The 72,089-nt window shown below is 35.2% G+C and overlaps 1 protein-coding gene and 1 pseudogene across 1 annotated transcript; one reads left to right on the top strand and one right to left on the bottom strand.

The window, feature by feature from the left end:
• The first annotated feature begins 18,472 nt into the window (after nucleotides 1–18,472).
• LOC149204241 (thaumatin-like protein) lies at nucleotides 18,473–19,230 on the top strand (annotated as a pseudogene).
• A 14,351-nt stretch (nucleotides 19,231–33,581) lies between these two features.
• Nucleotides 33,582–34,339, bottom strand: LOC149204242 (uncharacterized). The gene is made up of 2 exons (XM_089393249.1): nucleotides 34,244–34,339; nucleotides 33,582–34,155 (listed from the first exon to the last, which is right to left on the bottom strand). The coding sequence occupies exons 1-2, from the start codon at nucleotides 34,334–34,336 to the stop codon at nucleotides 33,814–33,816; spliced, it is 435 nt and encodes a 144-aa protein (XP_089249375.1). The 5' UTR covers nucleotides 34,337–34,339; the 3' UTR covers nucleotides 33,582–33,813.
• Between the last annotated feature and the right edge of the window lie 37,750 nt (nucleotides 34,340–72,089).

Below are 72,089 nucleotides of genomic sequence, written 5' to 3' on the forward strand. Positions count from 1 at the left end.
AATTGAATTCCTATTCCAACTCAAACAAGGAAATCTAGTGAATGAACCCTTTACAAATAATTAGAGTTAGATTTGTGCTATAATTGAGTTCATAATTTTTTCTCTGGTTGGATGGTGCAAGTCTGGGCAAGGTAGATTCAAACAACAACTGTTGCAGAATCAAGCTTGCAGTGTCAGAGTGCTACAGCTACAAAAGTTGCACCTACACACAAAGTTAGTGAAAGTTGTGGAACGACTGTCAAAATCATTAAAGCATTGTAGGCAAACAGAAAACAAGATAGGAGAATGAACAAAAATCAAACTTCATCCAAACAACAGGGTTGAATCTGCATGTTACATCTTGGACTAGAGGTCTTAGTCTCCCTCATACATGTACAATGCAACCCATGATTTCTTTGGCTGCAATTTGGTCCTGGACTCCTTGATATCAAACTGGACACAGATCACACAACTTATCTTTCTGCAAGTCTCAGGAGTTGAACTCTCTTTCTGAACAAGGAATTTTTGGGGCTCCATTTTAGACATTAATAGAATTTATATGCTCTTGATTTTGTAGGTCAAAAATGTTGTTGTTTCACTACCAGAGAGGTTTGGTGAGCCTGAGTGCACTGTAAGATACTCTGAATTTTTCATTATGAATGTCAAATTAGAATAGTTATTTGGACATTTTATTTTTACATTTGAAGTTTCTATAATCCCTCACAGGAAAACTAAGTTTGCAAAGCCTACATTTATGGTTTTATATATTCTCTGATATCTGGCATAATTGCTTTCTATTTTTCAAATATAGATTAAAAGCTTTCTGACTTGTTTTCTTGTATGGCCATTAGTAGAAACCGTCCTATTTCAACATCAACTCTTGCAAGTACCCCTTTATTTACAAATGCTAGTCTTATGAATATAGATGAAAAGGAAGCATGGGATTGCAACACCCAAACACCAAAAACTCATGCACATCTCTCAGGACCTACTTGTATGCTAAGCCTTACGGTTTTGTTTTTAATAATAATTTTACATACTCTTGTTTTTTTGTGCATTTATAATCATACTCATTGTCTTAAAAGTTACCCTGATATTGAGCTCTTATTAGCCATGGATTTGCTTCTCCATGCTTCATATCATACTATTGTTGTCTCTATCATGTAACTCATGGTCAGAATTTTGTGTATTGTATTTTGAGAGAGAGACTATTTTTCCAATTTGCATACAAGGAATTAGTTTTTGTCAACTCTATTTCCAAATTTCCATAGGAGGATGGTTTAGCTTTAGATGGTGACAAATGACATTGGTTGGTTGGAACTATGGTTTCAGTTACTTTTATGAAGTTGTTCCTCGTAACGTATTGTCGAAGTTTTACTAATGAGATTGTGAAGGGATATTCTCAAGATCATTTCTTTGATGTGATCGCCAAAAAAAATGGTCTAATTGATGTTATTCTTGCAACTACTCTATACTGGTGGATAGATCCTGCTGTAGCAATTGTGGTAAGTAGTTCTTTGACCTTTTTCTTTATAGTTCATAGTTTGCATCTTTTCACATGTTATGCTTATCTATTTTGTTGATTGTGTGACATGGTTTCTTGGCACTGGTTACTGAAGAGTAGTTTGTCTTCCATTATGTCATCCTCTCCTTTTTATAATCAACGTCCACTTATTTAATAAGAAACTTGTTGTTGTTTTTTCATTATCATGATATATCTTTGCATTTAGTAGCAACATAGATGAAATATTTAGCACATGTTCTTGGTCATCAATACTCTTCACTGTCATAAACAATGGCTGGTGTGGAACTCACAAGCCATAGAGGGCCCCAAATAATTGTGGAGCTGGGATGGAACCATGAATATATCCAACTTAAAATTCAAAGGAAAAACATATTCCAAGTCTATTAACTTTTAAGTAGTGAGAATTGATCGCTAAGGTGCAAGAGAATATATCCACTCCATTTCATTTCTTTTTCTTTGGTAACGACTCAATCGTAGATTATGGATTCAAAAATCATGATTATTTTTGTTTTACGTTTGGAAATCAAGACATTTTGTTATAGAATTTTATATGGATTCATATACACAATAATAGACAGATACATGTGTGGAGAAGAAGATGAAGAAAATGTACTATTAACAGAGAATGAAATCCCAACAAAAGGATATGCCACTGTAGCAAGATAGCCTGTATACATGAACATTTAACTGTATACTAATATAAGATTTTGAATTTTTTGCTAGAGATATAATCTGCCACTCTTTCGACCTTTTGGGGTAATTGCTAGTTTTAGTAAGTTAAAAATATGGTCTGCATGATTATAGTTTTTATAAAGATTATAGATCATGTATCAGATATATATATATATATATATATATATATATATATATATATCAATGGCTATAAATGTAGTTTTCAGGATTACCATAACTCTTCCCGTAATTTTTAAAGTGCGCTAGCTCAATGGAAGAGCACCTGCCTTAGAAGCAAGAGGTTGGTGGTTCGATTCCATTGTGTGGTAACATGAATTAATCAACGATTTTGTAGTTCATTTTTAATTAAATGTTTTTTATATCGATTTATTTCAATGGTGAGATATTTCTGGATTCATTGTTTTATATTGTCTCTAGAGAGACAAAAGTGAAATTGTCTCAAGAGAGACAAAAATGGAATTGTCTCAAGAGAGACAAAAATGAAATTGTCTCCTAAGAGACAATTTTTTAAGACAATATTTTTTGAGAAACCCACTTAAAGACAATATTTAAGACAATACACAAGTTTTTTTTGTCTCAAGTTAATACAATTTACCCAAAAATTGTCTCAAATATTGTCTTAAACCCTCCTTTATGTAGTAGTGTATGTAAATTAATTTCTTCTCAGCACGCTTATGACCTTTAGTGTATTTTTTATCACAATTGTAACAAAGACCTTTTGCTCTTTTTTCTTCCAACTGTTTTGGCATCAACCTTGTAGGTGGTGAATGTATAGGAGCAACAACAGTTCTATCTTTATAGTTATGGGTTCTATCTTGTCAACATGTATGCCTTCTCAAATGAATCAGGCTCCCAAAGGTGAACCTCATGTTGGATGTTATCATTTAAAATCCCTATGAATACTTCAATCCTATTCTTCCTTGGAATATCATTTACCCGTATATTCAATTTTTTTAAGTCCTCAATGTGCTCTTCCATTGAATGCTTTTGTTTGAGATTTATCATTTGGCTAAAGAAGGTGTTGCTCTTTGTATCATCATAATGTGCTATCATTTCCTCTATGAAAATTGACCAAGTCACAAGTTGTTTGCTGGAACAAATACCTCTATACCATACAATTTATTCGCTTCTAAATATACAGATGCAATATGTACCTTTTGTGTGTTTTGCACATTATGTAGATCAAAATATTTCTCCATCTATAGTATCCATGTTACGGGATCCTTGCCATCAAACTTTGTCATATCTACCTTTCGAATATGTTGGTTCCTCAATTAATGTTAGATTCTATGAAATCATGATTAACATCACTTTTTTTATCATCATGAGTTTCCTCTACTACCTTTTCACCATTAGGAGGCCTTTCTTGTAGCAACTTTGTCCCACCTTCTTTCAAACCTTCCATGTCTTTCTTCAAATCTTCCATGCATTTCTTCCAATATGCTTTCATATCATCAATATCAGCTTCCATGGAATATCTAAAACTATTTATCTTTGCTTCGATCGCATTCTTCAAATCATCCATCCAATTTTGGTTACTAGGTGTTTCTATTTTCTTGATTCGAGTCATCAGTTTTCATGCTTTTAGGACCTCAATCTTGAACCTATTGTATCTCTAAAATTGCGGATTTCCAAGGTCTGAAATTCTGACCTATGGTAGCCCTCTGAGTCCTCTTTCTAACCCCATAAGTCTGATCAAGATTTTATTCTCCAAGGAAGTGTTATTTCAAATCTCCCACGATGACCTGCTTATAGACTTGTTCAGTAGAGCGAACTTCTACGAAGTGTCACGTGTCGTTGTTTCGACCTTAGGTTCAGAAAATGATACCCTACAAACTAAAATCTGTATAATTTCTTTCACTTTTTATGAAATTTGAATCAGATTCTCAGAGAGAGAGTTATGATGATTTTCCAAGGTCACCGGTTTGGGATGTAATTTGGGGGCTTGTAGAAACCTTAAATGTCTTGGACCATATCTCCGAAAGTATATCGAAGACAAATACAAAGTTCGGGCCCGAGCTTCACCAACATTGCGGCTCAAATGTGTTTTAATTTCATAGTTTGAACCTTCGTAGAAAAAAAAAATTATAGCGAAAATTCCACGATCACCTCTTTCAGATGAAATTCTGCAGCTTGCAAAAACTATAACTTCCTCACATCAGATCTCTAAAAATATAGTAATCCAAGATCTGAAATTCAGACCCGAGGTGGAAATTGATTGCTTATCAAATGGGTTTTTGTTTTAGCTTCTGAAACTTTGTAGCGAAACAGTTATAGCGAACATTCCACGATGACTTGTTTGGAGTAGCAAAACCCTAGAATCCAAAGTTGTGATACCAAATGTTATGAAACGAGCTCACACAAAGATAGAAAAGAAATATCAACGCCTTATAAATCAGCCTCTTCGAGGGGGAAACCTCCTTTAGATTACACAAATGAACAATTCTTGGATGATACAAATGAAAAGACCTCCATTCCACATATAGGAGTCTAAAGGGTCATAATATAATCAGAGCTGACATAACAATAATAATGTAAGGGCACAATAATAGCAATAGTGGGCTTCTATGGGGCACAATAATAACAATATGGGGACTACATGGGCACAACAATATAATAAGGGGGTTTTACTAATAACAATAAGGGGTTACACTAGTAGTATAGGGACCTAACATTGAATCCTCGAAGGATTCTGTCCTAGCTTCGTCGTACATATATGTATGGCTATTGATGTGTCCACTATGGTTGGAAAGGGTATGCATGACAAGAATATGCCCATTCATTCAATAATATATCTCATTCTTAAAAATGGATTTAAGATAAATAAGTTTTGATTATAGATTGATGATAAGGATGATCCTTAGGGATCGTATTAGGTATATGGGTACCAGCACCTACCCTGGTAAGATGGCATGCATAGAGTCATGATAAAATGAAGAATTAACATGTTTATTAATGTTAATAAATAAATTACTTTTATGGTGTTCCCTCATAGATAAGGAGTTTAATTTTTTTTAATACAATGAAAGTCTTCAAAACCTAAGCTATAGTTGAACACTCTTATGAGGACACAATGACTATATGTCATGATTGGAAAGTGGTGCTTGCAGATATGCCTAGAGAATAATTATGGTAACTATGATAAAGCATGGCCATCATATTAATGCATACTAAATCTTGATTATAAATAATACATGTACAAAAAGAAATGAGTACTTAAGTACACAAATACATGTATGCCTTTCATATAGAACCCATTGTGGGGGTGCAATGAGCTGCAAGGAAATTCTTGCATATGTGCTACAGTTGAGGTCATATAGTGAACTATGTTTATCATTCCAATCATTAAACATACCACTAACCAGGTGCCTATGTATAGAGGAAGAGTGGAGATTTAATCATTACACCTATGTTAATGGTATGATTAATTAGTGAATATGGTCAACATTTTAGTCATATTTGTTTTGAGATGGCATGGTTTCTATGCAAGGGCAAAGGGTAATCCAATACAAACTCATTGAGCTAAATTAGTAATAAGTCATCACCTCATTGTAACTGTATTCAAAATCAAATGATGAGTTGTATGAACATATCTTAAGGAAATTAAGAAGGGACAGAGGATGTGAAAGACAAGTCTTTTATAACACTAAATACTTTAAAGTTGTCTTTCAAATTTAATGTGGTCGTGTTGATCAGTTCACATGCAAGTAATGATGTAAATTAATTTGGATATGGTTTACCAATAGATGAATTAATTTAGTAAGAAAATGTTCCAATTACACATTGTTTCAGGAAACAAAACCTTATCAGGACATTATGCATAAGTAAATAAGCATGCAGAGGTTGGAACCTGAGCGATTAGAGTGAAGTAAGGTAATACATTAACCTAGATATGCAATAGGAATAAAAAATCATATCAATTCATGGGATGAAGTGGGTGCATAGATGTAATGCAATATACTGTATATTAAAAAAAAAGGTATCATGCATTAATAATGATCAACAAGTTTTTACTTAACCAAGCAAGGTATACTTGGAAACTGAACATGATGGGGTTGATGCATTAGAACAATTCAGGATAATCTAGTAATTTTTTCTTGGTTTAAGGGTGATATAAGGTGCTAACATGTAAATACGATGGGGTCACACCTTGCATAAAAATTTAAAAGGTGTGAAGTGTTGAATAGTATAGATTTCACTCATAACCTCTATATGGGAGATGTATGCATATGCATGTTGTTTATTGAATGAGGTCATACCTACACTGAATTATGCATGACCAACAAGATGTAGAGGTATAAAAATGGAAAATGGTCAATCCAATGACACAATTTGTTTAAGTGTGGAATAATTGTAAATAACTAACCAAATTTTTTCTAATGATCACGAGACTTAAAATATCTATGATAGACTAAGTATCATAGTCAATAGTCTGTCGTATGGTACATTTCATTGGTTTTAAAACCTGGTACAAGTGACAGATTTAGTCCAAAAAGTAAAAGTTATGGGTATGATTGAGTTAATAGTATGCTTTAGAACAGTAAGTAGAAGGTATGATTAAGATGAAAATATACATGAATCCAATAAAATGTGACTGATATTGTAACCACATGACATCTGGAATTGATTTACACATGACATAAAAACTTTCTTAATTACATAGATGAACCATGATAAATGAATGTTGGTATGATACTAACATGGTGAAAAAAAATGTGGATATAGTTTATGTCATGCAGGTGATACCATGAGGATGGTATTATAGTTTGTACCACAGTTGGACTATGGACAACAATACATATGGTACTGTATGACTACATATGCTACAAGGTTGAAAAATGAAATGTGTATTGGTGTGTATAACATACCTTGTGTGCAGGTATGCAATGGTCATCAGATGGATGTCTAGCTAAGTAAACAAACCTGTAGGTTACCCAAAAGAAGGAAAGTAAGTTTGGTATAAGTAACTATGGTTAATTGCAGTTTGATTATGATAAATATATGTATATGAATATATATTGTGATGTGAAATAATCAATTATGACCTTGTAGGAATATTAATGTGGAAAATAAGCTAATTAATGTATTGTATGTAGAGAGACTACAAGAAGCAGGTGTTCGACAAGAGCACAAAAGCTTGAAAAAATGCAATCAGAGAACATGCATTCTTCTGATAAAATGAATGATTAAGAAATAGCTACTTTAATACTATTAAGTAATAGATTATGATATTTATCATAGTTAAACTTTGCATGGATAAATTCTCACAAATGGTTTGAAAACAAAATGTGTGACAGGTAGCTATGGAAGGAGAGATGCTGGTAGCACTCCTTGTAACCGATGTACATCGGAGAAAAAAAAATTGCATCAGATGGTAGAGCCATGAGAGATGTGGATTCAAAAACCAGCTACCTGTGAATGAGAACATGATGCAGTGATACACCGAGGACAGTGTAAAATTGAAGGGTGGGAGTATGTAACACCCCTCCGTTGTGTACTACATTATTGTAGACCTAAGCTAAGTTAAAGCTAGGTGTGATATCCTCCCTTGTGTGTTAAATGTTTGTAAACCAAAGCTGAGGAAAGCTATGTTTCTTAACCTCCATTGTGGGTTAAATTATTCTACACCTAAGATGGGGAAATCTTGGTGAACTGTAATATGAAAAGAAAATGTATTATAAATAAATTAATAAAATAAATCACTTGGAGGGTGGAGCACCAAGAGAGAGGAGATGCTTGCCAAATCCCATGAGGAATGCGATAGAGATGAATCTTTCATGATAAAGATTCTAGATGTGATTCTAGATAAGCTTGGACGGATTGGATATCCATCAGATGGATGGGAGATAAAGATCCATCAGACATAAAATATTTCCAGGAGATAAAGGTGATCTTTTATGTGGAAAAGCTTTATGGGATATAAAGATGAGCTTTTCTGGATAAGACCTAGGCAAATGGAAAAATCCATAAAGAGGGACGCCACTAATGGTAACTAAATCATGAAAGAGGGTATTAAAAACCCAGTGCATCGATCAATTGAGGACAGTTGATCCTTGGCAAGATCTTTAGCTCGGGGGGGGATTGGAGGTGATTCTTGGTTGGGTGGTGGGCTCCTCCCTCCAAGTGAGGTTTTAGTTGGTGTGAGATGCGTGGGATGTTTATATGATGATTCTTACTCTATCTCTCTGTTATAGTTCTAGTTTTTCTATGAGGAGATTGAAGTTTTCCTTAACATGAATGAATGAATTTAATGAGATGTTTATGAGTAAATTTCTGGTGTTTTACTTCATTATGATCCGAATTACTTGTATAAAATATGTTTATCTTAATCCTTAATTTGAAATTGTTAAGTCCGTTATCTCAGGGTTACCTATATTATGGAGATAATGGTTTTGATTATGCATGTTGCATTCCAATGTGAAGTTAGTAATAGAAGTGTATAAAGTGGGTGACAGTACTTCTACTCATGAGCTATCTGTTAGAAGTTGCATGTGCCAATTATACGTAAGTAGATTACCATGTTAATGATTTTTATGATAATGTATTATAACTGTGACTCCTTTTATATCTAAGAGAAAAGTTCATAGTGAAAGCATAATATGTGGTTGTAATACACTAATGGTGTTTAAGAGGAGATCATATATGGAGAGGTGAGATAGCTATGAAATCTACATATGAACTTTAAATAAGAAATATAGTCTTCCTATTATATGTGATAAATTAAATACGTATGCATGTGGAACAATTGTGGAATTAATGCTTGATTCTCCTCAGTGTATGATCAATGGTTCAAATTATCTGGTTTTGCATGTCTAAGACTTCATTTGAGATTAGTCCAAATAGTTATGCATGTGAATGAAGGGTTTCTTAGTAGTGTACTGACTATGTGTAGAAGACTATGATCATGATACACAACCATATTAATTAGAGTAAACTTGAATTAATCTGCATTAATACTTGTATGGATTAACCCAAGGGTTTCATAGGACGCATACCATGATTAGTTTTTAACAATTGATCATATACCATAGACCTATTAATGAATCTAAGGCTCCATATAATAGAACCAGTAAAACAATTAAGAGGAAATTTGTATTATGGCCTAATAATAATATGGCTGAGCTAAGTTTAGAAGACAAGATCTGCAAGGAGGGGTAAAATTTTAACTGTAAATGAAGAAATCCTTAATTCAATGGAACCTAAGGGTTAAATTCCTGGGTAGGCTAAGGAGGTTCCTTACAAACCCCATGCAAAGATATTTTTGTTGTATACAATCTTGGTGATTATGGTATATTGCATTTGGGGAATAATCATCTTTGCAGTATTGTTGGGGTGGGAGATTTCCAAAATAATATGAAGGATGGACAGAATATATTGTTGAGACATGTCAGAAATGTACCAGAAATGCGCACGAGTTTGGTCTGTACGGGATGATTGGATGATGAAGGTTATTCCACAAGATTTGGAAAAGGAGGCTAGAAAATTAGCAAAGGAGCATTGGTCCTGTCCAAAGGACCCAAGACATGAACAATAGATACATTGAAGGCAATGATAGGAAAATGAGATTTTGTTTTTGCCACAAAAAAAGGAAATTTAACAGATCTATGGCATAAGATCTTAGGTCACATGAGAGAGAAGGGCTTAAAAATTCTTGTTGGTAAAAATTTAATACCAGGTTTGAAATCCTATAATATTGATGTTTGTGAGAATTGTATATATGGTAGACAAAAAAGGGTTTCATTCCTTAGAATTGGTCATCACAAAAAGAAAAATTTGTTAGAATTGGTACACTCAGATGTGTTTGGGCTTGTTAACATCGATTCATTAGGAGGAGCATCATATTTTGTAACATTTATATATGATGCATCTAGGAAAGTTTGGGGCTAAGCTATGAAGTTAAAAATGAAGTATTTCAAATATTTCAAAAATTCCATGTTCTTGTTGAAAGAGAGGTTAACAAATTTCTCAAGTGCTTGAGAATAGATAATGGTGGAGAATATCTCTAAGAAGTATTCAAGGAATATTGTAACAGTTTTGGCATAAAGAATGAGAAGAATGCGCCTGGTACTCCTTGACAGAATGGTGTTGCGGAAAGGATGAATTGCACTATTATGGATAAATTAAGGAGTATGTTATCTAATTCTGGTTTGAAAAATGTCAGGACAGGAGGTAACTCCTCAAATCAATTCATATTATTCATTCAGATTGTTCATTATTATATACAAGAGGGAGTGACTGTTCAGTTCATATCCTGGTGACTCTCCATCTTTTCTATTATTTATTTACATTAATTACAGTTGTTCACCCAATCCCTATGGTTAGGTGTCAACATTCCCCTACTTAATCTGAAGAGATGTTGGTGAGTCCAAGCATCGTTATGAATCTTTCAAGCTTTTCTTTTCCAAGTGCTTTGGTGAAGATTTCTGCAATTTGCTCATTAGTGGAACAATTCCTTTCACATCAATTCCTTCAGGATGAGACATAAAAACATTCTCTTTTATATCTCCATTCAAAAAACCACTTTTTACATCCATTCGATGGACTTTCCAACCGTTTTGGGCTGCTAGGGCAAAGAGTGTCCGAATGGTAGCCCATTTTGCTGTGGGGGCAAAAGTATCCTCATAATCGACCCCTTCCTACTATGCAAAAACTTTTGCCACAAGCCTGGCTTTGTGCTTGTTAAGTGAGCCATCAGCTTTATACTTGTTCTTGTAGACCCACTTGCAGCCAATTGGTTTGGTTCCCAATGGAGGATTAACCAGCTTCCAAGTGTCATTCTTTATCAGGGCATCATACTCCTTTTGCATTGATTCTTTCCATTCATCATGAGAAGTGGCTTCTTTGAAGGAAGTTGGTTCAAAATCTGTAGAGAAATTCAATTCACAATCGTAAGAAACATCTGTATCAACAGGTGAATCGAAGTCATCTACATCACCTCCATTTTGCCGGTTTGAATTTCTAGTTCTTGTCTTTCCAACCTCATCAGGATGAACACTTTCAAGTGTTTTTGCTAGCCACTTTGGGGGACATTTCTTAGATGGTCCAGGTTGCTTTGTTGATTGAGTTGGGACTGAATCAAGATTGAGTCTCCCAATTCTGTCAATCACATTACTCAAAGTATCATCCGTTGTTGGAGTTTCATGCAAGGGAGAGACTGCTTCAGAAGAATAATCCACAGGTTGGTCTAGTATAGGAATCCCCCCTTGAAGATGTGGAATCTGATTATCAAATTCTTGAAATGATTTTATATTTGCGAATCTATCTAAGCGATCAAGTTGCCGCTCAACAACATTGCCATTTTTGGATGATTCAAGAAAGATTACATCTCTAGATACAACAATCTTTTTATTGACTTCATCATAGAGACGGTATGCTTTGGAGGTGTTTGAATACCCCAGGAAGATACACTTATGACTTCTTGCACCAAGTTTGTTTATATGTACCTTTGGTATCAAGGCATAACATGTGGAACCAAAGACCTTGAGATGCTTCACCAAAGGAATGTGCCCATACCACATTTCGTAAGGAGTCTTGTTTCTAATAGAATTAGATGGACATCTATTCTTTACATATACAACACATATAACTGCATCAACCCAAAACATCAATTTTACATTTTTTAAAAACATCATGGAGCACACCATATTTAAGATTATCCTATTCATTCTTTCAACTACACCATTTTGTTAGGGATTATAAAGCACAGTTGTTTGATGTTTGATCCCATGTTGGCGAAGATAGTTTTCATATTCATTTGAAGTGTATTATTTTCCATTATCAGTGCGAATAGAGCAAATATGAGACTGTGCATCATTTTCAATCCATGTATGAAAGTTCTTGAATGTTTGAAAAACATCAGATTTGTTCTTCAATAAATAAACCCAACACATTCTGGTGTAGTCATCAATAAATGTTATCATATATTTATTTCCATTTGCAGAAGGAACAGGCATTAGACCACATAAATCTGAATGAATGAGTTCAATTTTTCTATGTGCTCTTGAATGTGAATCACGAAAAGACTATTTGCTATGCTTTCCTAGAATGCAAGTATCACATTGCTTAAGTTTCCTAGGAATTGTAGGCAAACCAGTAACATCATTTTTCTACAACAAGCAGAGGTTGTTATAGTTCGAGTGTCCAAATCTAGCATGCCATAATAAACTTGATGTAAATGTACCTTCTTCATAATGAGAATTATATGAGAAATTTTGTGCACGAGCAGAAGTACCCTACAGCTTCAGAAACCTTTCTTCTTCTATCCCTGTCATGACAAGTGAGTGGTCTGATGCTTTTCTCACCTCAATATTACCATCAAAGATATGAATGGAGTGTCCTTGCTGGTGGATGTGGACCAAGGACAACAAGTTTCTCCTCAGCTGTGGGAGACATAGAACATGATGCAGAAGAAAGACTGGAAGACCAGGCAATTTAAACCTGATTGTGGCAAGCCCTCATGGCTTGGGTTTTGATTTGTCTACAAAGTATACTGCTCCATCAACATTGTCAGTAAATTCTTCAAAAACATCTCTTCTAAAAGTCATGTGGCAAGTTTCTCCTGAATCAAGCAACCAATCATTTTTCCAAGAAGCAAGTGAAGCATTAAATAAATCTTCATTTACTCCAATATTATAGTGTGCCACAATATAGTGAGTGGATTCAGGTGCTTTACCTTTGTCTTTGTCATTAGTTTTACCTTTGAAATGGCTTCTTTCCTGCTCAATTATGTCCCAAGGTAACTTGCATGTGGATGCATCATGTTATCCATCTCTTTTGCAGTGTATGCAATGCAAACCTGACTTTTCTCCTTGAGAGTGTCTGCCCCCCCGCCTCTGAAATTTCTTCCTCTTCCTCTTTGACCACCTCTTCCTCTTGAAGAATCTTGAGCAAGATTCTTTTCTCTATGAGAAAGGCACACAACCTCTTCAGAAGATTCAGGAGCTGTCTTCTTCCCAAAAGATTTCTCTCTTTCAGCAAATTTTTTCACAAGGGAGTCAAAGGTAATATCTTTGAGGTTTCCATTTGCTTGCAATGACTCAAGATAATTTGAGTAAGTGAGATAAAGTGCCTTGAGAAAATATATAAGAGGAATATCCAGTTCAACATTAGTGACTTTGATAACATGCGTTGTGGATTTTACTTCTGATGCAAGAGCAAGAGGATCATTATTTTGTAATTCAAGGGTGAATAGTTTCATCATGACTTGAACAACTTCAAGTGCAGAGTGTGAGTCATAGAGTTCCTTAAGTTTTTGTAAGGCTTCAAAAGCATTTGAAAATGGTGAAATATGGTGACTCACCTCTTCATTTACTGATGTTGCAATTAATGCATATGCCTTGTTGTTCTTATTTTCCGAAATGGTGAACTCCTTGTCTGAGGTAGGTTGTTCTGGCTCTTTGTCTCCATCTCCAACACATACTCCTTTCCACAACTCATTGAAAATGAGGGTGTGTTTTATCTTCTGCGACCACTCAGGATAGTTCTCCTTTCCAGTGAGAACTACTTCCACAATAGATATGATTGAATGCATTGTAAAATCTGTGTACTATGGAAAAAAATCTCTCTTCTACTAGTAAAACAATTTGCACTTGCTGTGTAAAAGAAAAAAAATTGCGCTGTAGTAAAATATAGTTATGATATGTATATATCAGAGGTATATTTGGTTATATTCAACAACGCATAAACTGAAGTAGATTTACCAGATAGTGATGGGGAGTAATGGGATAATAGTATTAATGTGATATTAATGGGCCAACGTAATGGGAGAGCAGTATCGTGATGGGAGAGTGGTATCGTAATGGTGACAGGTGCAGCATATGGAGGAGGGAAATATATGATATATGGTGGAGTTATATAACAAAGGTGTTATACATATAACTGTACACAATGTAATACCATACACCGCAATATCATTCAGCGTAATAGCAATCACCGCAATCCAGAGTTATGGAGGAGGGTTGAGGTATGTAGGAGGGCTAAGGTATGGAGGACGACCATGGAGTGGTATGGGAGCAATAGACCAACGTTAATGTATATAACCTGGAAGCATTCACCGTGGACCAGTGTTAATGTATATAACCTGGACAGCATTCTTTACAGCTGGCTTCTTGTTGGGGCAGCTGGTTTAGCAGCCTTGGCTGGCTTGGCAGCAGCGGTATTGCTTACAGCTGGAGCCTTTGCTACGGGATTTTATTTCTTTGTAATAGGAGAAACGATACCACGAAGTAGCGTGGGAAGCATTCTATATTATGACAGGAGATTATGAGGACCATTCAACACCGGCGTGGTATATGGACTGGCCAAACTGCAGCAACAGTGTTTTGAGTTGGGAGGAAGAATGCATAAATGGGGAAGACTATAGAAATGAGAGACTGCAAAAAAATGGCAGAAGGGAGTTACAAGGTAGAGAGGGAAGCCAAAAATGGTGCTAGCTCTGATACCATGTTAGGTCAAGAGGTGACTCCTCAAATCAATTCATATTATTCATTCATGTTGTTCATTATTATATAGAAGAGGGAGTGACTATTCAGTTCATCTCCGGGTGACTCTCCATATTTTCTATTATTTATTTACATTAATTACAGTTCAACCAATCCCTATGATTAGGTGTCAACAAAAAAGAATTCTTGGGCAGAGGGTGTGAGGACAACTTGCTACCTTATAAATTGATCTCCCACTACAGCCTTGGATGGTGACATCCCTGAAGAAGTTTGGACTGGTAAGAGGTTGAATTATTCTAATTTGGAAATATTTGGATGTGAAGCATTTGCACATATTCCCGAAGAAAATAGAACTAAGTTGGATGTTAAATCTATGAAATGCACTTTTATGGGATATGTAGATGAAGGATTTGGTTATCGTCTCTTGGATCCAATCAAACATAAAATTATTAGAAGCATTGATGTTATATTTAATGAGTCAAAAATGTTTAAGAGGATTGCAGGTGAGCTCGAGGTCAAGAAAGTTATTCACAGGCTTGTAGAGCAGCATGATAACATCCCACCAATGCAGGAAAAATGACAAGCAATTCAATAATAGTAAGGGAAGCATGTGGAAAATGATGAACACCGAGAAGAAGGAATATTGCAGGAACATTTAGAGGAGATTCAACCTGATAATGCACCACGATAGCTAGCTCATAGATCTTCTTGGCATCATAAGCCTTCAAAAAGGTATCTTCCTTCAAACTATATACTATTTATTGATGAAGGTGAGCCTTATTGTTTTCAAGAGGCTTGTAAAGTTGAGAATATTAAAGAATGGAAGAAAGAAATGGAGTAAGAAATGAACTCTTTGGTAGAAAATAAAACTTGGGAGGTGGTAAAGCTCCCAAAGGGTAGAAAGGCTCTACAAAAAAAATGGGTTTACATGATTAAGCAAGAAGGTGACAAAAAGGAGGAGAGGTATAAAGCAAGGCTGGTGGTGAAAGGATTTTCCCAAAAAGAAGGTATTGACTTCATTCAAATTTTCTCACCTGTTGTCAAAATGTCATCCATTAGAGACATTCTTGGTATTATTGTTGCTTTAGACTTAGAATGTGAAGAGTTAGATGTAAAATTTGCTTCCCTTCATGCTAAATTAGAAAAAGGAATTTATATGGAGCAATCAGAAGGCTTCAAAGAATAAGACAAAGACGACCTAATTTACAGGTTGAAGAAGAGCCTCTATGGGTTGAAACATGAACCTCAACAATTGTACATGAAATTTTATGCATCCATGCTGGGACATAGTTTTCATTGGTTGGAAGCTCACCATTGTGTCTATATCAAGAGGTATAATCAAGGAATGTATATAATATTATTGTTATATGTGGATTATTGGGCATGATAGGAATATGATCAATAGGTTGAATAAGGATTTTTACAAAAATTTGGAATGAAGGATTTAGGTCCAAGACAACAAATATTGGGCATGAGGATCATGCATGACAGGAAAAAAAAAAATTCGTGGTTGTCACAAGAAAAATATATGAAGAAGGTGCTTGACAGGTAGACTATGAAGGATGCCAAGACAGTTAGTACATGCCTTGTAACTCACTTCAAGCTGAGTACTGAGTTATATCCTAGTGATGACAAGGAGAAGGAAGAAATGAGTAAGATTCCTTATGTTTCAATAATTGATAGGTTTATGTATGCCATGGTATAAACATGCCCATACATTGCATATTCAGTGGGAGTAGTGAGCAGGTTCCTTACTAATCCAAGAAAACAACATTGGTAAGCAGTAAAATGGATTTTGAGGTATCTTAAGGGTACTAGTCATTATTGTTTATGTTTTCGTCATAATGACACTGTTGTTGAGGTATTTACAAATGCAGATATGGTTGGAGATATGGACACCAAAAATTCCACTATAGCTTATTTGTATACATTTGCAGGGGCAACATTATCTTGGGTATCAAGGCTACAAAGAATAGTAGCTCTCTCTACAATAGAGGTAAAGTACATAGCTGCAATAGAGGCTTGTGAAGAGATGTTGTCGCTTCATACATTCCTAGAAGAGATAGGAATAAAGAAAGACAAGTATGTACTATATTGTGATAGTCAGAGTGTCATTCACTTGGTGAAAAACCCAGCATTTCACTCAGAAACAAAGTACATTGACCTAAGGTATCATTGGATCCAGCATGTGTTGGAGGAAGGACAATTATCCTTGGAAAATATCCATATAGATAAGAACCCTGTTGATATGCTGACTAAGATTCTACCAAGAAATAAAGATGAGTTATGTAGAGGGATGGTAGGACTCGGTCTGAGTTGATTTATGATTTTTCATTTGGCTTCAAGTGGAAGAATGTTAAAAATGTAGCCATAATGAATACATCGGCGCCGTCTTATGCCAAAAGTTACTTCTGACACCATATTTAGCCATCATCGCCACACGCAACCCAAACCTACCACATCATCCAGTGATTTCTAGATTTTCATTGTTTAGTCATGTATTACACATGAGAGAATTGGAGAATTCTAGAGCTTCCTTCAACAATAAATTTGTATGCTTTCCTCTACTTGAGCAATCCAAGCCAAGGCTTATCCTGTAATGTGAAGTTCTATTTCATTATCCATTGATAATGTATTATGTTCTCCACTGATAATATATTGATATATCTCTAAAATTTTCAAGTGTTCTATTTGTGTTATTCTCCTCTGAGCTCCTCTGAATTCATCACAGTGACCTCTAAAATTGTAAAATAGTAGAATACTGAGACATGAAGATAAATATGAGAATAATGAGACATGAAGATAGGTAGATATTCGTTTAGGAATACTCTAATTTTGTGTTTCAAAATCATTAACAGAAGGTTTATCTTTGGACTGGATTTGTTAGTATTATCAAAGGGTTTATCTTTAGATTAGATTTGTTTTGCATGTAGATGATAAATAAATTTACTCCTTAATCGTATTTTGTGACCAAAGAAATTAGATGAACAAAATCCACATGGTAGTCTTCAAGATGGAAACAAGAATTAAATCGTTTGTTTCACACATGAAGTTGGGACAGAGATCGTAATCACCAATTTAAGGGTGAAGCGAAACATCCTAAAAATAGGCTAATTGAGATGTGTTAATTTTATTTTTGATGTAATTTTAGGAGTATTTTAGAATTTGCTAAAATTTGAAAAATAATAAACTAATTAAAATTTATTAATTTTAATTTTAATTTCAATGTAGATTTTACGAGTATTTTAAAAATTGATTAAACACAAAATTAATTATTTAACCTTGTTTGAACGTATTCAAAAATATGCTTGGAATGTGCCGAGATATATGAAATATAACCTACGACTTACTTTGTACATGACGCTCTGTGCTCTTTGTGTATTCTTCAGGAAATTTCCTTACACTCTCTCGTTCTTGTTTTTCTTCAAAATTTTACTACGCTAGCTTATTTAGTAGCTAATGTTGTGGCCTATAGTATGTCACACTTTTAGTAGATATTTCCACGAATCAGTCTGGATAAGAATTTCGTGGGATAGTCATGATCGCTAGTTTAAGACGACCCGAAACATCTAGAACAATAAAGGGACGTGACCATGATGTCCACGAGTGATTAACGCACCTTCTTATACATCACGATCTAAAATTAATTTCCCACACCGTCGAACTAGGGGAGGTCAACCTTCATAAGAATTCTGTGCGGTATATGCTACCCTAGCCCCACATATAAATAGAGTCTCACCTATCGTATACAACATGAACTAAGCTCAATTGTAATTCCTTCCTTGTATTTCACTATTTTGTAGTTGTGTTTAATTACTTACTGGTGGTCGTTGCAATGGGGGCAATAGTATTAGCAGTTTCGATTTATGTTACAACAATACTAGCGCTAATATTTAACGTTTATCTTCAAGGTAGTGTTACAGTAATCCCTTCAGTGCATTGCATTATTTTTTATGTACATAAATGAGTTAAGATATGATAAAGAAATATTTGTTTTCTTTGGTAAGTGCAGGAGCTACAGGTGCAACTTTTATGATGCAGAACCAGTGTTCATACACGGTATGGGCCGTATGAATTCCGGTAGGTGGTGGTCAAGCACTACGGTAGGGACAATCATGGATTGTTGATGTGCCTACAGGAACAAGCTCAGACAGATTTTGGGATGTACGGGATGCTCCTTTGATTCCTCTGGTAAATGAAGCTACAGCACTAGTGACCGCGGTGACGTGCTCAGTTGTACACTCTCGGGACAGTCTCCTACAACACTGGTTGAATATACTCTAAATGGGGGCAAAAATCAAGATTACTATGACATATTTGTAATTGATAGTTTCAATGTCCCTGTCTCCCTAATTCCATCTGATGGGTAGCTCCTATGCACCCACTTGCAAAATGGACCAGTGCCTAGATTCCTACCGATATCCCACTGATGACACTAAAACCCATGCTTGCACTTCTGGTGTTAATTACAACATTATATTCTTCCCTTGATGAGAAGTTTATCATACTGAATTCTTTGTTCATTACATAAAATCCATCGCTAGTAAACCGAATAATTCTATGTAGTATCATATCTATAATAAGAGTATTACAATCGTGTTGATTGTAGTATCATATTTATAATAATAATACCAGCTCGTGCATGGTTGCAAGAAGTTCTATTTACAGGCAAAGGCCGTTGAAAGTGATACATATTTTTATAATATTCTTACTTTTAGTTGCTAAATGAGTAATGTTATTTTGGATATATTTTAACATGTATATGGATCAATTTGGATATATTTATATGTATATATATGGATCAATCGATCTTAAATGATTTAATAAATAATTATGGATAATTTTATAAAAAAAATTTATTTAAAAATAAGGAAAACTGTTATATAGATTATATGTTCTTCATTTATATCATCTTATATTTTTTAAATTGTTATAACTAGCATTTGTACTAGATGTTGCAAAGGAAACGCAGTAAGGCATAAAGTGCAGAAATCCATTATCCATGTAGTGTGTGCATTATTCAAGAAGGTGGATCTCTCTAAATTTGTTGCAAACATTTATGTTGTTGCATTGATAATTTATTTAGAATCTACTACTACCTCCTCTTCTCAGAATATAATTGTAGATATGGGTCTCATGATCTCTTGCAAACATTCTTGTCTAATGATTGTTATAGCTATGCATCCCATGAATACTACGGAGATTTTAACGCAAACCCCAAAGCATAATGAACAAAATTGATGCAACTATCCTCCTCTGAATTGTGACCTCTAAGCCACATTTCAAGTTTACCAAAGCAAACCCCAAAGCATAATGAACAAAATTGATGCGGCTATGAATTTTTCCAAACTTCAGTCCTCATCTGATTTTGAACTTTGGCAAGAGACCTTTTAATAGTAGGCTAAAAGATTATTTTGAATGTCTTACAAGTCACAAGTGGGATAGGGGACTAGTTCATTATGGTATATGGGATCCAAAGAATTATCAAAATGGATTTACAATGCAGAGAAAAGATTTGTAGGAAGCTTGAAGCTTGAATTCAATGCCGAGGCCACATCATGTAAGAGTACGAAAGATATGTAATTGACAAGTTTAATATAATAGCCGATGAGGGGAGGTTCCCCTAGTTAACTTATGACACCAAATCAAGAGGTGAATTTAGACATTGTACTTATACTTCCTTGAACAACTTGTATGGAGATGAGATTGATGCATGATTAGGTTATTTTTCCTTCTCAACTGTGTATGTGGAATTAGGTTTTCTAGCTTTGAATAATGAGGCAAGGGAAGTTTTCATGAATTGTAGATTGTAGGTTATTTTAGGAATAAAGACATTTCTGATTGAGAAATGACTGTGTTATGTTTGATTGAATTACACACCATTGAGACTTTACTAAAACATTCAATAATATTAACATTTATTAGAATTGTCATGATTTGCCTTATTTTCCAGGTTAGTTTCTTTCTCTATCAGATTAGGGAGAACTTCTTTGTAACCAGTGAAGTGCCTTGAGGCACCACTATCAATGAGCCAAATTCCCATGGAGTCCGAAGGAGTAGAGGTAGATAGAGCAGCTGGTAGATAATATTCATCCTATTTATTTTCAACAATGTTGGATTCATACCTGGAATTTCTAGCGTTCTTGAATGGTTGTCCTCCTTCTTGATTTCCATCACTCCTTTTACCTTTGCTATTGAATTTTCCATTCCTTTGATTGCCATGAGAGGGATTTTGATCATCGTCCCGGTGTGAGTCTTTTCTATCAGGGCACTCCCTTGCATAGTGATCTGCTTTATCAAAAATGTAACATCGTCCTTTTCTACCACCCTTAGATCCAGCGTTTCTTTTTTATTTAGTCCCGAAATTATTTCTTTTCTTAGCATGAGAAGAGAAGGCAGCAGGAGAACCTTTAAGCATGGGCATTTCTTGCTCTTCTACCCTTCTTTCTTCTCGAGTGCATTTAGCCATTAATTCCTCGAAGCTAGGAATTACATTATTGTTTAGAAGAGTAGTCTTGAACATGTACCATTTGGATGGTAATCCTCCAAGAGTCGTGAGTGCCATTTCCCTATCAGTAATAGTCTCCCCAATAGATAGGAGATTGTTCTTGATCTCAGCGATTCCTAAGAAATATGCTTGCATACTCTCATCTTTGCCCTTCTTAATTTCCTTCAGCTTATTTCTAAGAGGCAAAACTTGATTTGCATCATTAACTTTAAATAAACTCACCAGTCTATCATGGATTTCCTTGGAGGTGTTCAAGTCGGAGATGCAGGCCACCAAGCGCTTGTCAATAGAGTCCCGGATGATATTCTTTGTTTTGACTTCACTGATTTTCCATTTGTTCCTAGCAGCAATGAGTGCATTTGATGGAGGCTCAAAAATATTGCCTCTCACATGGTCCAACACTCCTTGATCTTTTAAGGTTAGATCGATAGACATCTTCCATCTGTGATAGTCAGCTTTCTCACGGAGCTTGTCTTTAGCAAGGAAGAGTGTTGAGGACCCCATAGTTCTTTTAAGATAGCCTTGCCAATCTTCTCTTCAGTGATTTCTTTTGCTCTTGCTCGGGCTTTGTCTTCACCTCAGCTCTGATACCATGTTAATTTATGGTATGTTCTATGCTTATAGCAGTTTACTTATATTTCTTATTATTATCCACAAATTAGCAATCACATGTACATAAAGTAAAGTGCAGATAGAACATTAAACGATCGACAAAAAACAAGCCAAGACAAGAGACACAAGATGTGGTGGCTAACCAAGGACAAACCCCAATGTGGGGAAACCCTTTGATCAAATCTTCTTTTATCTTCAATAATTCAGTAGAGAGAAATAGTACATAAATCTGATTTACATCAGCAGCAGCAAACCCTAGATCTGCCAAACTAGGGCAAACAATATCTTGCAAACCGACCGTCGGATCAGCTTGATTCCTTCACCAAAAAATGCGACCTTCAGAGGAGATCCAGATTCACCTACAGCGCAGTTTTGAGAGGCAGACTAATCGTCAACACTAGTCAAACTTTGGTTCTGCAGTTGCAGCCCTAAATTCTGCACCTTCCTTCCACACGTGTGAGAGAAGAGTCTCTTTCTGCACAGGAGAGAAAAGCCTCTTTTCTACGGAGGAGAGAGAGAGAGATGTGATGAGTTGAGTGAGTCCAAATGAAGAAAAGACCTCCTATATTTATACACAACTGTTGATGATTGAATAGATGCGACTATTGAGCTTCTGAGCCTACATGAGTTGTAGGTCGACTTGATAATTATTCCATAATCAAAATAAATTCATATCTCCATAAATACTTATCAGAATCAGATGATCTTTAGATCAATCCTACACCTCTCGATGAGAGGAATCTAATAAAAATATTATCAGCCATGAATAAGATGACCCACATGGAATTTGGCCCTAGTTTCCAATTTTAACAACATTCGACCAACAATTCAAGTGTTGGACATTTCATTTTTCCAGACATTTTGGTTGTAGAGAACAACTCCTCACCTTTCCATGTTCTAGTTTTCAGACCACTACTTCCACCACAAGTGAAGGAACTCATGGCAACTTGTCACCTAGGACTCATGGTGAAGCCAACTTCTTGGGTAATCCATGCTTTATTCAATTATGTTTGATCTAAACTTTTTGAAAGTATTGGAAACCATTGAATAATTTTTTATGTAGTGGGATGGTGGTTTAGAGTGCACTTGTTTTGAATTTATTTCTATTAAAGTGCACACACTAATTTCTTACATGACATTTAATTTTTTTATTGCTATTATCTTTAGATATCTAATCCCAACCATTCCAAATTTATTTGCTATTATCATCGACAAATCAAAAATGAAATTTCATTGTGTGCTAATCAAATTGAAGTTTTATGCAGGAACAATTAGTTGATAGGGACACCCCCACGAGGCTCAAAAACAACATTTTAAATGGAGAGAGATTCAACCATGAAAAGAACATAGTGAACTTAGAAAAATACAAAAAGCACTACTACAAAGGAAAAAGGATAAATACCAGTTACACATACAAAGTTTTAGGTCTTCTCAACTTTTCCTCACTTCTAGCAATTGGGTTTACTAATTTGAGGGAAAATATTTCTTGTAATAGGTACGTTTGATCAAAAATTGAGGTTTTAGGCATTTCATTTTTCTAGACATTTTTGTATAGAAAACTCCTCACCTTTCCGTGTTCTAGTTTTCCGACCACTCCTCACCTTTCCATGTTGTAGTTTTCCAACCACAACGTCCACTGCATGTGAAGGAACTCATGGCAACCTGTCAACTTGGACTCATTATGGTGCAGTCAACTTCTTGATTAATCCATGATTTAATTAAATTATGTTTATGGTATGTTGATTTAGAGTGCACTTGTTTTGAATTTACTTTTGTTAAGGTGTGTACACTAATTTCTTACATGATATCTAATTTTGTTATTTCTATTATCTTTAAATATTTAATTAGTTTGTATTGCGGGCAATGAAATTGAAGTTTTATGTAGGAACATTTAGTTGATTGAGGCACCCCATGAGGCTGGAAAAAAAAAATTCTAAATGGAGAGACTTTCAACCATGACAAGGTTGAGTATCGGAAAGTGTCATGCAAGTTTGTGGAAAACAAAATTCTAAATGGAGAGACTTTCAACCATGACAAGGTTGACTATCGGAAAGTGTCATGCAAGTTTGTGGAAAACAATATTCTAAATGAAAATACTTTCAACCATGACAGGGTTGATTGTCTAAAAGTGTCATGCAGGTTTGTGGAAAACAACATTCTAAATGGAGAGACTTTCAACCATGACATGGTTGACTGCCTAAAAGAATCATGTAGATTTGTGTGATAACATGTATTAGAATGGATATTCTCACAATTATACCTATTGACATTGAATTTTTGGTTTTTATTGTATAAAATATTTTTGAGCCAACACATTAAAACTTATTAATGTTCAACAAATAACCAAAAAAACATAAAACATATCAAGTTAAGATAAGATAAACATATTAATGTTCAAGAAATGCTCACAAAACAGTACAATGTAGTAGTGAGAAAACAACCAGTAAGAAGATGCCAAAAAGCATGCACATCAAGGCAGATACCTAATGACAAAAAGCAAGAAACTATAAACGAACTATCAGAGCTAAGGTAAACTATTAAAAAAAATACATAAACTATCATCACACTGGCAACAATTTGAATAGATTTAACAGGTGGACAGTCTTCGACTCAAGTCATCAATGACGTTCCTTCCTGTTAATGATGTTCCTTTCGCCAATTCCCTAGAATCATCCAATTTGTTAAGAATACAATGTTATTTAATTTTTGTGCTTTGAATCAAATGACATGGAAAATACACATGAATGTTCTAGAGAATGGCTTTGACACTTCCTTTCAAGAAAGAGGAAAAGAGCTCACAAGCATGTAAATGCATTACGACACATCACAAGTTCAGATCGCCAGTTAATGTAGTTCATGGGAAGCAAAAATAAGAACCCCGGGCACCAGAAATACATAGATTAATACAAAGGGCATGCAAATCCCATCATATCATGTGAAATACTAATGATATTGATGAATATAAGAAGTTACAAATAGTACAACGTACTACTTATCTACAAATAATAAAAATAAGAATCCCAGGCACGAGAAATACATAGCTTAATACAAAGGGCATGCAAATCCCATCTCACACATGTCCATGTCATGTGAAATACTAATGATAATGATGAATATAATAAGTTACAAATAGTACAACGTACTATTTATCTACTACAGAGATGAATGCCCTAATCCATATGATAGTTATATGTTGCCCTAATCCCTGGTGTATCATCTTTGACATACAAATATCACATGCAAATTAGGCTAAAGGCTTATCTGAACAGATAATAAACAAAAATTGCATAATATTTCACAGTATTTCACTGGGATAATAAACAAACATTTCATATCCATGTGGAATTAATTAATCAAAAGATTTATATACACTTTCAAATAATAGGGAACATTTTGAATACACAAATATGGGATTATACAATGATGAATCTAATGTGGAAAGTTATATGTTCATTTCTGAAAGAGAAAGTGAACACGCACAAGAAACAAAGATGGAATGTTGCTTATAATTCCCAACTATTGGAAAAGAGTTACTGCTCTTCTCATATTAATCTACCTGCAATCTAGGTTGTTTATGTGAAGAATACAATATGACTCATAGAGGAAAATGAATATGTAACTATCTACATAATACTGAAAACACATCTATTCATCTGCACAACACCCTGTACAGACATTTTTAATCTTCTGGTGACCTAATTTACAGACCCCATCAATGAAGTACAATAATACTATTCATGCTTTCTAGACGAGGAATCAATCTCATCTAAACAAAAGGCAGAATGCATAATACTAGCATATTTTTCCAGATGAAGATCGATCTCATCTAAACAAATAGACAGGAAAGAATGACACTTGTCTTGGTGTGATAGTATGAACAAATATATGTGTGTTTCAAAAGAAAGGTCTCATACATTCAATGATTTGTCCTGCTTGGGGCAATAAGGAGGTGAAGGAGCTGAAGGTTAAACACCTGGAGGAGGTATTGGTACTCCAAATACTGGTGGTTGTGTTCGGGTACCTTGATGACCCCTCGCTCTGCCAAGAAAGTAACAGCACACACAAATGGCAATAACAAGAATGACAAATGGGATGGAGATCACCAAAGTGAAAGCCACAAAGAAGATGCAGCTGAGAAAAACTTGAATATATAATTGTATCTCATTTACTAGTGTTCTCCCTTCCCTACACAATCCAACAAGATTAAATAGACCTTACTGCAAAAAACTGCTAGCATATTTATCCCAATCAATGAACATAAAACATGATCCTCTCCAATCAACAAATAATCTTGTGAAAAGATTATTCCCATGAACAAACATATTCCCTAGAAAGGCAAGAAACTATTCAAACGAAAACCCAATAATCTTGCACATATACAATTTCTTCCTTCCATAAGAGTCTATACTTTTCCTTTTTTTCACTTCATATTTTTAAACATGATCTATTCCATTCAGTGAATAAAAAAATTCCTGCAAGAACCTTACATCATACAATTCCTTTATTCATGTTTTTATGAGGCAAAGGAGGTCCAGATTAAGATATAAGGCCATTTTACAGCTATTTCTTGTCACAACTCTACTGAAGGGCAGTCGTGAGCATTTCAAATCTGTCTAGAGTGCCTAACCAGATATTGACTCCCCACTTCCTGTGGTGACAGAGATTACCAGAATGCCTGAAGATTTATCCAAATAAGGGTTAACTAAGATTCATGAATTCTCCATTCTAGAATCCATAGTTATTCAACAACAGCTCATTAGATTCACTTAAGAAATGGCTGTGAAAAGCTAGATGTATGAATATAATAAGGTAAGGGGAATGCTATTTTCATGTAATTATGGCAGCTTGTAGTCTTTGAATGGATGAAAACTGAATCCCCTTCAGCATTATAACTATCAAATCCCCCTTCCTCTCCCCCCCTCCTAAAAAAAACGAGTGTAAGAGTTGGACTTGGACTTCGTGGAAAATCAGAAGTTTAGAAAATATTTGGCAACAGGTCAAGAGAGGCTTGCCTAGAGCGTAAGAGTTGGACTTGGACTTAGCAGAAACTCAGACAAAGTTGAGCAAAAACTCGGCAACAAAGGTCAACAGAGGCTTGCCTAGTTGGTAAAAGTAAGGTGCCGTTATGGCCCACCAGGTTTCAAGTGTCCATGGCAACGCCTTTCCTCCTTGGGTACCTTGTATTTGTGTTTGAGGTTGGATTCAAGTGCAAATATTGGGAAACTTTGGTGGAATACGTAACCCCTCACGAGTCACTGGCAGCTTCTTAGATAAAAAATTCCCAATTCGAATGTTACAAGCTAGCTACAATAATTGCAATACTTACAGATTCGGGAGGGAGAACTTGTTGCACTGGGATAGATGGAAACTGCTCACACATAATAATCAAAACTAAGAAACATCTGCAAAAGAAATTACTCGAAGGGAGAGCTTTTATTTTGGAATTTGTATTTAACGTGATGAGTGTGTCCATTGCCCTGTGAGTTGAATAACCAACAAGTTAATTGTGGTCAAGGTCTGACCTGAATTCTTTTGTCGGTCCGTCTTGGTGTTGGTTAGTATGACTGGCGAAAACTTGAAACTTTGTCCCCAAGGGTTGGATACATTTGAAAAGAACTCAGATCATTAGAATTTTGAAAAAAAAGAACAGATCAATGCCACACTTTACTTTTCCTGGAAAAAACTCACCAGAAAAACCACAACACAACATGAGCAGATTAACTCAAGAGTACTCAAACGACCTGGGCGTTTTTTCCCCCAATTTACCGTGAGTAATTCAAACAGGGCTTTTAAAGAATAAATAAATACTATGATATATTTAATGAACAATAAATAAAATACTATGATATATTTAGTGAACACCCTCTCCGACAACGAACCCTGCAAAAGAAAATCCAGCAACAATCTTATATCCATGCAATTCCCTCCTCAAGGGAGCATACTTTTGTCCTTCGCTTTAATTGTTAGATTTCATTTAATAAACACAACCCTCCCTGATCAGAAAATCAACATTTCAAAAAAACCCAGCAACAATACTAAATTCAGATAATTCCTTTCCCTAACAAACCAAAATGTCTTCTTCTGTTGATGAACAAGGAACAATCATCCTCAGAAAACCCATAACTGCCCCCAACAAGAGAATTATTTTTAGAAATACAAACTATTCACTGATCTCATCCAATCAATATAACGCTCCGATCGCATCCTTTTCCAAGACATAAAACCTTGATTTCTTTTAATCAAGAAGCACATAAATTATGCACATCAATAAAAAACATGGCACTATTGAACAACAAATTCCTAAATGAAAACAATATTCTAAATGAAAATACTTTCAACCATGAAAGGGTTGATTGTCTAAAAGTGTCATGCAGGTTTGTGGAAAACAACATTCTAAATGGAGAGACTTTCAATCATGACATGGTTGTCTGTCTAAAAGCATCATGCAGATTTGTGTGATAACATGTATTAGAATGGATATTCTCACAATTATACCTATTGACATTGAATTTGTGGTTTTTACTATATAAAATATTTTTGAGCCAACACACTAAAACTTATTAATGTTCAACAAATAACCACAAAAACACAAAACATATCAAGTTAAGATAAGATAAACATATTAATGCTCAAGAAATGCTCACAAAACAGTACAATGTAGTAGTGAGAAAACAACCAGTAAGAATATGCCAAGAAGCATGCATATCAAGGCAGATACCTATTGACAAAAAGCTAGAAACTATAAACGAACTATCAGAGCTAAGGTAAACTATTAAGATAAATACATGAACTATCATCACACTGACAACAGTTTGAATAGATTTAACAGGTGGACAGTCTGTGAGGTTGATTGTCTAAAAGTGTCATGCAGATTTGTGGAAAGCAACATTGTAAATGGAGAGACTTTCAACCATGACATGGTTGACTCTCTAAAAGCATCATGCAGATTTGTGTGATAACATGTATTAGAATGGATATTCTCACAATTATACCTATTGACATTGAATATGTGGTTTTTACTGTATAAAATATTTTTGAGCCAACACATTAAACTTATTAATGTTCAACAAATAACCACAAAAACATAAAACATACTAAGTTAAGATAAGATAAACATATTAATGTTCAAGAAATGTTGGAGAAACAGTACAATGCAGTAGTGAGAAAACAACCAGTAAGAAGATGGAAAAAAGCATGCATATCAAGGCAGATACCTAATGACAAAAGGCAAGAAACTATAAATGAACTATTAGAGCTAAGGTAAGCTATTAAAAAAAATACATAAACTATCATCACACTGATAACCGTTTGAATAGATTTAACAGGTGGACAGTCTTTCAGACTCAAGTAATCAATGACGTTCCTTCCTGTTAATGATGTTCCTTTCCCCAACTCCCTAGAATCATCCAATTTGTTAAGAATACAGTGTTATTTAATTTTCGTGCTTTGAATCAAATGACATGCAAAATACACATGAATGTTTTAGAGAATGGCTTTGACACTTCCTATCAAGAAAGAGGAAAAGAGCTCACAAGCATGTAAATGCATTATGACACATCACAAGTTCAGATCGCTAGTTAATGTAGTTCAGGGGAAGCAAAAATAAGAATCCAAGGCACCAGAAATACATAGTTTAATACAAAGGGCATGCAAATCCCATCATATCATGTGAAATACTAATGATAATGATGAATATAAGAAGTTACAAATAGTACAATGTACTACTTATCTACAAATAACAAAAATAAGAATCCCAGGCACGAGAAATACATAGCTTAATACAAAGGGCATGCAAATCCCATCTTACACATGTCCATGTCATGTGAAATACTAATGATAGTGATGAATATAATAAGTTACAAATAGTACAACTTACTATTTATCTACTACAGAGATGAATGCCCTAATCCATATGATAGTTATATGTTTCCCTAATCCCTGGTGTATCATCTTTAACATACAATTATCACATGCAAATTAGGCTAAAGGTTTATCTGAACAGATAATAAACAAAATTTGCATAATATTTCACAGTATTTCACAGGGATAATAAACAAATATTTCATATCCATGTGGAATTAATTAAGCAAAAGATTTATATACACTTTCAAATAATAGGGAACATTTTGAATACAAAAATATGGGATTATACAATGATGAATCTAATGTGGAAAGTTATATGTTCATTTCTGAAAGAGAAAGTGAACACACACAAGAAACAAAGATGGAATGTTGCTTATAATTCCCAACTATTAGAAAAGAGTTACTGCTCTTCTCGTATTAATGTACCTACAATCCAGGTTGTTTATGTGAAGAATACAATATGACTTATAGAGGCAAATGAATATGTAACTATCTACATAATACTGAAAACACATCTATTCATCTGCACAACACCCTGTACAGACATGTTTAATCTTCTGGTGACCTAATTTACAGACCCCATCAATGAAATACAATAATACTATTCATGCTTTCTAGACGAGGAATCAATCTCATCTAAACAAAAGGCAGAATGCAAAATACTAGCATATTTTTCTAGATGAAGATCAATCTCATCTAAACAAATAGACAGGAAAGAATGGCACTTGTCTTGGTGTGATAGTATGAACAAATATATGTTTGTTTCAAAAGAAAGGTCTCATACATTCATTGATTTGTCCTGCTTGGGGCAATGAGGAGGTGAAGGACCTGAAGGTGAAACGCCTGGAGGAGGTATTGGTACTCCAAATACTTGTGGCTGTGTTCGGATATCTTGACGACCCCTCGCTCTGCCAAGAAAGTAATAGCACACACAAATGGCAATAACAAGAATGACAAATGGGATGGAGATCACCAAAGCGAAAGCCACAAAGAAGATGCAGCTGAGAAAAACTTGAATATATAAGTGTATCTCGTTTACGAGTGTTCTCCCTTCCCTACACAATCCAACATGATTAATAAGACCTTACTGCAAAAAACTGCTAGCATATTTATCCCAATCAATGAACATAAAACATGATCCTCTCCAATCAGCCAATAATCTTGTGAAAAGATTATTCCCATGAACAACCATATTCCCTAGAAAGGCAGGAAACTATTCAAACGAAAACCCAATAATCTTGCACACATAAAATTTCTTCCTTCCATAAGACTTTACATTTTTCCTTTTTTTCGCTTCATATTTTTAAACACCATCTATTCCATTCAGTGAATAAAAAAATTCCCGCAAGAACCTTACATCATACAATTCCTTTATTCATGTTTTTATGAGGCAAAGGTGGTCCAGATTAAGATACAAGGCCATTTTACAGCTATTTCTTGTCACAACTCTACTGAAGGGCAGTCGTGAGCATTTCAAATCTATCTAGAGTGCTTAACCAGATATCAACTCCGCACTTCCTGTGGTGACAGAGATTACCAGAATGCCTGAAGATTTACCCAAATAAGGGGTAACTAAGATTCATGAATTCTCCATTCTAGAATCCATAGTTATTCAACAACAGCTCATTAGATTCACTTAAGAAATGGCTGTGAAAAGCTAGATGTATGAATATAATAAGGTAAGTGGAATGCTATTTTCATGTAATTATGGCAGCTTGTAGTCTTTGAATGGATGACAACTGAATCCCCTTCAGCAGTATAACTATCAGATCCCCCTTCCTCTCCCCCTCCCCCCTAAAAAAAAGAGTGTAAGAGTTGGACTTGGACTTCGTGGAAACTCAAAAGTTTAGCAAATATTTGGCAACATGTCAACAGAGGCTTGACTAGAGAGTAAGAGTTGGAGTTGGACTTGGCGAAAGCTCAGAAAAAGTGGAGCAAAAACTCGGCAACAAAGGTCAACAGAGGCTTGCCTGGTTGGTAAAAGTAAGGTGCCGTTATGCCCCACCAGGTTTCAAGTGTCTATGGCAACGTCTTTCCTCCTTGGGTACCTTGTATTTGTGTTTGAGGTTGGATTCAGGTGCAAATCTAGGGCAACTTTGGTGGAATACGTAACCCCTCACGAGTCACTGGCAGCTTCTTAGATTAAAAAATCCCAATTCGAATGTTACAAGCTAGCTACAACAATTGCAATACTCCTAGATTCAGATGGGAGAACTTGTTGCACTGGGATAGAAGGAAACTGCTCACACATAACAATCAAAACGAAGAAACCTCTGCAAAAGAAATGAGTCGAAGGGAGAGCTTTTATTTTGGCATTTGTATTTAACGCGATGAGTGTGTCCATTGCCCTATGAGTTGAATAACCAGCAAGTTAATTGTGGTCGATGTCTGACCTGAAATTTTTTGTTGGTCCGTCTTGGTGTTGGTTAGTATGACTGGCTAAAACTTGAAACTTTGACCCCAGGGGTTGGATACATTTGAAAAGAACTCAGATCATTAGAATTTTCAAAAAAAAGAACAGATCAATGCCACACTATACTTTGCCTGGAAGAAACTCAACAGAAAAACCATAGCACAACATGAGCAGATTAACTCAAGAGTACTCAAACGACCTGGGCGTTTTTTTCCCCAATTTACCCTGAGCAATTCAAATAGGGCTTTTAAAGAATAAATAAATATTATGATATATTTAAGGAACAATAAATAAAATACTATGATATATTTAGTGAACACCCTCTCTGACAACGAACCCTGCAAAAGAAAATCCAGCAACAATCTTATATCCATGCAATTCCCTCCTCAAGGGAGCATACTTTTGTCCTTCACTTTTATTTAATAAACGCAACCCTCCCTGATCAGGAAATCAGCATTTCAAAAAAACCCAGCAACAATACTAAATTCACATAATTCCTTTCCATAACAAACCAAAATGTCTTCTTCTGTTGATGAACAAGGAACAATCATCCTCAAAAAACCCATAACTGCCCCCAACAAGAGAATTACTGTTAGAAATACTAACTATTCACTGATCTCATCCAATCACTATACCGCTCTGATCGCATCCTTTTCCAAGCCATAAAACCTTGATTTCTTTTAATCAAGAAGCACATAAATTATGCACATCAATAAAAACATGGCACTATTGAGCAACAAATTCCTACTGGTCCTTAAAATTTCATTCATACAGACTGAAAAATACACAGCTGACATGAATTCCTTTCCCTAACAAACCAAAATGTCTTCTTATGTTGATGAACAAGGAACAATCATCCTCAAAAAACCCATAACTGCCCCCAACAAGAGAATTACTGTTAGAAATACAAACTATTCACTGATCTCATCCAATCAATATACCGCTCTGATCGCATCCTTTTCCAAGCCATAAAACCTTGATTTCTTTTAATCAAGAAGCACATAAATTATGCACATCAATAAAAACATGGCACTATTGAACAACAAATTCCTACTGTTCCTTAAAATTTCATTCATACAGACTGAAAAATACACAGCTAACATGAATTCCTTTCCCTAACAAACCAAAATGTCTTCTTCTGTTGATGAACAAAGAACAATCATCCTCAGAAAACCCATAACTGCCCCCAACAAGAGAATTACTGTTAGAAATACAAACTATTCACTGATCTCATCCAATCAATATACCGCTCTGATCGCATCCTCTTCCAAACCATAAAACCTTGATTTATTTTAATCAAGAAACACATAAATTATGCACATCAATAAAAACATGGCACTATTGAACAACAAATTCCTACTATTCCTTAAAATTTCGTTCATACAGACCGAAAAATACACAGCTGACATGAAAAACATCAAAACCCTCACATTCCATTCCCCTGATCCGAAGCAACAGTTGCATTGAATCTCTCTCTCACACATATGTTATATATTCAGAAAAACACCGATATTTCATTTGAAAAAAGACGAAGCCTTTCAACTTACCTCTATAGCCCAGTCATTGTTTCAGATGTCACAAAGATTATCTGTTTCAAACGGGCTTTAAGTATTATTTATGCTGAAACAGAGCCCTCTGCTATAGAAGATAGCCGATGAAATGGGGAAGGAAAGTCGTTGGGGATCCAAAGCAAGCAGCTTTACAAGTACAATTGGGAATTAGGGCAACATGTTTTGGGTACAACAAAGGATGGATTATGTATTGATTAGTAGGTGATGGATTAATGTAAGGCCCTGGAAGATTTCAATTTCTTCCCCCGCACTTCTAAAACCCTAAGGTTCTTCATAGGTATCCAAGAAGGCAGAGAAAACCAGGGGCATTTATTCCAGCGAAGCCATATAAGGTTTGGTAATCGCACCCTCCTCAAAAATCGCTCCACCAGATCACCTTTACTATCAAGAAGTTGCAACTTCTTCGTAGCTGTATTGTGGCAAAGCTTCTTCACGCAGTGCTGAAGCAGCTGGTGACTCCAACTTTTGTAGCATGATATTTGAGAGCTCTTGTCATCGCTATCTGGGTTATGAACACCAGCCGCCCTAATTCCACGCACTTCCGTGGTTGCCTGTTTATTGGTGAAATACAAGGATAAGAAAATTTACAGACATTTATATCAAACAATTTATAAAGATTTGATTGATGTGGGCACTTACGTATGAGAAATGCTCCAACAGATCATTAATGTTCTCTGTCCAACGCCAAATACGACGGGCCAATCCTGAAGCCTCCACAATTTCTCTTCCCATATCTCTAAGCTAGCCAAGGTTTTCTTAACATCCGGCCCTCTGTGATTGATAAATACATCACAATAGAAGTTGCGATTGCTGTGGGAATTACATGAGGTGGAGGTTGTCGTTGCAACCACGGAGGACGAGGCGTCAATCCCTGAAACTGCAGGACAAATATTGTGAGAACGAGGAGGCGAACTTTCAATTTCTATCCCGATTTCAGTTTCAGAAGGGTTTTGGGGGCATGAGGATACAGGGGATACCATTGCCAATGCCGATTCGACTATACAAACAAAAATTGGAGCCCGTAAACTGAAACAGTGATAAACTCAACGAAACCGTAAACAGAAACAATAATAAACTCCACGAATTCTCTGGGAAGCTTGGCGCACAGATTTCAAGTGGAAAGTGAAACGTTTTTTAAGGTTTTTTAATGTTTTAAAACTTTTTTTATTAAATCAGACGGCTGATTTTTGTTCAATCGTCTAACAAAAGATCTAACGGCTACGATTAAGACAAAAAGGCATTTGGGGGAGTTCATTTAAGAGGGAAACACCTCATGGAGTAATTATTATACTTTTAATAGTAATAATTTATTGTGAATCTTATTTTCAATTAATTATCATTAATATATTCAATAGTGGAGATATATGAGTAGTTTTTGTGCTTATCAAGACTAACTCTATGTAGCTTTGCAATACATGGTTAATAGACTAAGACTAACTCTATCATAGTTGAAGGCATCGTTAGTTCTTTAAATACATGGTTCCTTATGTTTGTAACATTTATGTTCCATGGTGGCATCTATCTCTGGCAGTGAATCTTTCAATCTGTCAAAACTGTTAGGATCATATTCACTATTATAAGCTTTTGACCCAAACTATCTTTTAGCTTTTGCAATCCCTTTTGGATTTTTTTGAAATTCATCATACTCTATCTAAAGGTCCACTCGTTAATTTAGTTGGGAAACCCCATTCCTTAGTCGAAAGTTCCTCGTTCTTTTACCTCACCACCAACTTCTCTTATTTGATGCAAGCCTAAAAACATGAATTTCTTAGGAGGGACTCAACACCTAAGTAACAAGAAATTATTTTCTACAGGAAAGGCAACATATTACAAGCATCAATTTTCCACTAAAACGTATTAGCACATGATAAGAGTTAAAATAGATGCTAGGTGATTCCATGAAGATGTTGAACAATTTTGGTGCAAAGGGAGCATGCAAGGAATAATGTGTGTGCACTTTTAAAGTGGTGGATACTTATTATTTTAATGTGTGCCTAGTTTTAAAATGATGCTCACATATCATTTTAATTTGTGCCCACTTTTGTTCTTTGTTGATTAAGGTTTCTATTGCTTTATCATATCATCATACGAAATCATAGATCATTTTTTAACCTAAGTCTTGTCCTTGTATCTCATAAGGGAAACGAAAATTGCTCACAATTGTCTTCCTTATACCAATGAAAACCATTCTAGAGAAAACTCACTTACAGTACAATTTTCTAACATGTCGTAGTCTAGATATACAGAAATTCAGGTGCCAATTACTGCCAACTACATAACTACTTAAATAATATATGATACTGGAAATAAAAAACATAAATCAAGAGGCTAGAATAAGCAAAAATTATCTGATGAAATGACTGAGGCCAGATCCTCGGTGCTTATTCTTACCCCTTGAGGTTGCACTACAGATGGCCCTCGATGTGGGCCAAGGGGAGTGAGGAACCCGAAGCATTTGGAGAGTTGGTGGCATTGGACTCATTGAAATTCATTAAGACAAGAGATAATGTTATTATGGTCCTCATTACTCTCCTTAAGGGCACCACCTAGGAGCATCCTCATCTGCCAATTTAGGGTAATGGAATTGTGACATTGTCTCTATTATCCATTAGTGTCACTGGGGTTGAGAACCCAATCCACTATTTTTTATTGGTTTTCATAATCATAATAGGCTTGGCAGTCATTTGTAGTCAAGGCTTGTAACTATCAAATTTCCTCTTGGTTTATTTAAGGGTGGAGGAATGGAATATTGTCGCAACGTTATATGGTTACGATGAATGTGAGGTCGACCCTGAGGGCCTTGGCCTCTAGAACCAGGGCGAGGTCAAATTTTTTAGTGGAGCATGGTATTGAGGGATATCAAATTACTAGTTAATAATACACCCCAGTGGAAGGGAGAACTAGTGAAACAAGCTGATAATGTCTAGGAGAATAATATAATTTTTTTAACACTCACCAACCAGAAAGGTCTAGAAATTAGATTAGCATATTGAGATAGATGATAAACAAATAAAGAGAATCGTGAGGAAGGGTCAAAAAACCATAAAATATCAGGTACACCAAAGAAATTCCACAACACGAAGACACCCTGTAGACCATAATAGATTCCACCATGCAAATGACTGACACTTTCTTACCCACTAGGCCTGGGATGTTCTGGGAGAAGCTCAAATCCTTTCAAACCACTATCAATTTTCATTTTCTCCCTCACTCCCTCCACTTATGATGTCACAGAAGCTAGTTCTGTTGTCATTATCATCTTTGTCCATGATTTAAGGATCAACACCAGGTACATGTACTTAATGTATGTCTTTAGGGAGTTGAAACCCCCAATAAAAACAGTCCCCACAAAGCCAACATTGTGGATGAGATATCCCACCTATAACGGGAGTTGTCATAATATTTCCCTTTCATGTTATTTATCTATTGCTTACAAATTCCTCTTTAGTTAATGGAGATTAATTCATGGATCTATTTTTATGTCCTTTCTCGCTTTGAAGAATTGCATACTTCTATAGGTTTTTTATTCTCAAACCCCCAAATGCTCTCCTACTCTTTCTTGCAAAGAGTTCGAGTTTTACTTTGCTGAGGGTACATGGAGATAATTATATGAGAGGCGACGAGGCTTCATTTGATAGTAATGTACAAAGAATAGAAAGAATATTCAATGAATCAAATAGTTCTTAGCGTGCATCAATCTCATGTTGTTTTGATTAGAGCACCACATAACAGCGATGATGGCAATGGCCATTTCATGGACAGTCTTTAGTTGCCCCTTCTCTCCCATTATTAGATAACATCTCCTAAATTTACACATACAAAGGGTATAATAACAATGGATAGTACAATAAAAACATTAGGGATTTAATAATATTAAATTAGAGAGATCATATGGTTATTTGGTGATTGACATTTTTTGGTTAAGCATGCTTCTAAATCAAGCGCACTATGGAAGTTTAGGAGTCCCTTGAACAATTTCTCTAATGACAATGCATTTTAGCATAATAGGCTTGGGATGTTACAATCATCGATGTTTCCTTGTTTGATAAATCTTAGGAAATATGAAAAACATTGTCACAATATGCCAAACATTGTCACATTGTTCAATATATATATCGAACGTCTCAACGTGAAAAACATTGTCACGTAGTGAAAAAAATTGTCAAATTATTACATTACACTGTAATACATCTCAGCCACATTTACTAATGTGTTTGTGCTAGGGTTCATATCATTTGCGTCTATATTATGAGGGTTTTTAATATTTGGCTATAATATTAGGGTTCATAATATTAATTCTATTAATCTCTTGTGTTTATTCATAAATCTAAGGGATTAACTTAATACCAAGTTTGTAATATTCTGGTTTATAATATTATCTTGAATATTATATCGGGAAAATTAGTCAACAATTGGAAAACTAGTCAAACCAAGGGATTAGTATTAGGGTAACTAATTCTATATTTATAATATTGTGTTTAATATTGGGTTTATCATATTAAGGTTTAATATTAGTTTTATAATAAAGGGGTTTTTAATAATGGGTTTATAATATTAATATTATCATTTATAATATTAATCGTGCAATTGATAATATTTTTCGTAAGGTTTTGCATGTTAATGTTAGGGATACTAATATTAATCTCAAGCTTTATAATATTTGGCTTAATATTAGGGTTTAATATTGTGGCATTGGGATGGTACATAAATATTTAAAATGCCATAGTGTGACAATCATCATCATTATGTGACATGCATATTAGAAGTCACTATCACAATGAGACATTAAATTGCAATTTATTCAATGTCACATTGCGAAATTGAATATATTACATTTTAATATTCTAGTTTATAATATTGAGTTTATGGATTATTTTGGTTTATAATATTTGGTTTAGGGTTTATAATATTAGTCTTAATAATTTTAATGTGTTATCTTGACAATATAAATCCTAGGTTTTATAATCCCTTTGGTTTATAACATAATTCCTAGGGTTTATAATATAAATCCTAGGGGTTTATAATATTAATGTTTATGTTGTTGGGTTTCATAATGTTAGAGTTTATAATATTCGGTTTAATATTAGGGATTAATATTGTGACTTTGAAATGGTATGGAAATATATCCAATATCATAGTGTGATAAGCATTGCCATTATGGAACAAGTAGTGTTAAAATCAATGTCACAATGACACATTACATTGCAATTTATTCAATGTCGCATATGACATTGAATAAATTAGGGGTTTAATATTCTTGTTTATAATATTGTTTCTATGATTTAGGATTCTTCGGGTATATAATATAAATTCATGGCTTTATAATATTAGTAATAACATTTATAATATTAATCATACGATTTGCAATATTTATCGTAGGGTTTATAATATATATCCTTGGAATTATAACATTAATCTTAATGTTTAAAATGTCAGGTTTTATAATGTTAGGGTTTATAATATTTAGTTTAATATTATGACACTAGAATGGTATGGAAATCTATGCAATGTCACAATATGAAAAACACCATCGCTATGTGAGAACCATTGACATAATGATACATTATATTGCAATTTTTTTCAATGTCAAATTGTGACATTAAATAATTTAGGGTTTAATATTCTAGTTTACAACATTAGGTTTAGAGTGTAGGGTTTATTATCATTTATAATGTTGGGCTTAGGGTTTATAACTTTAGGGTTTATGATATTAATCCTAGGGCATATAATTCCTTCGGTTTACAACATATATCCTAGGATTTACCATTATGCCCTTGTGTTTCTTATTCCTTTGGGTTTATTAATAATCCCCTAGGTTTATAATATTAACCTCTTGGATTAATTAATATCATTTGGATTTATAATATTAATCAATGGGTTTGTTAACCCCAAGGGTTTATAATATTATTCCCTTGGGTTGATTAATGCCTTAGGTTTATAATATTAATACCTAGTATTTATAACATTAATGCCTTGATTTTATCATACTAATCCCAAGGGTCTATATTATCACTTGGTTTTATAATATTAATCACGTGGATTTATTAATATCCCTTGTGTTTATAATATTAATGATTCGGTTTACTGATCCCTTAGGTTCATAATATTGATCTTTTTGGTTTATTAATTCATTAGTTTTATAATATTAATATCTTGGGTTTACCAATCCCTTAGGTTTGTAATATTAATTCCAAGGGTTTATATAATTACTTCCTTGGGATATTAATATCAATCCCAATAGTTTATGATATTAACCTCTTCCATTTTTTGACCCAAGGGAGTAGTATTAGGGTTTCTCATAATGTGTCTATAACATTGTAGTTTATAATATTACGTTTAATAATATTATGATTTAATATTACATTTATAATAATGAGATTTTTAATATTGGATTTATAATAATAATCTTATGATTTATAATACTAATCATATAATTTATAATATTTTTTCTAAGATTTATCATGATAATACTATGGATTAAATAATAATCCGAAGGTTCAAAATGTATGGTTTTATGATATTTGATTTTATAATATTATTTTAATATTAGGGTTTAATATTGTGATGTTGGAATGTTACAAAAATACGTCCAATGTCGCGGTGTGACAAGTAACGTTTCTATATGAAAAACAATGTGAAATTCATTGTGATGATGATACATTACATTTCAATATATTCAATGTCAGATTGTGAAATTGAATAAATTAGGGTTTAACATTATGCTTTATAATATTGAGTTTAGTGTTTATTCTCATTTTTAATACTTGGTTTAGGGTTTATAATCTCAAGGTTCATAATTGTAAGGTTTATAATATTAATCCTAGATTTTATAATCCCCTTGGTTTATAACCTTAATCCTAGGGTTTATTATTAATATCTTGGGTTTGTAATATAGTTAATAATATTAATCCCTTGGGTTTATGATGTTAATAATATTTTGGGTTTATAGAATTAATAGTGAACCATACCACTTGGGCTAAGTTCCTTTGACTTATTTGGTTTATAATATTAATCTCAAGGGTTTATAATATTAATTCCTTGGGTTTTTAATATTAATGTGTTGGGTTTATAATATCAACCCATTGGCTTTATATTATTAGTAATCCCGTGGGTTAATTCATTGTAATAATAGTGAGTTTTTAATGTGAAGTATTATATTATATTTTAGTAAAATATATAGTCTATATATAGTTAGTATAAACAATATTAATAGATTGTTTCACAGATAAAAATGCGAAAGAGGCTCTAATGGTGAGTTTAAGGATGAAGTAAAACATCTTAAAAAAATAATATGCTAATTGGAATATGTTAATTACAATGAAAATTTTATTGTATATTTTAAAAATATTTTAGAATTTGATAAAAGAAACAAAATTAATTGTTTAACCTCATTTTGTTCCTATTCAAAAGTATCCATGGGAGCTACAATATGACCCCACTAAACTAAATCTCAATATATACATCAAGCTCTCTTCTAGACTTTTCTTCATAAGCTCTTTACTCTCGTAGGCATTCCCTATTGAAATTAGGTACTCAAATCATTTTTCTAATTAATCTCTTTTACCTCATGATTTAAATTGATAGAGTCTTGTTTTTTATCTAATGGTTTAAATTAATAGATGGAAGTATATTATCATAGCCACCACCCTGAATGTAGTTGAAAGTTATAACTTTCTTGAATATTGGAAGTGTTTAAACCATATTTAAAATATTTTATTACCAAATTATGATTATCATTTTACTATACCTTTTATTTATGACCACTCATGAGGATTTATTTATCACCACTCATGAGGATTAGAGAAAAATAAAGACAAGAATAACGTTTAAAGAAAAATCAAATTAGAAATGAAAAATACATTAAAAAGCGGTTGTCATTACGTAAAACATGTGCCTCTTATCGTGAAGCATGCCTTACAATTTAAATAATGCCATGTTGCGGCGGTTTATGGTTGAACTATTGTGGTCATAGGTGTAATAGATGTAATATTTGGGTTTAAATTTTAATGCAATTATAATAGCACATGGTTTTAATGTGAAATGATGGTTAGAGTTTTTATATATTTTAAACACATGAAATTCCTCTCGTTTTATCCTCTTACAATGGTGTTAATAATTAGCATCATGTTTGGTGTTACAAATTCAAGACTTCCTCCTCACATATGTTGGCCATATTACAAATTCACATTGTCTTTTGCGTTACAAATCATGGCTGCATTCATAACCACGGGGAGACTACAGCATTGGGATGAAATTGGATGCAATGTGTTGCACTGGAAGCTCTCAAAGCTCTTAGTAGAAGTAAAGTGGACGACTTAAAGGACACACAAAACCACGAAAAAATCTACAACATCCGCACAACAACATTTGTACCATAAAGGTTAGAAACACACAACTACCATCGAAATCTTTCATCTTGATTCAATTAGTGAATTATTCTTGCCACCAACGCCGTAAAAATTACTTTTGACTTTTGAATAATTTATTTCGGCATTTTTTAATGGTATTATTTTAGCTTTTTTTTTTTTTTTTCAATAATGCCACCAACGCCGTAAAAAATATTTTTGACTTTTGAATAATTTATTTCAGCATTTTCTAATGGTATTACTTTAGCTTTATTTTCAGGCTTCTAAGAATGAGATAAAGAAGAATGCTTTTTGACCACTATGATCAATTTCACCATTGGTTGAGTTGTATTTGAAATGGATATAATTTGTTTTCTTTCCCCACAGTTAAATGTATAGTTTTATCATTTTCCCAAAACCTTTTTCATTTGGTAGAATACATAAAAGTTAAATTCATGGCTAATGTGTGAGGATGAGGGATGTGAATCTAGATAGGCTACCCGAGAAGTCAACCTGCACAAGAGGAAATGGATACTTGATCCAAATAACATGCATAAGATGGAATGCATACTTGTCTAAATAGCGCATGAATGCTCTCATGGGAGGCCTATGTCTCATTAATTATCATATTTTTTGATTCTAAGGGGGCAGTTTTCATATTTTGTAATATCATATAGCAAGTATTTTCCATATGATTCTTCATTTTGCATATTTTTTTTCTTGTAACATAGCATTTTGACAATACCTTCAATAATTTTTGGCATTAGTCTTTTGAAAATGGTTTTTCTATTTACCATGTTTACAATTGTAAAATGTTTTTTTCAAATGTGTTTACAATTGTATAATTGTTATTGATTATTTTAAAATACCTTGTAATTTTAAAATGAAATTTAATTTTTTAAGCTATGTTTATAATTGTACCATTGCTATTAACTATTTGAAAATATCTTATCATTATAAAATGGTTTTATTTTTTAAATGTATAATTATTATTAAATATTTTAAAATATTGTATAATTCTATATTGTATAATTCTTATTGAATAGAGTTTAGTACACAACTAAATATCTTTGCAGAACTTGCATTCTCCTTAATTTGAAAAACAAATGAATACAATTGATATTGGTACACAATTACATATATATTCAAAACATGCAATTGAGTGCATTTAAAAAATAAATGAATAAAATTGATATACATATAAATTTTCATACATATATAATTCATGTAATTATTACTGAGATAGATACAGATGATCATACAAAATCTAATTTTAGCATAACTTATTTTAACAAATATAATTCATGTAATTATTAATGAGATACATACAAATGATCATACAAAATCTAATTTTAGCATAACTTATTTTAACAATTACTTTAGATTTCCTCATATTTATATTTTTGAGTATTTCAATTAAAAATTTTATTTATATTTTAAACTCATAAAAATTTGTCCCTTTAGCTTATAAAACCTTCACAATAAACCATTTTCTTTCTATTTAGCTTATCAATCATTTTGCTATGAATCATTTTGCTATGATTTGGTATTGAATTTGATTAGGTGCTTAAATAGTAATTTCAACATTTGATCTAAAAAACTTAAGTTATTAATATATTTTTATAAAATATAAATTACTCAAATAACTTAATTCTACTTCCAATTTTCTTTAAATACGAGTTCACATGAAAATTGAGAAATAACTTGATTCCACCTCAAATTCTCTATAAATTTTCTTTAAATATGAGTTTGCATGAAAATCGACCAATCCACAAATAGAAGCCTCTAAAATTAACATTAATTTAAATATTTTTGAGGTTAAGAAAAAATATATAAGAAAATTTCTACTTTCTAATTTTTAACCAATTACATAAAATTTAAACCTATCAAATTACAAACCTTAAATTTAAATGAGAAGAATCATAAAGATTTTATATCCAATCATTTGATGTAAATTTATTAGCCAATATTTTTATACTAGAGCTAATTGGTTAAAAAATAAAAAATAAAAATTTTCTTATATGTAATCAATAAAATATAGTTTGTATTTTTCCTGGATTTTCCAAAGTCATTCTACTTTATTTCAAAATGAAGTATAATTTTGAAATAATATTATAATAATATGGTATTTATAATATTAATCAAAATCTATATGGCTGTGTTTAATGTTGATTTTTAAAATATAAAAATATATATAGAGATATGGATGATGATAATGATGATTAACATCTATTAAGATTAATATGATCTATTGTACTTTAAAAAAGAATTGGTTAATTGATATTACTTCTCATTTTATTTTTATGATAAAAAAGAGGAAAAGAAGCATTGTGCGATCACTGTAGTTCTCTTTACTGAACAAGTCAAGGAGGTTGGTGGTGGGGCAAATGCTATGGAAATGAAAGGAGATGTAAGAGGATCAGAGAATCCAAGATACACTTCTTTTCATCCCAGCGTCTCTTAGTATCGTGAAGGAGACATACTCTTTCATTCGAAGGAATCTTGGGAATAGACCAACGTCTAGTTTCACTCTAGAGCTCATGAGAATTAGTTGTAATCCTTCCAATATTCATTAGCTTCTTAGCACTAGTTAATATAAAAAAAGAATTTTCGCTAGCAAGGGTGGGGTTGATTAACTCCTTATAGTATCTTAACATTCTTTTCCCCTCTAACTCCTTCTGAGTCCACAAATTATCCTTAAATTTGGAAGTAATGATGTTCTTAATATTATCCTTCTTTCCCAAGAGGATTTCTTCCCTTCTCTCCCAATGGTTGAGCCATGACTTGGCATACTTATGCCACACTCACTTCAGAGAAAGGTGGTTTTGACTAAAGTTAGAAGCAAATTTTGGGAGCCTCTTGGCTTCCATGTTGTACAACTTTTTTATATATCAAATACCTAAGCATAGTTGTGCATTCAATGGGGGAAATGCTAGCTCCAATCAAGAGAATAAGGTATGGAGTATTGCTTTTAAAAATATATATGATAATAAATATATTAATATTTTAATATTAATATTACTACAAATTTTATTTTACTATTTATAATATTATAATATTATTTTATTTTAATTGTTTCTCCTCAAAACAATTAATGTCATAAGTTTTAGATTAATGTGATTTCAATATTAACATTAACTTCGAACATTTTTTTTAATATTAACATTAAGTTTTAGAGTTAACAATATTATTGTAATTTGTTTTAATTTGTTTTAAAATAAATAAATTTTATTATATTTTTAAAATTAATATTAATAATATTATTACGAGATTTACTAATGTGGTGTATATAACCATATATGAAACACATATCAAGACACATTGTTAAATGTAAATGATATATCGGGGCACGGAATTGAACCCATGTCTTCACATCAAGAAGTGCCTTAACACAGCACCTGATCACTACCTATCCAAGACTCCATGAAGATAAAATAACTAAAAAATATTATAATAATAGTAGATGCCTATTATTGATAATATTGATTTATTTTTTACCATTATTGTATAGTTAAACATTAATATATACTTATTAATATATTAACATAACTACTAATATCTTAGAGTATACTAATAATATTACCACCCCACTCCCCCTCACACACACACACATATAAGTATTGTTATATAATATTAACATATTAATAACTATATATGATTAATTAATCATTGTTATTGGACATAGATATATATTTATTAGTTGGTTATTTGTAAACCATAGACACCATATAGTATAAATCCAATATTAACCTTTAATAGTAAAAGCTTAAGTAATACACACTTAATATTAGAAAGTTTAAAGATTAAGTTTTGTGGACTCAAAAAGTGGGGGAGGCGGGAGTGCGCGGAGGAACATCCTAGGGTTTCTGTTGTGCCTGCAACGAAAACTTTTCAGAGTGCTCTGCAATCCTACCATCAACGCCAGCAATACGACCGTCTTTACTCATCAGCAAAGTCACGAGTATTATGAAACCCCCTCAGGGGGAGGACGCAGAGCCTCCCCCAACTGAAAATGGAACTAGGCAAGAGAATTAGGAAGGAGCCAGACTAGAGGAACAAAATGGAGACAGAGCGGATACGAATCCACAACAAGCCAAGATAGCTGACAAGGATCATCCGAAAGTCAGTTCAACCACCTACAAACCAGTGGCTGCTGAACGTCTGGAGATAGTACTCCCAAGTCACTGAATCAATGCTCAGATATAGTACATGAAATACCACGCTCTAATCAACAATTTTATAGCCTTATGGCCAACCGAGAAAGCTCTGCATGGCTGGATAGCAGCTAAATGGAAGCTGAAAGGACACATTACACTTCCGCTAGGACCCAAAGGGTTCTTCACAACCATCTTCAACTGCTTAGAGGAATGAAACAAGGTTCTAGACGGAGCGCCATATTTCTTCAACGCAACCGGCTTGTATTTGAGGGAATGGATAGCACGCTTCAACCTAGATAAAGAAGACCTTAGCTGGGGCCAAGTCTGGATTCAACTTTACTCTCTCCGTATGGAATACTGGGACGAACCTTCCCTACAAGACATTGGGAATGGTATTGGAGAATTCATCAGAGGAAACAAAGCTTCGAAGATACACCTAGTATGCCCAAATCTGCATCTACATGCACCTCAGCAAGGCACTACTAGATGCGGTAAGTCTCTATCATGACAATGATGAATGGGTTCAGCTAATAGACTATGAACATGTTCCATTTAGATGCAGAAGATGCCATCATTTGGTTCACTTATTTAGGGACTATCCTTTAAATCAAAAACCCTCAAATCCTTCAGCACTTGATAAGCTTGATTCAGATGGCTTCACTAAAGTCACCAATCATAGGAAAAACCATAAGAAACAAGCTTCAAATCCTAATATGCCTCAAGCTAGCTCCTCCAATCCCTCTACGAGTAATAGCTTTTAAGCATTAGCCCAACAAGATGACCAAAACTCTGATAACCCTGATCCCTTAGAGAAGGAGACCAAGAAGGAAAAACACGATGGCCATGAAGATTCTAGGAAAACCCAAAAACACCCCCTGCCTACAGATCCATCCCTCTCTACATTGCACAAGGCTTCAGCCTAGAACACTCAAGGAATGGAGGTAGATAACATACAAACTAACTCCACAACAACAACGGAAATAACAGAAGGATTAAATGAATCTCAGCACATGGAATAGGAACTCGAAAACATAGATATTGGGGATCTGGACATTCCTGGCCTTGAGCAGGCATGTAAAACAAAAAATTATGACAAAATCCTAGAGCGACAACTGGAGAATCTCGAAGTGATTCTCTGACGAGCACAAAGGCAGAAATCCCTGGGCAGTCAGACAGGAGGCCTCTGGGATGGGAAACATATCATCAAAGATAACAAAAAGCATGGAAGGAAAATAGATCTCTAGCGAACAATCCGCATTGGGGAGATGCTGGTGGAATCAGGGAGGTACTCCAAGCTTTCAAAGTTCTACAACTCCCTCCCCAACATTTCTCAATGAAGTTAATATCATGGAATATCAGAGGGCTCAATAGCCCTGGGAAAGGTAGACTGATTAAGAATATGATACAACAAGAGAAGCCACAAATATTATTCTTGCAAGAAACTAAATGCAATTCAACCTCTCTGGAACGAACTGCTGATAAAGCGTGGCCAGGATATCTCACAAGAGCAGTAGATGCCTCTGGTGCTTCGGGAGGCCTTGCTATCATTTGGGACACTCGAAGCATTATTCTCAATAACATCCATGCTAATAAGCACTTTATCCAAGCCACTTTTCACATTATAGGAACTAATATACATGGTCATTTAACCAATGTATATTTTCCCCAGGAAGCTTTGCACAAAATAGAAATTTTGAACACGCTTACGACAATCAATACTGAACGAGAGCATCCCCTATGGATCACAGGGGGCGACTTCAACATGAGAACCAATATAGAAGTAAAAATGGGAGGTCAGAACAGAATGGACAAGGAAAGTTCACATCTAAAAGAATTCATTCAAAACAATTGGCTCATCGACATGCCATTCAACAATGGTCTATATACCTGGAATAATAGAAGAGCAGGTTTGCATCAAATCGCTTCTCGCTTGGACAAATTCTTACTCTCAGACAACGCAATCCATATTGGAGGAGATCTCTCAGCTTCTATTCTACTGATCTTAGGATCAGATCACTGGCCAATCCTGCTCTAATGGTCTCGTCCTGGAAATACCACCCAAAGACCGTTTCGCTTCGAGGCTTTTTTGATGTCACACCCAGATTTCAGCAACCTAATAAACTCAGAATGGAACAATTTCTCTCCTCCAAATGGCACAAAAATGTTCCAATTTCAGCAGAAGCTTAAGTACCTCAAAAGCAAGATCAAACAATGGAACCACGCTTCTTTTGGAAACATTTTCCAGGCAAAAAATGCCCTTGATAAAGAAATGAAACGACTGCAGCAACAAATCATTTCAAAAGGAAGAATAGATGACCTGTTAGAGCAGGAAAAGTATCTTGAGTCTCAGATTTCAAAAAGGGAAAGTCAAGAGGAAACGCTCTGGAGGCAAAAGTCGAGGATAAGATGGCTCAAACAAGGAGAAAAAAACATAAAATTTATTCAGAGGACTACGATCCAACGAAGAATGAATAACAACATCACTCTTATTTAAAATGAGTAGGGGGTAAAGATGGAAACACTTGAAGATATTGAGTGTGAACTTCTAAACTACTTCAAGCAGGCACATCAAGAGCCGCAGATTGACAGAATGCAAGCCATAGCAAAAATTACTAGAAATATTCCAAAATTTATTACAGAGGAACATAACCAACTCCTTCTCAGGCCGGTGGAATTATAGGAGGTGGAAACTGCAGTTCGTCAATTAAAAGAGGGGAAGGCGCCAGGTCTTGACGATTTTACTTCAAAAATTTTCCACAATTTCTGGGAGCTGATAAAATTGGAAGTTGGCAGGTAGTTGAGGAATCAAGAACATTAAGATGGATGCTTCCAGCCATGAACACCACCTTTGTCACTCTTGTTCCCAAGGAATATCGGCCCAAAACCCCTGACAAATATTGGCCCATTGCCCTGTACAATGTAATCTACAATCTAGTCTCCAAAATTATAGCCTCCAGACTCAAATTTTTGCTCCCTCTTCTCATATCACCCGAGAAATCTAGTTACGTGGAAGGCAGATAGATTACGGATTTTATTATCTTCACTCATGAAATAATCCACTCCCTGAAGACTACCAAAAAGTCAGGTATGCTCCTTAAAATAGATCTTTCAAAAGCATTTGATAGCTTAAGCTGGTTGTACATACAAAAAATTCTAATTGCTTTTGGGTTTGCTCATCCATGGGTAAGATGGGTCATGAGTCTCATTTCTTCCTCCTTCTTCTCTATTCTAGTCAATGGCATTCCATCCCCCCCTTTCCATCCCTCCCGAGGCATCAGAGAAGGAGACCCTCTCTCCCCCTTCCTCTTTGTTATTATGGCAGAAGGTCTTGGGCACAGCATTAAAAAATCCCAACAGTCTCAGAAGCTAAGAGGCTTATCCTTTCAAAACACCCCTGCTTTTACCCACTAGCAATTTGTGGATGACAACATGCTTTATGGTCACTCTTCAGTCTAGGAAGCTCATCAACTCAAGTCATTACTGTCAGATTTCTTAGAAGCCTTAGGTGCAAAAATCAATAACGCCAAATCCCAAATTTTTTTCTTTCATACCCCTGTTATTACCCAAGCATCCATAGGCCACATTCTTGGACTCTCCATTGCTATCCTCCCTTCTAAATATTTTCGTGCACCTATGACTAATACAACCTTGAAGCACTCCTCTTTGAGGGTTCTTATAGAAAATATGGAGGCTCGCCTTTCCTCTTGGACTCATAGGACCCTCAATATGGCAAGTCATCTTATCCTAATTAAATTTGTCCTCCAATCATTGCCGCTATACCTCTTCTCGATCCTAATTGCTCCGAAGTGGGTTCTCAAAGAAATCAAACACATCTAGTGATCCTTCCTGTGGGGAAATTCAGGTCAACTGCGCAAATGGGCTCTGGTCAAATGGGACACCGTGTGCTTGCCAAAATCTGCTAGCGAAACGGGATTGTGAGATCCATATCATAGTAATGAGGTCATGGGAGCACGCATCTGGTGGAAATGGCTCACAACATCATTTACCCCATGGGCAACACTCTGGACAACAAAATATGCTAGTAATCTCCCTACAGAAGAACTAATACGACTTTCAGAAGTTAGGCCAGGCTCTCTAATCTGGAACGCGGCCAAGCAACACAGACTGCTAATTCAGCAACACAACTTTTGTGAGATTAAGGATCGCAATACAACTCGGTTCTAGGAGGATTCGTGGCAGCAGCAACCCAAGTTGAAGGACCTATTATTACCCCTACAATTACTGGAGCAGGATTTGCAGACCTTTGACAAAGTCAAGCTCTGTTGGATCCCCTCTACAACGTAGGTAAATAGACAATGGCTTAATGCGGATCACATCTTAAGACATGGAATGGAACAAGATCAACAAATCCTAGATACAGAATTAATGAAGAGGAAAATACAACACTCAGATGAAAGGGATATTCTTAGATGGGGATATGAAGAAAAAGTCTCTTTTACTACCCGGGAGTCTTATAACATCATTATAAAAGATCATATTATCAAATATCCTATCTGGAACAAAGTCTGGGACCGAGAAATATGGCCAAAAGTCTCAACCTTTTTATGGCTTTTATGTAAAAACAAAATCCTAACTTGGGAAAACCTAAGGAAAAGGAATTATCACGGGCCCTCCCTATGTCCCAACTGTAAGCAAGAAGAGGAAACCACTCAACATCTTATGCAAGATTGTCAGCTAGCACGCAAGCTCTGGGAAAAAGCCAGCTTTCAATGCTAGAGGGAGGGATGGATCCAAGGAGACATCATAGCCACTGTTCGAAATTGGGATAAGATTCCATTCAAAAGCAAGATTTTAAATTTCTTATGGAAGCTCATTCTGAGCTTTCTAATGTGGACGCTATGGAAGGAGAGAAACCAGAGAATCTTCAAGGATCACTGCTTGCCACTGGAAACTTTATGGAACATGTTCTATCAAAATATCAAGGAAACCTTACTTCTCCACTCCTAGCATGAAGAGGACTTTCCTTCTCTCCCTCAGGAACAAAATATCTGGGCAAACTGGAACCTCCAGTGGAATCAAGATTTGATAATCAAAGGAAAACCAATAATGAGTAGGACTACTGGAAAGTGGATCTCTCCCCCCATTCATATCTTCCAATTAAATTTTGATGGAGCCTCGAAATGAAATCCAGGCAAAGCAGGTTTTGGAGGAATTTTCAGAGATCACAAGGGAGCTCCTCTGTTAACCCTCTTAGGCTCAAAAGGATGGGATACTAATAATTCGGCTGAACTTGAAGGACTATGGCAGGGACTCATTCTGGCTCAAAAAAATAGATATTTCCCGCTTATTATAGAAGGCGATTCTCAGATCTTTATAAATATGGTCAACAAAATTTTGCAAGGAACACCTTCAAGTAAAGTGAGCAACAGTTGGAGAATGGAAAATAGGATTGAACTCATTGAAATCTGGCTCTCTACTCAGAGAGCAATCTCTCTCAAGCATATACTTTGGGAAGGAATTAAAGTGGCTGACTTATTAGCTAACATTGGTGTGGAAAATGGGATGGATATTTATATAGGCACACTCTCAATGGTGGCCTCGGAAGACCAATCAATGGAATACAAGAATATTGTAAAGAATGAAATGAAATAGGATGGCAAAGCACACCCGGATGCAGGTGAATTTATTGTGCATTAATGCAAGGGCGATGGAATGACGGCGCTCGGCCCAGCCAGCTGGTGGCCAGCGCACCATCCCAGGCTTGCTCTTGGCACCTACATATTCACCACAAGTAAGAGCATGCCAGCATGCAGAAATTCATAAATTCTCACTCTAGCTGAGAAATGCAGACAGATAAATTCACTATGGCACCTATTAACCCCTTTTCTTTCCCTCTGTCCTTTAGTGTTTGCCCGCTCCAAGCAGAAATCCCATTCAATAGAACTGTTGTAGGAAAACGTTGTTGCCTACTCTGTTGTCTTGCCTTTGACAATGGATTCCATTATTCCCATTCCCAGTTCTACCCTTTGAACCATTCCCAAGCACCCTATGCTCATTCTCAGAGTTCTTCCCAAGCCCTCAATTCTCTAGAGCTTCTCTTCTGATGGAGCGAGATGGTTCGACATCTCATGCGGAGTCGTAAAGGAGGGGACTGTGGGGGAAGCTCTCGCTCTCAGGCTGTACACAATGAGGCTTTGCCTCTACCTCCTGCTTCTTCGCCTCCTTCTCAGACCAGCTCTCTCCCTCCCAGTCCGCCTAGACGTCACTACCCTCACTCAGCTTTCCACTTGAACCGGCCCATTATTTCGGCGAATGTCACCATTATATTTTCTGAAGAGGAAAGCTAGCTTAGTGCTCCTCCGGATTTCTCTGCAGACAAAACTCATGACATTTGCAAAATGGAATTCAGTTTGGGCCCTCAGCAGCCTCCGATGGATGAAGGTAGAGTTGCCTGCCATGTCGACATTAATCTTGATGGTGATTCTGGAGGCTACACCCGGCCCCCAGGTGGCAGTGCTCAGGTATCCACTACTTCGTCAGCTTTCGTGGGCAGCTCGAGAGGCACTCCTCCAGTTACGGAGATCCTAGGTGGCAATGCTCTGGATGCCATTGCTAGCTGCTCCAGCGGCATACCTCTAGTGACTGGTCCTCCAGCTGGTAGGGCAGACGGTGGGGTGGCAAGAAAAGGTGTGGTTTGGTATGGAAACGAATGTCTAGTTGTCGAGGAGGCTCCAGACCAGGATTCCCAATGTGATGACATGTGGCCTCCCAAAAGCCACCTCAGAGTTTTCATGCTGAATGGTCAGGTCCTGCTTTCTGTGGTTTTGTATCTAGTTCATTGGTTAGGCAGTTCTATCTAGTATTTCAACTGTTTCAGAATGGTGAATTCTCAAGTCTTCATTCTGGTTTTGTTGTTGTTCTCCTGGTCTTTAGCAAGGTTTTTTGAAATTCCAAACTGGTTTCCCCAAATCTGGGGCAGTTATGTTTTCCAGAAAGGACTTAGTTGTTCTATGCTGAGGCTACAACCTCATTGTAAATATTTTTTGCCTTCCTTTTAATAGAATTAGCTTTTACAGAGAAAAAAAAATATTAAAAAGTTTAATATTAAATCTTAATATTATAAATTCAATACTGTAAAACCCACTATTAGAACCTATTTTCTAAAGCAAAATAATGCAAGGTATAATCTCCTCTTCAATATATATTTACTGAGAATTTACTTATCCATAGCTATTCAAAAATGATTATTGTAATATATACATATATATTATAATTATAAATTGCAATATAGTATCAAAACCATTTTTAATAACTATACACACAATTAGTGAATGTGGATATAATTCTTGATGGTCAAAACATAGCTAACCATCAACAATCACCATCGTAACCATAGGGATATCATAGTGAACTACAAACAAACCATTGTCAAAATATGGCCAAGAAGAGTCAAATCTTTATGAAGTTGTGGGTCAAAGCATGGTTGACCATCAAAAACCATCATCGTAATTGTAACCATAGGGATATCATAGTGAACTATAGGCAAACCATAGTCAAACTATGGCCAAGCATTATCAAATCGTGATCAATTTGTAGTGAACTATTGTCAATCATATCCAATTATGGCTCAATGTAGTGAAATCATGGTCAAACATTGATCAGTCATAGACAAAGAATAGTCTAACCACAGTCAGCTATGGTCAATAGTAATCAAACCATAGTTAACCATAGTGTAACTATATTAAAATCATATTAAACAATGTTTAACAATAGCGAGACATGGTCAACCATAGTCTAACCACAATCAATCTTTGTCAACTATAATGACCATGGTTGAATTTGGTTAAATATGATTGAAAATAGTTAACTATGGTCAACATGGTGTAGGAATTTACGGGGTAAGTTCCTCAGATAGAGCACCAAAAGACATCATTCACAAACATATCACATATCAATACACCAGTATTCTTGATGTGGTTAAAATCATTAAAGAGGGAAACAGTCCACGGCCTGAGCCAACACTGCCACATCAGGCAATTTATTAATAAAAGAAATAAAATTTACATAAGCTTCTCTCATGAATGGTCACCCTACAAATGACCTTCCATGCTCTTTAAATAGATATCATGGACCAATCAGCTGTTAAGCCACAATCAAGTGTCGGTAATACCGAGGAGAGAATGAACCATCGGATCACTTCATGTCTAGAACATATCGTGACCATCAAATTTTAAGTTACAAATGTACATAGTAAAGAAACACACTTTACCTAACTCTACACCAGACCAAGTTATACTTAACTATTTCGTACGTGTCAGAATATCCTAACATCCCCCCTCAAGAACAACTTGGGATAGGATTGAAGGATGTAGAAATATGACATAATAGGAGAAGTAAGGAGGCATTAGAGCCTATCCCCCCTTAGTGACAACATTCTGAATCTAACTATAAATCGAAGTTTAGTAAACTTCACCTCTGTCACAACCTTTGTAAAGATGTCTGCAACTTGATCATCGGTTGAACAATATTGCACTTCAAGAACATGGTCATGAATGAGCTTTCTAATGAAGTGCATGTGTAGTTCAATGTGTGTGCTAGGCTGATGGTGGATTGGACCTTTGCATAGTTGAATGGCACTTGCATTATCACACCAAAGTGTAGCCGGATGCTGCTACTAAAAGCCAAACTTTGATAGGATCTGATGAAGCCACATGGCTTCCTTACTAGCTTCTACGACACCATGATACTCTACTTTTGCTGAAGAAAGAGAAATGGAACTTTGTTTCTTGCAATCCCATGCAATAGGTCCATAACGAAGAGTGAAGACATAACCTATAGTAGACTCTCGATCATTAGGGTCACCAGCCCAATCAAAATTAGTGAAACCAACCAATAGGGGAGATGCTTCTACACTGTAATGAATGCCAAACTGAATTGTACCTCGAACATAACAAAGTATTCTTTTAGTTTCTTTCTAACGAGTTTCATGCGGGTTTTTCATAAACCGAGCAATAATGCCAACAACAAAGGAAACTTCATGATGGGTATGGGTCAGATACAAAAGTTTTCCTAGAAGCTGACAGTATAAGGTAGCATCAACATCAGGGGAAGTACAATTGAAAAGGGAGAAGGGGTTGGTTTACAGTCTTCCATGTGAAAGTGGCGTAGTAGATCACAGATATACTTGGACTGGGAAAGGGAAATACCTTCCTTGGAATACATGAATTGAAGGCCAACAAAATAATGCAAGTGTCCTATGTCTCTCATTTCAAACTGCTTTTTAAGGATAGACTTCATTCGGTTTATAGGGTTGGGATCACTATTAGTAAGGATAAGATCATCAACATAAAGAACAATAATGATAAGAGACTTACCCACTTTCTTGGTGTAGACAGTATTGTTAGAATGACACCTAGAAAAGACAATACCTAAAGAAAGCTATCTATTTTGGCATACCAAGCCTGAGGGGCTTGCTTGAGACCATAAGGGGATTTCTTAAGCCCACATACAAGGTTGGAGTCTATTTGTATAAATCCAAGAGGTTGTTACATATAGATTTCTTCATGCATTTCTCCATGCAAAAGGGAAGATTTAACGCCCATCTGATGGACTTCCCATTTGAAAGAGGCAGCAAGGGAAAGATCAAGGTGGATAGATTTCATTTTGGAAATTGGGGAGAAGGTTTCAGTATAGTCAATGCCTTACACTTGTGAAAAACCCTTAGCAACAATATGAGCTTTATGTTTATCAACGTTTCCATCTGATCCAATCTTGGTTCTATAAATCCATTTGCATCTAACAAGTTTTCGTCCCTTTGGAAGAGGAAAAAGATCCCATGTATCATTTGCCAATAGTGAATGATATCTTTCTGTAACGGCCCAAAATAAACATGTAATTAATCAAGTAATTTATATTCAACATGAAATTATCAAAAGTTCAAAACTATGAGTAGGAACACTTACCTGTGATTTCAGTTGAAGTCGGCTAATCTACAACAAGGTTTTGGGGACGACTCTCCACCCAATCGTAGGCTCAATTGCGCAAGGTCTTGCTACAACTGGCCACCCCCGAACCCTCAATCAACGTACTACTTCCAAGGAATCTTTTGTCTTAGAACACTATTTTCCCAAGAGAATGAATGATAGAATCTTGGAATGATGGAATTCCTCCCATCTTCCTCACCATCTAATAAATAGAGCAAACATTGGAAGGGGAACCACATGCACACACTCCATGTGTCTACATGCAACTTTATTGCTTTCTTGTTTTATTTCTTTTTGATATCTTTACTAATTTTTCTTGTTTTATTTCTTTTTGATAGCTTTAGTATAACTAGCAGGCATCGAAAGTTTTCACAACAACCAGGAAATCTCAAGGAATCTTTGTCCTTTTTCCCACTTTCGGAACCAGGCATAAGCCTCCCCCGGTCTGTATCCTAGTCCAAGGCTGGCCCCAAGGTTCGCGCCCAACTCAGACCTCATCTGCCTGAAGGAAGGCATCTAGTACGGTACTCAATGACTTTGGACATCTCGCAAGGCTGGCCCACTCCCTCCACAACTACTAAGGTGCATAGCACCAAGCATTGAATTCCTTACAGCCCCACCAGACTTCGGCATCCCATCCAATAATAGGCACCTAGCCTAGAACATCAAGCACTTGGCCTCCTCAAGATGGTCCCATAGCCCTTCAAGAGCTATTCATCAAGAGCTACACATGACAAAGGAACCATTGGCATATGTAGTGTTGATTGAGTTTGTCCCCAGCTCATGTGGTGTTACTTATTCTCCCTCATGCGTATGGGCTCACACGAGATCATCAAATAAACTGGCCCTCACGGCCCATTTGTGGAGTCTTGTCAATCATCACACCTCAACATGCAACAAATGCATTAGCTATATCATCAGAGTAACATAGAAAATAATCCACATGCCAAATATTGCATGTCATCATGAGAACATCCATCATTGTTAATCACAAAATAATGAATTGCGTGCTTATGCATGTCATAAATTTATATGCAACTATTACATACCTCATGAAATACCCTCATAAGTTATAACATCAATATATTTGCATCAAAGATATATCATGACTTCACATAATAAATGAACCACATGTCAATAAACCTTATATTATAGCATCATATTTCCTATGCCACGTTATGCATATCATATCCATCATCGGTATTCAACATTAAAAACCTATCATCACGTAGTAAATGAATATGTCAATATACCTTGACATAAGATCATAATACCTAAGCATATCACTACCATCATAAGGATACATCATCACTATAAGAACCACATGTGCATCATTATCCTCCTACCATTATATCACGAAACCTCATATTATACTCAACATCATATCAGTCAATTAAACTAAACTAAAATCATAGTGTACAATTTAGATGTATCTTGATTTAGATGCTGCATAAAAAGTATCGGTCTTAGCTAAGTAAGCACTTCTAATTAGTTCACCATACATTTTAATCAAGTAAATAAGGAAAGTCATTAAAAATAACATCTGCATCTTACTAGGTATCTGACCCTAGGCTATATTGGTCCCACTGGACCTTGACTTGGTCAAACTCATAGTTCCTAAGTTGATGAACCCGATGGTCCAGTATACAGAATGGTTCGACCTAAAGGACTCCTTCCTCGGAAACCTGCAATTTTTCAAATTTCAAAACATGGGATGGGTCGGGTACATATTTTCTAAGCATAGAAACATGAAACACATTATGCATCCTTCTTAGATGGAATGGCAGCTCAAGCTTATAAGCAACTGGTCTAATCCTCTCTAGGATCATGAATGGCCCAACAAATCTAGGGGATAACTTTGTTCCCTTACCAATCCTAAAGGGACTTTTAAAGGGTTTGATTCTAATAAAATCTTGGCTTCCTTCGTCAAAGCTACTATCAACTCTCTTTGCATCAACATAACTTTTCTAGTGATCCCTAGCTTCTTTTAGTCTCTGCTTAATTGTGGCCATTTGTTCTTCCATTTCCTGGAGCATTTCAGGTCTCAACATGACTTGATCCTCTAATCGATCCCAACTTAATGGAATGCGACACGGTATTCCATACAAGATTTCGAAGGGAGATGCCTGTATTGAACTGTGATAACTATTATTGTATGCAAATTGCACTAAGGGAAGGTATTTCTCCCATTGGTTTTGTTGATCCATGACATACATTCTTAGCATGTCCTCTAACACTTGATTTACTCTTTCTATTTTCCCATCTGTCTTTGGGTGATATGTTGTACTGAAATTTAGCTGTGTTCCCATATATTGTAATAGGCTCTTCCAAAATATGGAAGTAAAACATGCATCTTTGTTAGATATTATCTTTCAGGGCACCCCATGAAGGCGAATTATTTCTTTTAGGAAAATTTGAGCGATAGTTGAAGCTTCAAAGGTGGTCTTAACTCGAATGAAGTGAGCACTCTTAGTTAATTTATCAACAACAACCATAATGCAATCATGTCTTTGGAATGTCATCGGTAAGCCTCCAACAAAATCCATCAAAACAACTTCCAACTTAGTTTTCCGTATATCATGGGGTTGTAAAAGACCTACTGGGTGATGATGTTCAGCTTTAACATGTTGACATTCTAAACATCGGGCCACAAACTTTGTTATATCCTTTTTCATCGCTATCCAGAAAAATATTTGCTTTAAGTCCGCGTACATTTTTTTGACTCCTGGATGTGCAGCGTATGGAGCTTGGTGGGCTTCCTTCATTATTAATTTCCGAAGTTCATCCTCATATGGGACATAAATCCTACCCTTATATCGTAGCAATCCATAATTTTCTAAGGTGTATCCTTCCCACCTGGTTGCCATAGGTACCTCTTCTTGTAAGGAAAATTTTATTTGTTGGTATTGCGGGTCTCCTACTAGGTGGTTTAAAATCCAGCTTCTCAAGTCTATCTTTAATGACGATATTGAATGAGGTCTAGGTCTCCTAATTAAAGCATCTGCAACTTTATTCTATTTTCCCTTGATGTAGGATATCTTGAAATCATAATCACTAAATAGCTAACTCCAGCGTCATTGTCGAGCATTAAGGTCCTTTTGTGTGAAGATATACTCAAGACTTTTATGATATGTTCTTAATTCAAATTGACGCCCCATCAGATAATGTCTCCATAGTCTCAAGGCCATTACAACTGTCGCTAACTCCAGATCATGAGTAGTATAATTGATTTCATGGGTCTTGAGTTTACGTGAAGCATAAGTGATAACCCCTTCATCTTGCATCAAGACTGCACCTAATCCTTCTCCTGATGCATCCGTGCATACACGAAAGTCCTTGTCCATGTCGGGTACCTTTAATATTGGAGCAGTTGTTAGTCGATGTTTTAGCTCATTAAATGCTTTCTCACACTCACTTGTCCATTCAAACTTAACCCCTTTCCTTTGGAGGTGGGTGATGGGATTAGATATCTATGAGAACCTTTCTACAAATCTTCTATAATAGCCTGCCAACCCCATAAAGTTGCGTACTTCCTTGACATTCTGAGGAGTAGGCCAAGTCATTATAGTTTCAATCTTACTGTAATCCACTGCAATGCCTTTCCCACTAATGGTATGGCCTAGATATTGAATTTCTTTCTCAAAGAAGGAACATTTAGTAAGTTTCCCATATAGCTTATGTTCTCTAAGGCATTGAAGTACCAATCTCAAGTGTTGTAGATGCTCCTTCTCATTGCAGGAATAAATGAGGATGTCATCCAAGAACACTTGAAAAAAGCGGTCCAGATATTTTCGGAAGAAACTATTCGTCAAGTTCATGAAGGCTGCCGAGGCATTAGTCAAACCAAATGGCATAACAATAAACTCATAGTGTCCATATCGCGTTCTGAATGTAGTCTTAGGTATGTCTTCCTCGATTCTTAGTTGATGATTACCTGACCATAAGTCTATCTTGGAAAATATTGAAGCTCCTTTTAGTTGGTCAAAGAGGTCATCTATTTGAGGCATGCGGTACCCGTTTCGAATGGTGGCTTTGTTTTGATCTCGGTAATCAATACATATCTAAGATTTCCATCCTTCTTCTTTACAAAGATCACTAGTGCACCCCAAGGTGACACACTGGTTCAGATAAAACCTTGATCAAGAAGTTCTTTAAGCTATATAATCAACTCATTAAGCCTTGGGACAGTCATTCAATAAGGTGTTTTGGATATGGGTTATATTTCTGGTTTCAAAGTTATGGAGAAATCGATTTCTCGAACTGGAGGAAAACCTGGTAGATCTGGAGGGAATACATCTGTAAATTTGGAAAGTAGTGGGTGCAACTTATCTGAGGGCTTCTCGTCAGTACGAACCATCTCTACCGCATAAATCTTGCACCCTTTCCTCATACACTTATTAACTTTCTTGGCTGATATGAGGCGCAATGTAACATCACGTCTAATGCCTTTTATTACTTTGGTTTCTCCCTCGTCATTTTTTAAGAGAACCGTCTTATTATAGCAATCCAGTATAGCTTGATGAGATTCAAGCCAATCCATTCCTACAATTAAGTCATAAGTCCCTAGAGTTGTTGTTATGAAACCAGCTCAAGAAAAGATAGAAAAGAAAGATAAACACCTTAGAATTCAGCCTCTTCGAGGGGGCAACCTCCTTTACATTACATAAATTAACAATTCATGGATGATACAAATGAAAAGACCTCCTTTCTATATATAGGAGTCTAAGGGGTTATAACATAATCAGAGCCGACATAACAATAATAATGTAAGGGCACAATAATAACAATAGTGGACTTCCATGTGGCACAATAGTAACAATATGGGCACTACATGGGTACATCAATATAATAAGTGGGTTATACTAACAACAATAGGGGGTTACACTAGTAGTATAGGGGCCTAACATGCCCCTCTCCTTCAAAAAGCGTTGTCCTCAACGCTTGAGTAGTTCTTGATGCTTTTGTATAAAATTCTTGTCCTCCCATGTGGAATATTCAGTGGGTAAGTTGTTCCACTTGATGAAATACTCTGAAATTGATCGATTTCGTCGCTGTCGGGTTCTTGTTTCTGTGATTGCTCCAGGTTCCAATATGAATTTTCCTTCCTCTTCAATTTCTGACAATATTGCTTGAATTGGGATCTTTTGCAACTTTTGAATAAGTGGCCATACTTCTTCATCCTTCTTCCATTCATCCCTTGCTTCATTTATCCGATTTGGTTGGATAATATAAATAGCAAAAAACAATGCTTCCACATCCTCATCCTTGAAGAGTATTCTCATTCGGTAAGGTCGCCATTTTTTAAGTGCATGTAGTATTGCCAAAATTTCCTTCTCATGAATAGCTTGCTTGAGATGTAGCAGTAAAAATACCCAATCACCTACATCAAAACATTTTTCACTACGATGTTGATCTCCCTGTTGTTTCGTTTGATTTTGCACCGAAGTGGAATTATCCTTTAAAAGTTGGAGAACTTGTTGTTGATGCTCGGTGTGATCTTTCTCTGCTTGAACCTTTTTATTCTTGATATGTCCTTCTATATTTTGAGGAGTGGTAATTTCTTCCCATCTTTTACAAGATATGATCGGATTCATTTCTTGATGCTCAATGTGATCTTTCACTTCTTGAACATTTTTCTTCTTGATGTGTCCTTCTATCTTGATAGTTTGAGAAGTGGTAATTTCGTCCATTGAATTACAAGATATGGTTGGATTCATTTCTTCTTTCTCGATGTGATCTTTCACTACTTGCACCTTTTTCTTCTTCATATGTCCTTTTATCTTGAGAGTTTGAGGAATGAATTCTTTCCAATGCTTTACAAGATATGGTTTGATTCATTTCTTCTTTCTCTGGGGTGGTGTCTTGGCGTATATCCTCTTCTTTTGATGTTTCTTGATCCTTTTCTTCCTCCTCTTCATATTCTATGTAAAATAATTTCTTCTCAGCACACCTATGACCTTTAGTGCATTTGCTATCACAATTGTAACAAAGCCCTTTTTCTTTTTTTTCTTCCAATTGTTGTGGTGTAACCCTTGTAGGTTGTGGAAGGCTGGGAGAAACAACACTTCCATATTTATAGTTGTGAGGGGTATGCTTCCTGGTTTCCATAATTTTTCTTTCCATTATGTCACAAAGCCCTTTTACTCTTTCCAATTGTTGTGGTGTTGCTCTAAAGAAGGTGTTGCTCTTTGTATCCTCATAATGTGCTATCATTTCCTCCGTGAAAATTGACCACGTAACAAGTTTTTTACGAGAACAAAGCCCTTCATACCATAAAAATTGATCTGGTTCTAAATATGAAGATTCAATGCATACCTTTTGTAACAGTTGTACACCATGTAGATCAAAATATTGCTCCATTTGAAGTATCCAATTTACCGGATCCTTGCCATCAAACTTCCTCATCTTGCTTTTTCTTGATTTTAGGAGCTCGACCTTGAAACGACTGTAACTCTGTACTTTTCAATCACCTAGTTTTGAATTTGTGACCGGCAGTAGCCCTCTGTGTCCTCTTTCCAATGCCACAAATCTGACCCAAATTGGATTCTCCAAGGAAGCGTTATGCGAACTCTCCCACTGTGACTTGATTATAGACTAGTTCAGTAGAGCGAACTTGTACGACGTGCCACAAGTCACTGTTTCGACCTTTGGATCTAAAAAGCACCCAAAAGAAACTACAGTCCGTCCTCTTTCTGTACCTTCTTACGAGACTTCAATCCGATCCTCAGAGAGAAAGTTATGACGATTTTCCCAAGGTCACCTATTTTGAGTGTAATTCAGGAGTCTGCAAAAATACCAACTTCCTCAGATCATATCTCCGACAATATCTCGCGAGAAGCTCTGAAATTCTGAACCAAGGTTCAACACGATTTCTTCTCAAATGGGTTTTTTTTGCGACTTCTGAAACCTCACAGAAAAAACGTTATAGCGACAATGCCACGATGACCTGTTTGGAGGAGCGAAACCCTAGAATCCAAAGCTCTGATACCAAATGTTATGAAACCAGCTCAAGAAAAGATAGAAAAGAAAGATCAACGCCTTATAATTCAGCCTCTTCAAGGGGGAAACCTCCTTTACATTACATAAATGAACAATTCTTGGATGATACAAATGAAAAGACCTCCTTTCTATATATAGGAGTCTAAGGGGTTATAACATAATCATAGCCGACATAACAATAATAATGTAAGGGCACAATAATAACAATAGTGGGCTTCCATGTGGCACAATAGTAACAATATGGGCACTACATGGGTACATCAATATAATAAGTGGGTTATACTAACAACAATAGGGGGTTACACTAGTAGTATAGGGGCCTAACAGTTGTGCTATACAGGTTCATCTTGGTGTCACACCCCCCAATGTTAACACTGCAATCTCTTACCGTCGACCCTATTGATTGCTGAGAGCCTGATGCCATTTCTACCATTCTAAATTTACTTTGCTCATGAGCTGTCAATCCACATTTAATTATTGTTGAAGGAGAAATAAAACTATCAGTGGCACCTCAATCAACTAACACAGGTAGAAGGATGTTGTTGATCATACCTGTGGACTCCACTACTGTGGCTTGGTGCTCAGCCTAGTGATGGTTTGTGGCTACATGAATTTGGTGTGGGTTTTGTTGTCTTCCTCCTTTTGCTTTGTGTCCCTGTTGTTTAATCCCAGTTTGATACCTTGGGCAATCCCTTCTATAATGTGGACCTCTACATTGCCAACATTATACTTGTTCATGATTCTTACGTTGTACCTGTCCTTGGCCACAAAATAGTCTATTTCCACCATTCAAGTAGGGTTGACCCTTACGTCCTCCTGGAGGAAGCCGAGAAGTTGCACTAGCGATCCGAGAAATATTGTTTTGTCTTCCCTGGAATCTATATGGCTAAACCCCCTAGTCTGTTAACCCTCATTGTAGGTTATTCCTTCGCTGTATTTTCGGCAACCACCATTCGCTTTTTCATATTTATCTTCCTTGGGACTTGTTTGGCTAAACTAGTGGTTGTTGCCATAGTGGTGGGTTTCCACATGGCAACTTTTGCTCTAACCAAGGGATCGAGTCCATGCAAGAATATTTTAGCTTGATGTTTATCATCAGCCATATAGTCCATGTGATGGACGAACATATAGAATTCAACTTCATAGTCCTCGATAGATCTACCATTCTGTCGCACTTCATGGAAAGCACCTACTTGTTGGTGTTTGTACTCCTCTGATAGGTACCTAGTTCGGAAGGCTTCCTCAAACATTTCCCAAGCGACTTGCACCGGGGTGACTTGCATCTTCGTTTCTTCATTTAACCACCATAATAGAGCATCTCCTTTTAGTAGACTCATTGATATTTGGGCCTTTTCCCTTGAAGTGTATGCCTTAAAACTAAGTGCTCTTTTGACACCAATTACCCATGCTTCTGCTTTTGAACCCCCTTCTTGACCCGTAAACTCTGGTAATTTGGATTTTTGGACTTCTTTCATAATATCAAGGGTTGTTTGTCCATCTTTGGCATTGAATTGAGAATTTAGGTCTTGTCTCTGTTTTTGTTCCAACTCCCTTCCTTTACCTTGATCATTTCCTTGATCTTGTCCTTGGCTTGAGACCCAATCCTTAAAGATATTTGTCATTTCCCCAAGGGAATGTAATATAGCTTGCTCAGCTGGGGTTCCTATCTCTGAAGTGGCAGGAGGTGGGGTTTCCACCTCAGGGTTGCTTTGGGTTTGTCTTCGATGTTTAGGAGCCATGATCTCCCCTGTTTAATCAAGTTGAATTTTACATTACTTCCTTACTCATGTGCCAAAAGCTAAAATAAATCTAGAATATACCCTGATTTTAGAATATGCAATTAGTTACATCAACACACAATTGATTTTCCATTCATCCAAATTTATTTATTACAATACTTAAACCATAAATTATCAATAATCATTAAATTTATAGTATTATATCATGGAAAACATGAGTTGGAAGGTAATAATGATGTCTGCATAAAACTTATAGAGTTTTTGAACATAAAATCAAAATTCGAATGAATAAATCTTAAGAATATTGGTGGAAATATTGTTTTAAGAAGGTACTTGAATTCTTAAAGAAAATTTATTCACCACTGACTTTTGAAATTATATGTCACACCAATATTAAGTCTACAGATTCATGACCTTTATGTACTAGGATAACTTGACATTTTGTGCTATAGAATGAAATATTTTGAGTATCTGTTTAAGGAATCATAACTTATGTTAGAAGAAAGATGTTATAAAAAAAGAATAAATGGACTGTCTTTCACAGAATAAATTGTTATAACAAATTTATTGAATGTATCTTTAGATTCTTATGGCCATTAAATGATTACTCTAAGTGGCTTTACGAAATCAAACAACCAAAGAGAGATTCCAACAGAAACACACCATAAACAAGAGAAGACACCGCCACCTGACCCAAAACCGGATCGGATGACTAGGAAGGTTATCCTTCCCCAAAAACACAAAATAAAATCATTTTATTAATAAGATTGCCCGCCTGCAAGCGTACCTGTGAAGGAAACACCATATCAAACCCTAACAAAGCTTTAGTAGCTACGGGGTTTTACATTCATCAATTACAATATAAAGATCGAAACAAAACCAGGAAACTCTGAACAAACCCATTGGCTACGATACATTTAAGCTATAATGGCTTTTAGTGCTTTGAATTCTTGATGAGAGAAGGAGCTTCTTTTGGTTCTTGGACTTTGAACGGATATGCACTTCCTTTGAGGTAACCTTATCGATCATATTTATCTGCAAATGGCTGTAACGTGGATGCTACACAAAGAGATTACACAAAACCTAAATTCCAAAGCTTTTTCCACCAAAGAGTCATGCTGACTTGTTAATTTGAAATTTACCAAATGTCGACACTTAATGTACATTTTGTAGAATCAAAATTTTTTCTGCCCTTATATCAGATGTATATACTACTTAAAAGAAACTTGTGATCTTATTTGAAAAGACAATTATAGGCCTATGTCCTCTTCTAGAATTCTACCAACAGACCAAGTTAGTAAAATATATATAGCAAGGGTTGTTAAGGATGTGATTAGATCTGCTGCTTATTGAAAAAAAACTTAACACTCTGCAACCACAAAACTGATAAGAACAATAGGTCAAGGCTTCCAAAGATCTGCAAATATGCTATGCTGCCTCCACAGGGATGATTACAGTCCAATTTTCTTACTTCCTGAGTGATCTAGGAGCAGCTAGAGGTCTCAGCCTTCAAGGAGTAACATTTGAACTAAAACAACCTAGAATTGTACTTTTGTACCAGCGATGTGGTTAAGGTATTTTTCCAATCATTTAATTTATGAATCTTCTAGTCATTTGTGATTACTCCATATATAAAATACAAAGAGAAGAAAGCAACCAAGATCCATTTATAGTTCTTAAACTCAAAACATAGAATAAATCCCAGAATCATTTGCATATTTTAGTGGATTGTTAGTAAATTTTTAGCGCATCGAAGTTTCAAACCATGAGATGATGGAATTTTTTTTTTCTTTTTTTAAATGCATCAAATATAAGTATGAGGCTTTTAGCAACACATAAATTTACTTAATTTAAAGCATTATCATATTTCCAATACTTCAAGAGAACTTTTAAATATAAGCAATGAAAGAGTGTGACCTGCAAAAGCTAACGAATTGATAGCAGATCATTTACCATTAAGTTTTTAACCTGCATTTAAATTCCAGATTTTATGTGAAAGGTGCAGAAAGTTAGTACATGCAAACCTAGAAGAAGGTGATAACTCTATTCATCTTAATTAAATAATGCTGAATCGAGAAAACTCATCCAGAGAGGTCAAACATCACAACCCCATTGATTTTTCAAGAACCGTATACCTCCAATCGACATTCCTGCGGCTCCTTTGGAATCTTCGAGCAAAACATTTTCAATGCATGTATTTTTGCTGCATATGGTGAATAGGAAAAAGTGTCGGGAAACAATAAATTTTTTTTTTGAAGAAAACGTATGAGAGCCATTAAATATTAACGTATGAGAACTTCGGAAGCAATCAAATATAATGGCAGAGAGCCATTATTATATAGCATTGCCCTTCATGCACAATACCTTGGGGACGAAGCAATCTGGATGACCGTCAGATCATAACGTAAGATCTCAACGATAAATCTAGTGACAAGTATCACCTTCGCAGGCATGCCATATTTCAACCAAACAATCTAGAACTCGGTTTCGGGATGGTTAATAGATATAATGGAATTGGGGTCAGCAAAATAATGTATGCCCAGAACTTACTAAATATGTACATGATAAGATTTGCTGTGAAAATTACTTATGGGACTGACTTTAAAAATGAACACCATAAAAATATTACTATGCGGCCAGTATGCACTAACAGAAGTGTTAATACAGTCATAAAAGTTAATTAATGTAGAATAGTTTGCACTTGCTACTTTTATGAATAAAAGAATCACGTGTATAGCGAGGGCTTGTAGAACAAAAAGGGACATGTAGCCTCCCGAAAGTAACAATCCTGTGACTTTCAAAACAAGTCGAGTTAAAAAAAATCTCAACATTTTTTTTTTTTTTTTTTTTTTTTAAGATGCACATAGGCCCTAAGGGTTGAGCCTTGCTCTGATACCATATGTAACAGCCCAAAATAAACATGTAATTAATCAAGTAATTTATATTCAACATGAAATTATCAAAAGTTCAAAACTATGAGTAGGAACACTTACTTGTGATTTCAGTTGAAGTGGGGTAATCATCAACAAGATTTTGGGGACAACTCTCCACCCAACCGTAGGCTCAATTGTGCAAGGCGGGACAACTCTCCACCCAACCGTAGGCTCAATTGCGCAAGGCCTTGCTACAACTGGCCACCCCTGAGCCCTAAATCAATGTACTACTGCGAAGGAATCCTTTGTCTTAGAACACTATTCTCCCAAGAGAATGAACGATAGAATCTTGGAATGATGGAATGCCTCCCATCTTCCTCACCATCTAATAAATAGAGCAAACATTGGAAGGGGAACCACATGCACACACTCCATGTATCTACATGCAACTTTATTTCTTTCTTGTTTTATTTCTTTCTGATACTTTACTGATTGTTTATTGTTTTCTTGTTTTATTTCTATTTATATTTATTTAGAGCTTTAGTATGGTTATTTATTATTTATTACTATTTTTATTTTTATTATTTTTTATTCATTGTTTATTATTTATTTTCTTGTATTTTTTTAATATTATTTATTATTTAGTATTTATTATTATTATTATTATTATTTATTATTATTATTATTTATTATTTTTATTATTTATTATTATTTATTATTTATTATTAAGGGACATTACATCTTCATTCATAGTTGCGTCCCAATCTGGATGGCTTGAAGCTTCGTCAAATGTGTTAAGATCATAATTCATTGAAGCTTGAGCCAGTAAATAAGAGGCTCTATCGAATTAAGAACATGTATGTCATTGTAGGATCACCTGCAAGAGCACCTGCTGCATCCAAGTAGCACGGAACCATTTTGGAAGCTAAGGAGCTCAAGGAGGATCCTGAGAAGGTGGGGGCGGATTTTCATCCTCGTTGTCATCGTCTAAAGAACAAATAGTTTCAAAAGTAGAAGGGATAGAAAGAGGTGGCACATCCACTGAACTTGGCTCTTAGGCCGATATATTTTCAGCAAACTTTACATCTCTTCTAATGATAAAAGTTTTGGAATTAAGTGGAATAATTCTATATCCTTTGAAATCTTCAAATATCCAACAAAAATATATTTTTCACTCTTAGGTTCTAAAGCTTTATGTTTCTCATCTGGAATATGGGCCCATGCTTCACTTCCAAAAATATGAAAGTGACTTACATCTGGTTTAATTGAGATCCATGCTTATTCTAGAGTGATATTCTTTAAAACCTTAGTAGGAGTGTGGTTTACTATGTAATTTGCACAGTTAATTGCTTCTGCCAAAAAATTAAGACTAAGTCCTTTAGATTGAAGCATACAATTAGCCATTTCCTTTCAGGTGCAATTCTTCATTTGAGCTACACCATTTTGTTGTGGAGTATATGGAACAGTATGTTGCATTTGAATTCCATGCTCAGTGAGAAAATTGATGAATTGGTTGTGAACACATTCGCCACCATTATAAAATATTAGCTTAAGAATTTGATGTCCAAATTGTTTCTCAACAAAGGCCTTAAAGGCCAAGAAAATGTTAAATACTTCACTCTTGCATTTTAAGAAGTATACCCAAGTGCATCTCAAGAAATCATCAATGAAAGCTAAGAAATACTCGTAGCCAGAGAATGAAACAACTAGTAGTAGACCACATAAATCACTATGCACAAGTTATAAAGGGGCTGAGGTGCGCCAAGAGGCACATTTTTCAAAACTATCCCAATGATGTTTTCTGAGTACACATCCGAAACAAACACCATCTCTGCAAGATACCATAGGAAGACCTGTCACCATATTTTATTTACATATATTTTGAACGGAGCGATATTTTAAGTGACCAAATCGCTCATGCCAAACTTTTCTCGCTTCATCATTATGAGAAACAAATACCGAGGGATGAGTTGATGACCGAAAGTTGTCAAACTTATACAACCTTCTAGAATCATCAACAATGCCAGTAGCTAAAATCTATCTAGGATCTCTTAGGTCCTTAATGACAACATCATGAGGTGAGAATTCAAAAATTTTACCTTCACCTGAATGAGTTATCTAATATACAAATAGAAGGTTACAGGATAAGGTTGGAACACATAATACATCATTAAATTGACCATTGTCTAGATGAATAGTTCCAGTTCCTACAACAATAAGAGATATATCATCACCAACATATATATTTTTGGTGTTACAATCATTTAAAGAACAAATCATGGCTTTGTTTTTGGCCATGTGATAAGAAGCTCCAGAATCAATGAGGCACTCATGAGAATGAGAAGAAGAGGATACATTTAGTGCATAACCAGACCAAGATGCTTGACAACCACATGTAGAAAGTGCTATTCCTGAAGATGAAGTTGAAGTTGAAGAATGCTCCAAATGGATGTTATGCTTCTTCATCACCGCTTCCAAGGCTTCCATGTTCTTAAAGCATTTGGATTCTAAGTGGCCATCTCGATTACAAAAGTTTTAATGTATATCAGTCTTCTTCCCTTTGTTTTTATTTGTCTTATCATTTTGTTGAATTGATTTTTCATTTTGAGACCGAAATTTCTTAGGACCCTTGTTTGGTTTAGGACCATTCTTTTTAGGATATTGCTTCTTAGGATTCTATGAATTTGGTTGATGTTGGGTGGCTAACGCTTTCTTACACGAGTTTCCAAGATTAAGAAGACCAAGATGTAATATTTTTTCTTGTTCTCTTATTAAAGAATCACAAAAGGCATCAAAAGAGGGGGACTTGCAGTCTTGCCCTTGAGAAATAAATGCTTCTCTAGTAGAATGGAATGTGGAAACAAAGACAGAGTAGGCTGGTCCCAACTTAGTAAAAATCGAATAGACAAGGCTACCATATTCTTTCTTAACCTTAACACCTTCCAAGAGAAGTCTAAGGGTCTCGAATTTGGACAAAAAATATTCAATGGAAGAAAAATTATTGGGGTCCAATGTAAGAAGCTCGTTTTCAAGTTGATGGGCTCTAATTTAATTTTTAATTCCAGAAACTTTAGTGAGATGTTTCATTTCTTCATTAGGGGTATCAAGTTCTGCAATATGGAATCTAAGATCTGGAGAAATAGACATCCCTATCAACCCACGTACTTGATATTTCCTATTTTCCCATTTGGATACCTATCCTCATCTTTACGTTTGGTTTCTTGGCTTGAGGCTATTCTGTAAAGGCCTTTACTTCTACGTAAATCGGCAATGTAGGACCACCATTGGAAGTAGTTGGTGATGTCCAGAATAGCTTGGCATGGACTTTCCATTTTAATAGAATTTGAAGTTATAGATACTTAAACTAAGTGTTCCAATTGAAAGATCTCAAAAAATTAGGCTAATTAAAAGAAAACATCTCTGAAAACGGCTTCCAAATGAAGATGTTATGGCTTTTTGAACAAAAGTTGTTGAAGATGCCAACAAAGTGCGTGAATATGCGGAAGTGAATGATAATGCTATATTTTAAAAAAAAATCCCTCCCCTTTCCAAACTTAATCTAATTAGCTCACTTTAAAAAAGATTTTATGTGACCCACTTTTATAAATAAGTGAAAGTCACTTTTACAATGCTTCCTTATAAGCTACTCACTAAATTGTAACTTAAATAAAAGATAAAGAGGCTTTAGAATTATAAGTGACTCACTTTTTATAATGGGTGAAAACACTTTTACATAAAGTAACTTTAAAACATAAGTTACATGTGCTTTTTGAAAAAGTAACTCAACAAAAAGAAAGACTTGAACCCAAGACCTCTATTCTCATAGGGTAACTTTGGACCAAGTGAGATAGTTTAGAAGGTTGGTAATTTTTGGAAAAGAGGAAAGGGCTTTTTTTTTAGTCACTGAAGCTTTGGGGTGCGTGCTTACTTGAAAAACTCTTTTTTCCTACCAAAAAAATCCCACACAACCCAACACGGACATGCAAAGAAAAACCAAACCTTATGGCTTGAAGTTAGCTTTTTCCGGAAACTAAATATTTTCCTCAATGTTTCTGATATTCCAAGATCACACTAAGGCGCGATGGAAAAGAGCATATGCATGAACAAAATCCTTCCTTTTTTTTTTTTATTTGCCTAGATCGCGCAGAGTTGTAGGGCGAAGAGCATACGCAAAAATGAAAGGTATAGATCTGGTAATAAAAAATAAAGAGCTAAATAAACCGACATAAACAAAGAGATGAATAACTAGAACTGAAAAAAATAAAAATAAAATTTGAATACCTCTAGTTCTTAAAAAATGACTTATCTAGGGCTACTGGAAACTTTTCCACGTGAAATGGAAGGGAATCCTCACTGGAGAAAATGCTCCTAACACAATAGAGCAGTCGTCCTGACCTGAAACCAGTCAGAAATAGTAGATCCAGGAAA

This window comes from Pinus tabuliformis, chromosome 1_2, assembly GCF_031772625.1.
Source record: "Pinus tabuliformis cultivar Carrire ecotype Pingquan chromosome 1_2, CPIR1, whole genome shotgun sequence".
Classification (NCBI taxonomy): Eukaryota; Viridiplantae; Streptophyta; class Pinopsida; order Pinales; family Pinaceae; genus Pinus; species Pinus tabuliformis.

Excerpts from the sequence above, each read along its gene's own strand:
- LOC149204242 (XM_089393249.1), bottom strand. The coding sequence starts at position 34,336 with ATGGGAAGAGAAATTGTGGAGGCTTCAGGATTGGCCCGTCGTATTTGG. Across the intron at positions 34,156-34,243 it reads TGTTGGAGCATTTCTCATAC|GCAACCACGGAAGTGCGTGG; the intron begins GTAAGTGCCCAC and ends ACCAATAAACAG.